Here is a 72,089-nt window from a genome sequence, read left to right as displayed (position 1 = left end):
GGCTCGCGCTGGACTGTCATTATGGGGAATCGCTGACCACGATGCTGAGGGACCGCTTAGTCTGTGGAATAAACAACGACAGGATACAGCGGAGATTGTTGTCAGAGGATGCGTTGACTTTTGACAAGGCTCTCAAGTTTGCACAGGCCATGGAGGCTGCAGACAGGGACATTGTGGATTTGCATGGCATGAAGGAACATAGCAAATGGAGTCGCCCGATGGGGTCAGTCAACAAGGTCGAGGAGGCCCGCTCGGAAACCCAGAGAGACACACGGTGTTATCTGTGCGGTGGAGACAACCACGTGGCAAAGGATTGCAGATTTGCCAGTAAGAAGTGCCACAAATGTGGTAAGGTGGGCCACATAAAAAGAGCATGCAGAAGTAAGTCATTGGGTAAAGCAACAGGTTCGCGTGAAAAATGGGGGCGACCGAAGAAAGGAAAAGCAGCTAATTTCATACAAGAAGAGGAGGGAGATAGTGAGAAGGAAGAGTTTTCACTATGTATCACCTTAAGGAGGATAACAGGACTATGTACAACATTAATGATAGTGAAGTGATAGTGATCCCTCGAGAAGAGCCAATTAAAAAAGAGCTAACAGTAAATGACAAAAAAGTAATTTTTGAAGTGGACACTGGATGTGGATACACCATAATGTCAAGTAGGACTTTTTACAAGCTGTTTGACAATCAGAAGCCAAAGCTAGCCAAGTGCTCGATAAAGCTCAGGACATATGGTGGCCATAGAGTGCCGGTGATAGGTGCAGCGAAAGTGAAAGTTGAACATGAAGGTACCACCAAGATGTTAGTGGTGGTCGTGGTTAGAGGTACTGGGGCGAGTCTAGTTGGACGTGGGTGGATCAAAGCCTTCAAGTTAGACTGGCTGGAGGAGGTCCACAGAGTAGAGGACAGAGAAACTCCTCTCCAAGAAATACTGTCTAAACATGAAGAAGTATTTAAAGATGAGCTAGGGATGCTGAAGGGCTTCACAGCTAAAATCCATGTACCTAGAAATGCCACACCCTGTTTTTACAAGCCAAGATCCGTTCCTTTTGCCATGAAAGGAAAAGTAGAACAGGAGTTAGAGAGGCTTTTACAGGAGAAGATCATTGAGCCAGTGAAGTTTTCTGAATGGGCAGCACCCATTGTACCAGTTCTCAAACCGGACTCACGAGCGAGAATTTGTGGAGACAATAAGCTGACAGTAAACAAATGCTCAGCCATTGAACAGTACCCCATCCCCAGAATGGAAGACATGATAGCTTGTCTAACGGGAAGAGAGAAGTACTCTAAGTTAGACATGAGCCACACATACCAACAGATTGTGCTGGATGAGGAATCAAGAAGATATGTAACAGTTAACACTCACAAGGGACTGTTTACATACACCAGATTACCTTTTGGTGTAAGTTCTAGTCCAGCCATTTTTCAGCGTACCATAGAAGGGGTCCTGCAAGGAATCGAAAAGGTTGCCGTATATTTGAATGACATTATTCTGACAGGAAAAGGTGACAACGATCACCTGCACACCTTGGATCAAGTTCTGAAGCGACTGAGAAGTGCAGGACTGCGTTTTAAACGGAGCAAGTGCCAGTTTATGTAAAACGAGGTGACCTTTTTGGGACACAGAGTGGACAAGACAGGGCTGCATCCGCTACCAGCAAAGGTAAAGGCCATACAGGAGGCACCCCCACCCACTTCTGTGACAGAGCTCAAGGCGTACTTGGGACTGTTGAACTTCTACAATAAGTTCCTTCCAAACTTATCTACGTTGCTGGCACCCATGCACAAACTATTAAGGAAGGATGAATTGTGGTCTTGGGGCCCACAGCAAGAAAAGGCTTTCAAGCATACAAAGGTATGTTTGCAGTCTAGCCGTGTGTTAGTACACTACGATGAAACAAAAGAACTGCTATTGTCTTGTGATGCATCACCATATGGAGTGGGAGCAGTACTAGCTCACCGAATGAGTGATGGAGACGAGAAACCCATAGGCTTTGCTTCAAGAACACTGTCAGCGGCAGAAAAAGAACTACTCCCAGCTTGATAAAGAGGGACTCGCAATGATTTTTGGAGTACAGTATTTCCACAAGTATATGGCAGAAAATTTGTGATTTATACAGTTCACAAACCTCTCATAGGTTTATTCCATGAGATGAAAGCAGTACCACAGATGGCTTCACAAAGGATCATGAGATGGGTTGTTTTGTTGAGAGCTTACGAGTATGTTGTCACATACAAAGACCATGGTAATGCAGATGCGCTCAGTCGTCTTCCATTGCCTTAGACACCCAAAGATCCATCATCTGAGGAAGTGGTGTTAATGCTGGAGTAAGCACAGCTTCCACTGATGACATCACACCAACTGCAGAAATGTACAACAAAAGACCCCATTCTTTCCAGAGTACGTAAGTACATTTTGAGAGGGTGGCCAAACAATCTAGATAAGGACTTTATACCCTATAAACAAAGACAACTAGGGTTGAGTGTGCAAGGCGGATGTGTGATGTGGGGAGCCCGCATTGTGATACCAGAGAGGGAAAGAGCTTCCATGATGGAACAGTTACATCAGTCACATCCCGGGATGAGCCGTATGAAAGGACTGGCAAGAGGATATATGTGGTGGCCGCAAATGGACAATGATGTGGAAAATATGGTAAAATCATGCACCACATGCCAAGAACACAGAAAGGCACCTGCCTGTGCACCTCTCCATCCCTGGGAGTGGCCTGAGAAGCCATGGAGGAGACCTCACATTGATTATGCTGGTCCATTCATGGGAAAGATGTTTTTAGTTATTGTGGATGTGCATTCCAAGTGGCTTGACGTTTATCCAGTCAACTCAGCAACGTCATCAGCAACAGTAAACAGTTTGAGAAACAGTTTCAGTACACATGGTATTCCAGAAATGATTGTTTCTGATAATGCCCAGTGTTTTGTGAGTGAACAAACCAAGGAATTTATGGCACGAAATAGAATCACACACGTCACCTCTGCGCCGTTCCATCCCTCATCTAACGGGTTGGCGGAAAGAGCTGTACAAACCTTCAAAGAACTCATGAAAAAAAGTGCCGGGGAAAATCTGGAGACAAAACTGAACAGAGTTTTGTTTAGTTACCGCATCACTCCACAGTCAACAACTGGACTGTCGCCTGCTGAGATGATGATGGGAAGGAAGTTGAGGTGTACACTTGATCTCATACACCCAGATATGAAGCAGAGAGTGGCAGCAAAACAGGCAAGTCAAAAAGCTTATCATGACAGACACGCCAAGGAACGCAGTTTTGTTGCTGGAGACACTGTCTATGGAGTAGGCCCAAAATGGATACCGGGGCTCAAAAAGGAGTCCACAGGACCGGTGTCGTATACAGTGCTGCTGGGAAACGGGAAGATAATTAGGCGACATGTGGATCAACTGTTCGACAGAACCGGAGAGGCGTCTGTTCGGCTACGGGACTCGACAAGTGAGGAGGGCTGTGTGTTGCCAGCGCCAATAACTTGTGCACGGAGAGAGGAGGCGAGTTCATCACAAGTGGAGAACGAGGTTGGGCCTCCGGTGCTGCTAGAGGAAGAATGCAGTGAGGCCAGCAGTTCGCCAACACATGAGTTGCGTCGATCTCAACGAAACAAGAAACCTCCTGCCTATCTGACAGATTTTGTGAAGTAAAATATGTGCAAGAAAAAAAAAAGGTGTGACTGTTAGGTAGTTTACATGGGAGTGGCAGAGTTTTGGGCTGAGTCGTTTTTTGTTAATAACTACAGGGCTAAACATGCTTACACGTACGTATATTTTGAGTTTAACTGTTTATAGTATGTTTCAGATTTAAGAAGGGAGGATGTTATATAGTGGTTAGGCGGAGTTACTGATTGTTGCCAATAGAGGGTGCTAGTGGTTTAAATATGTCAGGGTTATGAAGGTCTGGGGAACTCAGAGTAACAACAACCGTCAGTCAGACCTGTTGTATGATGTTAAGCGCTGCATTAAAAGAGCCTACATAAAGAGAGCCGTTGTGCGTGCATATCGTCATTGATATCTCAAGATATTACAGGACCCATGGCCAATCTATGATGAATTTTTTTTCAGGGCGCATTCGCAAACGTTGGCGCTGAAATTCTAGCAAATACGGAAAAGGCGTAACTGATTTGAGCCAATCAAATCTTTTGTTTACGATCCACTGCCAATTGCGCAGCAGACCGGAAGGTAGTGCTGCTGACAGTATGCCTTGTTAAAAAGTTAGCGAGGTCGATGCGTCTTGTTTTAAATGAATGGACAAAGAAATTTAGTTTCGAAAAAAAAAAAAAGAAATTTAGTTTCGATCTGGTTGCAGCCAATTCAAAACCAGCGTGCATCATATGCTCCGAAACCGTCGCAACATTGTGAAGCGCCACAAGGAAACAAAGCACCGCCCTTTTTTTCACAGCAATCCGCTGATGTTTGAGGTGAGCGCACGCAAAAACATCGAACTTCGAGTGCAGTACAACAGATTTTTACATTTTCGTTTACATCCCAGCGGCATGCAAACGAATATTCAGTAAAAGTATCATGGGTTTTGGGGAAACAAAAAAAAACGTTCAAGTGATGGGGAAGTTGTGAAGGAGTGCTTAAATGTGGTTGCACAAACATTATTGAAAGGAAAACACTAAACCCAGATGTGTGAAATAATCTACCAAATCCCAATGGCCCTGACTCCGTTCCAACCCAGATTTAAGTCACTGGCAGGGCAGTCACAAACTCATTTTTAGAGAGAAGTTAAAAAAATATTCAAACGAAGAAGTGGTGTCAAAGCTCATTTTGAATGAATTTTTCATGAGGACAGCCATTTTTTCCGGTTCCGGCGCAGCGCGAGTGGCTGCCTGTTTACAGCCTCAAATTTCCCCATTGTGGGACTAATAAAGACATCTTATCTTATCTTATCTTTTATTGATTGTGTACTGAACATGTTGACCTGGTTTACTCGGATAATTAGGCTTTCCGTTTTTTTTCGGCTGATAACTCTTTGATTTAAAAAAAAAAAAAGGTAAAAGATGTTAACTCAATGCTTAGCACTTGATATATTTCTGCAGGAAGTGGCACCCTTAAATTCCAGGAGCCACATTTTCTTAAATGTGAAATAAACGCCTTATATTTGTTTGACTGGCAAAGATGTTTAATGGGAACATTGCTAAATATTTAGTATATTAGTGCACTCTGTTGAAAATGACTAAATATTGAAACTATATAAAATTGTGAGCATAGGCTAGACATTTCGGGAAGTTGGACTTTGGTTCGGACCTTTTAATTGGAAGAAATTTTCGTTGTGGACCTCTGTGACTTTTAATTGAATATCTCTGTCCTAGAGGGTTCATCTGATTGCCTTTAAATTCTGGCTGTACCATCCTAAGACCTGGGACAAACACTGGGGCAAAAACTTTTAGTTTCCAAAATACTATATGACGGGGGCGGGGCTTCAAAGTTTTCACTTAATATTTCCTTCGCTGCAATGGACAAAATGCTTAATAACTCTCCTGTGCATGCTGCTAAAAATCCAAAACTGCACATGTACATAAAGAGTCGGTACCCGAAGACATCTATATGTTTATATTCAGTTATACACCTTGCGCCACCCAGTGGCGACAAAAAATATCATTTTTTACATTTTGACGTACTGCAGGGTGCCCTTTTAACGAATCCGACTGAAAATTGGCTGGAAAAGACTCAAAACATTGATCTTACCCCATACCAAATTTTGTGACTTTTCGTCAAAGGGCGTGGCTATTACGGTGCCGCAAAGTCTGATTATTCACGGTGGAAACAAATGCTCTGGCAAAATGACTCAGATGATCCTATCTTTAATTTTTTATTGCAGCCCTGAAGACATCTAGCAACTTATTTTTGATCGTAGTAGTAGCGCCACCAACTGGTCGAAGCAAATACTAATAATACTTTCGTTGATGTTTTTCTCCAAGCAGGTTAACAAGGTCGCCCTCATATTTGCTCGGCTGAGTGTTTTGGCCTTCAGGATGTCACAATATGAAATTCGTCATTTTTTGTGAAAAGCTGTGGGCACGGCATCGCACATATCGCCAATAAAACACACGTATTTTGAGGTTCTAAATATGAACGAAAACTCATGGAACTTTGCACACACATCTGGCCTGACAAAATCATCAATATTTCATTAGTTTCTCGTGCAGTTTTTTAAAAATGGCTCTCTATCACCCTCCGGAAATTTTCAAAAGAGCAGCCCCGGTTGTGTGTTTCACCTAGCTTTTTGAAAATTCTATGGACTATGTATAAGGCCAAGACCTACAAAAAAGTCTCTTGGAACCATGAGCTAAATAGCACAGGGAGTCGGCCATTTTGAATTAACTTTAAAGTGGGCGTGTCACCACAATGGACAAAATGCTTAATAACTCCCCTGCACATCTCCAGAAAATCCAAAACTTCACCTGTGCATAAAACGCCCTGACCTGAAGACATCTATATGTTCTTATTCTGTTATACACACAGCGCCACCTAGTGTAAACAAAAAATAATATTTTTATTTTTTACACAAAGCCCTTTTAATGCTACATTATTGTCACAACCACCTCAAGGCATTGATCTTAGTCAATGCCGAATTTTGCGACTTTTCGGCAAAGGGCGTGGCCACGACGGTGCCGCAGTCGGATTTTTCTCGTTGGCAACAAAAGTTCCTGTAACATCACTCAGATCATCCTATCATCTCGAAATTTTTCACATTTGAGGATATTCCAGCCCTTGAGATATCTACCAACTTATTTTTGATCGTAGTGGTAGCGCCACCAACTGGTTAAAGCAAATACTAATTCTTTTTGTTGATGTTTTTCTCTGAGCAAGTTAACAAGGTCGCCCTCATGTTTGCTCGGCTGAGTGTTTAGGCCTTCAGGATGTCACAATACGAAATTCGTCATTTTTTGTGAAAAGCTGTGGGCACGGCATCGCATTTTGCCAATAAAACAACACGTATTTTGAGGTTCTAAATATGAACGAAAAGTCGTGGAACTTTACACACTTTATTTTACCGTTATACACACAGTGCCACCTCTTGGTATCAAAACAATATATTTTTTTTACATTTTAATATACTGGACAGAGCCCTTTTCAGGAAGCCGACTGAACATTTGTCAGGACAGCCTCAAGACGTTGATCTTAGTCTATGATGAATTTTGTGACTTTTCAGCAAAGGGTGTAGCCATTACGGTGCCGCAAAAATTTATTAATCTCTGTGGCAACAAAAGCTACCGTAACAGAAATCAGATGATCCTAACTTCTAGAATATTTTCAAATTTGAGGATAGTCCAACCCTGAAGACATCTACCAACTTATTTTTCATTGTAGTGGTAGTGCCACTTACTGGTTAAAGCAAATATTTTTATTTTTGTTGAGATTTTTCTCTGACTAGGTTAACAAGTTTGCTTATTTTGAGGTTCGAAATTTTAATGAAAACTCATGAAATTTGCATCCAAATCAGGCCTGGCAAATTCATCAATATTTTATTAGTTTGTCGTTTAATCTTTTTAAAATGGCACGCTATGGCCCCCTTGAACATTTGAAAAAAACAGCCCCCGGATCTGTGTTTCATCAAACCTTTTGAAAATTTGATGAAGCATGTACAAAGCCAAGACATAATAAGAAGTGTTTGGGAGCCACATTCTAAATTGACAGGAAGTCGGCCATTTTGAATTTACTTCAAACATTGACAACAAAAACTGCTCTAATTTTAACACCGCAAAAATTCCTCTTGAAGATTCCTCACGTTATTTCTCGTAAATATTTCTCATTTCCAACGTGCTGGTACCCCAACGTTGCCAGGGTTACGAGGGCCCTGTATAGCTGCTCGCAGCTCTAGTTATTATTGTTTTTTGATTGTTCGATAGCTCATTTGACCCCCTAAAAATGCACTTAATCACACCAAACTTGGCAGTCTCATCGGGCCTGGCAAAAAAATGTATATTTTAACATCGGCGTAACCGGTGCCAACAAAATGGCTCTGGAACGCCACCTTGAGTAGCAAAATTAAAACCACTGCCGGCCCGTTTGACCAGGTTTACAAAAATTGGCAGGCACGTGTAGCACCCTGAGACGTACAAAAAAGTCCACTGCAGCCATAGTCTAAAGTGTACAGGAAGTGAGTTATGAATTTCTGAATTTCCAATTTTGGCCCATTTTTGCACATTTACAGCAGTCATTCTTTTGCACCCTGATCCCAGAGAATTCATCCGATTGCCATAAAATTTCGGCTGCACCATTTTAAGACCTGGGACAAACACTGGGACAAAAACTTTTAGCTTTCGAAATACTATATGACAGGAGCGGCGCGTCAAAGTTTGCGTTTAATAGGGATCGCTGCTTGGGCCCTAATAATAATTTCGAGAAAAACAATAGGGACCTCGCAGTGGTCAGTGCTCGGGCCTTAATAAAAATAATCACATATTACTATGTTTTAAAATGTTCCAAATAAATTTCTTGAATGTTATCAGTGACCAGAATCAGATTTACAATAGATTAACAGTGTTCAACGTCTTCTCTGTTTGACTGATTTTATACTGACAGCTCATTATTTGCCATTTTATACCAATGTAACACGTTAACAGGCTTACTCTTTTCTGGATGAACTACTGTATTTCTCATTAGTGTCATTCGTATTGTTTTAGAACAGTGCTTCTCAAATATTTTCCGTCACACCCCCCAGCCAAGAAGAAAACAATTCGTCGAAAGAAAGAACTCGTGCAGCTAAACAAGAATGCCACAAAGCTGAACGCAGGTGGAAAAAAGACAAGCTGCAGGTCTTATATCAAATCCTAAAAGACTGCTGGCACAGTTATCAAAACAAGGTGAAAGAGTGGACGAGGGAATACTTGTCTAGTCTTATTCAAGCAAATTGTCATAATCCGCAAACTCTATTTAATACTGTAGATTCTGCACTTAAACCCCGTCAGCCAAATTGCACGGACTCGTCCCCTGAAATGTGTAATAGAATTTTGAATTTTCTTATGGACAAGGTTGCTACAGCACTTCCTTGTTCCGCAGTGTTCGATTCCTTTGAGGCAATCTCCTTGTCATCTTTGGAGGATATGTTTTGCCATATTAAGCCATCCGCCTCACTATATGTTGTCCCTCCTCATTTGTCAATTCTTTGGCCTTTTTTTTTTATTTTATGTTTTTACATCAACAAGGAAACATGGCAAAATAAAACCTATGGAGCTGAAGTATCGCATAGATGTAAAAAAGGGGTTAAAGTTTAAAATGTCAAAAAGCAGGCATTTTAAAGCATTTCAGTTGTTGAGTATTTGATAACAATAAACAGACCCAGGGCATGCGATGTCCATATTATGTCCCATTGACTCCCATGATAACTCACAAATTTTAATAGATTGTAAACCTGATGTTTTTTTATGAATTTCCCATGATTATTGAACAGAGCCCTTGACAGGGGACTGAATAATGGGCAAAAAAAATAATTTGGGGATTTAGGCCTTTAACCCCCCCTAAGACACCAGGTGACGCCAAATACTAACTAATGATTTTTCCTTGCAGAACAATGAATTGCTATGGCGTGCCATCGTACTTTTCATCGTAATTTTATTCCATGAAAAACTGTTGATTGTCAGAAAAGTGTGTGAACGTGTGTGAGTGTGCGTAGTTGTGCGTGTGCGCGCGTGGCACGCAACAATTCTGATAACGCAAAAATACGAGTGCTTTCCAAGTGTTTGCGTATAGAGTTGACAATGGGTGTACAGGCATGTGTATGTGTCAGCCCAATTACGAGTTTTGAATGATATTGTCCTGGCAAACGACACAGGAGTCCATGTATGTCTTGTTAGATGTAACTGCAACTTTTGACACAGTGGACCACAGTATTATTCTGGCTCGTTTACAGAACCAAGTGGGCATTAGTGGTAACGCTCTCGAATGGTTTAGATCCTATTTGACTGGGAGGACCTTTTGTGTTCGCCTAGGTTGCACTGATTCCCGCTCTGCCCCTTTGTCATACGGTGTTCCACAAGGTTCCGTTTTGGGGCCCTTGCTGTTTTTGTTATACCTGCTGCCCCGAGGTTCCATCTTACGAAAACATGGTATTTTCTTCCCTTGCTACGCTGATGACAGTCAGATCTATGTCCCGCTGAGCAAAAAAGACACTTTCTCCTTGAGACCACTTTTGTCCTGCCTAAAGGATATCAAAATCTGGATGTCTCTTAACTGAATTTCAACGAAAAAAAGACAGAGGGTATGATGTTTGGTCCCAGTGGTCCTCTACTCTCAACCCTGTTGACCTTGGCCCCCTGGCATCTTATCTAAAGCCAACAGTCTCAAATTTAGGTTTTAAACTAGACAGTGATTTTGTTTGATCAGCAAATCAGTGTTGTTCGATCCAGCTTCGGCAGCTGGCTATAGTGAAGCCTTCTTTCGCAACAGAACTTAGAAATAGTAATCAATACATTCGTTACATCGAGGCTAGATTACTGTAATTCACTTTACTTGGGTATCAGCCAGTCCTCGCGCAAGCGCCTCCAACTGGGCCAAAATGCTGCCGCTCGCCTCTTAACTGGCGGTCAGAAGACGGATCACATAACCCCAATCTTGGCCTCTTCACTGGCTCCCATTTCGCTTTAAGATAATTATGTTCGTCTTCAAATCTTTAAATGGCCTCGGCCCAGCATACCACACAGAAAAAAACAGTAAAATATCTCCTGCAGAAATATATCTAGTGCTAAGCATTGAGTTAACATGTTTTACCTTTTTTTCTTAAATCAAAGAGTGATCAGCCTAAAAAAAAAATGGAAAGCCTAATTATCCAAGTAAAGCAGGTCAACATGTTCAGTACACAATAAAAAAAATGGCTGTCCTCATAAAAAACTAATTCAAAATGAGCTTTGACACCACCTTTTCTTTTGAATATTTTTTAAACTTCTCTTAATGAGAAAAATGAGTTTGTGACTGCCCTGCCAGAGTCAGGGCCATTGGGATTTGGTAGATTATTTCACACATCTGGCCTTTGTGTTTTCCTTTAAATGTTTGTGCAACCGTATTTAAGCACTCCACAACTTCCCCATCACTGAATGTATTTTTTATGTTTCCCCAAAATCTATGATACTTTTAGTGAACATTCGTTTGCATGCCACTGGGCTGTAAATGAAAATGTAAAAATCTGTTATACTGCACTCTAAGTTCGATGTTTTTGCATGCGCTCACTTCAAACTTCAGCGGATAACTTTGCAAAAAAGGTCGGTGTATATTATATATTATATTTACAATACATTTGACATCGAATGTCTTCGTCATGATGACGTCATCCGTTTCCGTGTTCCTGTCTGGGAGCGTCTGCTAAATTGCTAACATAACCGTTGTCTTATTTTATGTTTTGATACGTAATCGTTGCAATATAACTTTTCTGTTCATAGCTGCTGGCACTCCATGCAAACGCGGTTGGGGTAAGACATCTGTTAAAAGTCGAACGTACATCGAAACACTTACTACTCTGTAATTCATTTTAGCGTTTAGCATGCTTAGCGCCTGTTCGTTCAAAACGCTCCTTGTTCATGGGGTTGTTTATTTGTCATCACGCAGCTCGTTGCCGCTGCTGTGCACAGACTCAGATATAATACAAATAAAGCACATACTGCTGCAGCGCAGGATAGCTTCGTAGCTAGTATTCAAGTAAAGGCCAAAGAAATTACTTCCGGGACAACCAACAACAGGGCGACGCTTTTTTTTTTTTTTTTTCTAAATCAGTACTGCGTTACCTACTGCGTGAACTAGGGGCACAAACCGCAGCTTTGACAATTTTAAAATCACGTCTGAGGTTGCAATTTCGGTCCCAAAATCTTTCATTCCCCGTACTAAAGCAAAAAAGAAAGAAAAAAAGCATGTTGCCCAGGTTAACACGCGCCAGGGGGGGTGCGCCCCACTATTTGAGAAGCACAGATTTAGAGGCACTTGTTGGACGGATCATTAAATGCTTAATATTTACTTACATTTTTAATGACAAGATAACGAAAGTTGTCATTACATACTGCATTTAATTACAATGGAAGACATGTTAGACAAAATTGAAAGTTTCCATAAAACATGATGTTAGGTCAGTGACATTGAAAAACACTAACTGAAATAAAGACTTAAGTGACATAATTGTCCACGAGCAACAACCACAGAAGAAACCACAAGCACAAGATGTGTTAATTCTATGTTGTCTGCTGAGTCAAAAAATTAAAATAAAAAATTCAGAGAGCAATTTCAACACTGAGATACAGGTGCCCCAAAGTTCCTATTTATGATTGTGACTTCAGTTAATAGTGAGGACATCACTCTGGATTTCATGGTTGAGTTGTGTCTGCAGGTCGCTCAGCTTCTTCTTGAGGACGGCCAGAGCGGACATGACAATGGTCTCAGGTCGTAGGGAGCCACAAGACTCCACATTGTAGTAGAACCTGCAAAAGGTAGATGATTTGATTCCAAATCATGGTTTTGCTCGGATACATTAGAATATTTACTCACCTTTCTGGTTTTCCATTTGGGTCATAAGGAGCTTGGACCTCATCCTCCTCAATTTCAGAATATTCACTCTTGGGCCTACAACCAGCATGGCACCAAAGCAGTCAAGCAAACTGAAAAACGTTTTATTCAACTACCTATACGAATGATAATTTTTCGGCAACGCACCATTCCTCTGGTCGGGGGTAGACCGTGTGCCTCAGTGCATTGTCTGGGTCATACTCAAATGCCACACCTGCAGTTGGGTTCCATTTGGCATGCTCCTTACCAAATCCTTTTTTGGCATAAGCTCTTAGGCGCAGTTCTTGTCCTTTGCGAAGCTTCACCAGCAAAATTTCTATGAATGTGAAAACAATTATGGGAAAAATAAGTCCAGCGATAAATTAACAGCAGCCAATTGCAAGGGGCGCTCTAACCGGAATTAGAATAGACAGATGAAAGATCAATGCAAAGAAGAATACGGTACGTTTTCTTCATCAAATAGAACACGCACTAGAAACCATTTTTTCACCGGAAAAAAACACTGCTTGTTTTGGATAGCATGAGGTCCCACATCACATATTTTGTGAAAGAAGCGATCAAGAAAAATTCCATTACAGCTGTGATTCCTGAAGGCACAACAAATTAGTTGCAGACACTTGACATCAGTGTGAATGGGGCATTTAAAGCCGTTCTCCAGGTTGAGTGGGAGACTTGGATAACAAGTATTGAAAAGTCATTCACAAAAATTGGCCGCAGTAAAAAGCATCAGCTTGGACTACTGCGAAAGAATCCATAACCAACGGGTTCCGAAAGGCTGGACTGCTATGCAAAGAGCCAACATCCCCGGAGGAAGACTGTGACACAGAGAGTGAAACTGATGGAGACACGTGACGCTGCACTTCTGAGGCTGTTCAACACTGAAACTGAAGAGAACTTCATAGGTTTCAATGAGTCGAAGTTTCAAACACAAGAGAAATTAAGATACCAGTAAATAAATCACTTTTTTTTCTTGTCTTGGTTCTGTTCCGTTTTAATTGTCAAAATAGTTGCAGTGTTAAAAACAATACAATACAGTTTTATTTATTTTGCGCATTTCACGACAGCAGGAGCTGTAACAAAGCGCTACCCATATGGTGTCACATAAATTTGCAGGTAACTAGAACACAAATTAAAACACAAACACATTTACAATAGATACCAGAATAATAGCAGAACAGCTCAGTTGACTTGGGCATTATTTCAGCACACCGAGACGTCCAAAAATGTCCACTGCAGCCATAGTCTAAAGTGTACAGAAAATGAATTATGAATTTTTGAATGACTAATTTTGGCCCATTTTTGCATTTACATGGGGTCATTCTTTTGCACCACGATCCTAGAGGGTTCACCTGAAAAAAATTTGGGCTGTACCATCTTAAGTCCTATGACAAACACTGGGACAAAAAAATTCAACTTTCAAAATACTATATGACGGGCGCGGGCCTTCAAATTTTGCGCGTAATTTTTCCTTTGCCACAATGACAAAATGCTTATAATAACTAAAATGCACAAGCCCCAAAAAATCAATACTTCACCTGTACTTAAAGAGTCCTGACCTGAGGACATCAATATGTTATCATTCTGTTATACACACAACGCCACCGAATGGCAATAAAAAATGTTTTTTTTTTTTTTTTTACATTTTAACGTACTGCACACAGCCAGTTGAACGAATCTGACTGAAAATTTGTCAGAACAGCCTCAAGACTTTGATCTTAGTCTATACCAAATTTTGTGACTTTTCACCAAAGGGCGTGGCCATCACGGTGCCGCAAAGACTGATTATTCTCTGTGACAACAAAAGCTCCCGCTACATGACTCAGGTGATCTTATCTTCTCAAAATATTTCACATTTGAGGATAGTCCAGCCCCGAAGACATCTACCCACTTATTTTTCATCGTAGTTGTAGCGCCACCAACTGGTTTAAAGCATATACAAGTTAATTTCATTGATATTTTTCTCAGAGCAGGTTAACAACCTCATATTTGCTCGGATGAGTGTTTAGGCCTTCAGGATGTCACAATACGAAATTTGTCATTTTTTGTGAAAATCTGTGGGCGTGGCTTTGCACAATTTGCCAATAAAACAACGCTGATTTTGAGGTTCTAAATACAAACAAAAACTCATGAAACTTTGCACACACGTCAGGCCTGGCAAAAATCAATATTTTATTAGTGAGTCGTGCAGTTTTTTAAAAATGGCTCGCAATGGCCCCCTATAAATTTTCAAAAAAGCAGCTGTGTTTCACCTAACTTTTTGAAAAGTTGATGACGTACGTACAAAGCCAAGACCCACAAAAAAAGTCTCTTGAGCCATATGCTAAAATGCAGAGGAAGTCTGCCATTTTGAATTTACTTCAAACATTGACGAGACTTTAACAAAAGCTGCTCAAACTTTAACTACACAATAGTTTCTCGTTTGGATTTATCACACTTGATAATAGAACTTGCCTGAAGACATCTACTAACTTATTTTTCATTGTATTGTAGCGCCACCTACTGGTTAAAGCAAATACAAGTTATTTTCGATGTTTTTCTCCGAGCAGGTTATCAAGGTCTACCTCATATTTGCTCGGTTCAGTGTTTAGGCCTTCAAGATGCCACAATGCAAAATTTGTCATTTTTTGTGAAAAGCTGTGGGCGTGGCTTTGCACAGTTCGCCAATAAAACTACACTGATTTTGAGGTTCTATTTGTTAACGAACTCATGAAATTTTGCACATACATCAGGCCTGGCAAAATCCCTATTTTATTAGTTTCTCGAACAATTGTTTTCAAAAATCGCTAGCTATCGCCCCCTAGAAACTATCAAAAAAGCAGCCCCGGATGTGTATTTCACCGAGCTTTTTGAAAATTTGAAGGAGTATGTACAAGGCCAAGAACTACAAAAAAGTCTCTAGGAAGCATTTGCTAAATTGCAGAGGAAGTTGGCCATTTTGAATGTACTTCAAACATTGACGTGGCTTTGGCAACAAAAGCTGCTCTAACTTTAACTACACAAAAATTCCTCTTGAAGATTTGTCACATTATTTCTTGTAAATATTTTACATTTCCAACATGCCAGGGCTGTAAGGGCCCTTTGTAGTTGCTCGCAGCTGTAGTTGTACATGTAATCTGTCTTTCAAAAAATTGCAATGGTGGTGTTTACACCGGTGCAACCTATCCATGTTTGGGGACGCCTACCACAGGACAACACGCACGGTGCATGGGCTGCACACACAAAAAAATTCATTCGTCTCGGCTCGGCTCGCACTCATTGACACACTTTTCTTTGACGGACAACGGCGACAGTGACACTCAGTCGGCTACTTTGTTGTGATAACAGCAAGCTGTTACAAGGAAAGAACACATAGGCTTGATAGAGTTTGTTCTTGTGCTACTGTATTAGGTTACTGTCCCCGCGACTCCACCCCAGACATACATCAAAGAAAATGGATGGATGGGTGGATAGATGGATGCATTTCAAGTTTACCATTTCGTTCAGCGTAGTCATTCGGATCGTTGTCTCGACTCCTGGATGTGACCTGAAAAGAGACTATCAGCGTCATGGAATGTGCCTACCTCCAAGTTGAAAACTACAACTAAGTGGTTTAATGACCCACTGGGATGACTCTGTGGTTGTTGGACAAAAGGTCGCGTGAGGTGACATTGCGCGTCTTTTCATCAGTACAACGAACATCCAATGTCAGCTCAACAGAGCACTCTGGACAGAATTCATCACAGGTGCAATCCTGAAGAAAAATAACCACAATGACAGGAAGATTATTTACGCTTTGTTATTGAATTATTTCCATTTTATGTTATACTCTGTTAAGTGATTTGTTACAGTTGCAGCTGTTGAGAAATGCGCTATACAAATATATTTGAATTGTATTGTATTGCCTGACATAAAACTCATTTTCATTTTGAGAATCATTTTGACAAAGATTAAAATCGTGATAAATTGACTCAAAAACTACTGAAACCAAACGATTAAATTATCATCATCGCCTCATGCCCATTGATCGGTGCGTGTTGAAAACTATTCTTGAACACTATTCTTTTTGTCAAGAACAAATTTACTGCCAATAATCATTCGCCCACATATGCGCATTGGAGGCCTTTCATCGTTGCACGGATTCAACCCGTGACCATCTCCCTCATCCCAATCATATTTATCCTGGTTTATGTTCATATTTATTCTGGTTTATGTTATATTCTTGTAGCATTAAATGTAATTTTATGACTGAAAATAGATCACACCAATTCCTTGGAATTTATGATTTATGGGCACCAGTTTGTGGGTCTAGATGCAACCTGCTGTGGTTGACAGTGTGATGGTTGTACCCAAGTGCAGAGAGTATACGAGAGGCACGTAATTACAAACTATATGCAAATGATTCATGTCAGGAATCTACTTTATAAATGATCATTTCAGTATTTACAAATGTTTAGCTAATGCTTATTAGTGTGTACTTATTATAAAGGGTTACCGAAAGATCTTAAATTGGCCAGACTCAGGCGCTGGTGCATGGATGTATTCCACTCAATGAGTTGCATAGTTGCGATTGAAAGCTCACAGTAACACAAAGGAACTTTTCAACTCTTCTGATGAAAAATTGACTTACAACAAGTTGAATGGTACCTTTATCATGGCCTGAGCATGTCTGTATCACTTTTACTGGCACTAAGAAACTTTAATGAGGGTGGCAGGCACCTTGCGACACACACTACTACACATGTGCTGAATGCTTTAAGGCACAAGTCACTTTCCCGTTTCCACATTTGTAAGAAAGACGCAAGGTGAATCCGGAAGTCGAATCTAACGTCTAGCGCGATTACTATTGTCATGCTGCAAAAGTAATGAGGAAAAGTTTTGTCTGAGGAGGCAAGAAAGAGGGGGCAGCAACCCGAGTATAAGGACGGAAAGTGGGGGAAACATTACTAAACTAAAATTACGACTGTACATGGAGTGGAGACGAGACCCATCGAGATAGGAAGAATGCTAAGCTATATAGGCTGCGATTATTCGCCTTGCGTTATTTTTTGACATTCGATGCTGTAGATTACGTACGATGTTGGTTGTTTATTCTGCTAGCACTGACAGCACACGTCATAGTGGAATGATGTACTACATCATAGGTGTCAAACTCCGGACTTGGAGGTTTTTTATGTCTGCCTGTTGCAACACACCTGATTCAAATGATCAGCTCAACAGCAAGCTCTGAAGGAGCCCGATAACGGTTCTGATCATTTGAATCAGGTGTGTTGCAGCCGGGAGAGATGGAACCCCTACAGGAATGTGTCCGTCCAGAACTGGACTGGAGTTTGACCACTATAGCCTACATCAGAGGTATTCAATTAAAAGTCACAGAGGTCCACGACTAAAATTTCTTCCAATTAAAAGGTCCGAACCAAAGTCCAACTTCCCTTAATGTCTAGCCTATGTTCACATTTTTATATAGTTTCAATATTTAGTCATTTTCAACAGAGCACACTTATATACTAAATATTTAGCAATGTTCCCATTAAACACCTTTGCCAGTCAAACAAATATAAGGCGTTTATTTCACATTCAAGAAAATGTGGCTCCAGGAACTTAAGGGTGCCACTTCCAGAAAAAACTGTAAAATATCTCCTGCAGAAATATCTCAAGTGCTAAGCATTGAGTTAACACCTATGACCTTTTTTTTTTTTTTTAAATCAAAGAGTTATCAGCCTAAAAAAAAAAAAGAAAACGAAAAGCCTAACATGTTCAGTACACAATCAATAAAAATGGCTGTCCTCATGAAAAACTAATTCAAAATGAACTTTGACACCACATTTTCTTTTGAATATTTTTTTAACTTCTCTTAATGAGAAAAATGAGTTTGTGACTGCCCTGCCAGTGACTTAAATGTGGGTTGGAATGGAGTCAGGACCATTCGGATTTGGTAGATTATTTCACACATCTGGGCTTTGTTATTTCCTTTAAATAATGTTTGTGCAACTGCATTAAAGCACTCCTTCACAACTTCCCCATCGCTGAATGTTTTTTTATGTTTCCCCAAAATCCATGATACTTTAGTCAACATTTGTTAGCATGCCGCTGCGCTGTGAACGAAAATGTAAAAATCTGTTTTACTGCACTCGAAGTTCGATGTTTTTGTGAGCGCTCACCTCAAACCTCAGCGGATAACTTTGCACAAAAGGGCGGTGTTTTGTTTCGTAGTGGCGCTTCGCAATGTTGCGACGATTTTGGAGCATATGATGCAGATTATCGCGGCCGGTATGTGGCATTTTGGCGTTTATCGGTATCGGCCATTTTTATAAATGCAACGGCCGATAATCAATGCATTTAAAACTGCGTCATTTTGCCTCTGATGTAGCTGATTGCGTCTGTGTCAGTTATGGAGCCGCACTCTAGTAAGGTCCCGACCAAAGCAGCATCTGATTGGTTAGCCGTGCAGAGCCACAGCCAATCAGTAGCGAATGCCATATATGGATTCATCCACAGTGAACCAACACCCCCACGTGCGGGAGGGAGGCATGAGTCGAAGGTAAATTATAGGAGAGTCTACCGAAGTCTGAACTTTTAATACACAAGGGAATTCAATGTGCTGTATAAATAAAGCTGCATTGCCTTGCCTTGTAACAAGGTTACTGATCATATTGATATAGAAAACCCCGCTAGCCTCCCAATCTAACATGCGCTAGTTGACAGTGGGAAGTATTTAGCTTGCAGGCTAACAGCCAACTAGCTGCTAACTTGCTACACAACCACTCTGGAGGGAATCATCCGCACGAATTCACTGAGAGACAAGGGTTGTAAGTGTTTTCGCACAGCCAGAAAATTTTGAACATGTAAAATAATAAGATAAAAAATTCAACACAGATTGCTCATTCTGATAGAGGGAGAGTAAAATTCAGTTAGCGTTTAGCAGGTTGAGGGAGCAGGAAGCAGGTTGAGGGATGGTGAGAGAATAGTGTTCCCACGCATGTGTGTGTATAAAATCATGAGAATCTGCAGAAGCTGACAGACCCTGCTTACTTTTGTGACCTTTCTGCAATTTTTGTTTTAAACTATCAACAAAGAGGTGCACGATTGTGGATAACTGTATACTAATTTTTAAAATTCCATGTAGGGCTGAGCAATATGACCTCAAATCAATATCACGATAAATTGAGAAATTTAACCTCGATAACGATGAATGCCAGATTAATTCCCCTCGTGGACCAAAATCAAAATAAATGCAGGAAATGCAAATCAACTGATTTTTTTCATTGACCCAACTGGTACACATTACTTTCAATCAAAAACAAAAGTACAAAAATCATTTGTATAAACATTCCAATTAGCATGCATGACTTGAACAATGTCGCAAAGAACAGGAGAAAAAGGGTACCTTTCGCAAAATCTTTTTCTGCAAATAGATTGTGCCAAGATGCTGTAATGCCATGTGCAAAGGCCTAGATTTGTGAAAACAATTTAAATAATGCCATGTGCAAAGGAGCTAGTGTGGCCTGTCAACAAAATGCTAAATAAAATGAAAAAAAATGTCAACGGAATGCCAATGCCAAATAAACAAGTGTGCTTCATCAGGAAAATGTGTCGTCTCGAGTACTCTGGTGTGCGGTCGCCACTTGTCGTCTAAGTACTGCACGTTCAGGCCCAAACAGGGATCCATGTTGCGAATTGACCACAAGTCGGATGTGGATGCAAAATGCTGGACATGTCTAAGCTCCCGTCCCGATGTTGTCCATTTTGGGAAGTACGGTTTGCGACAAATATTTTTGTACATCTTGTCGGCTACTTTCATGAGGCGTTTAAATCGCGTGCGCTCCACTGTAGCTAGAGGAGCTATATCTTTAGCTATGTGCTAGGCTATCGCATCCACCTCTTCGACGTTCTCTTGCATGGCGTCGCCTCCGTTTTGGGCTGTTGTCTGTTGTCGAACCTTGCTTCTCACTTTGAACTTTTAGCTCAAGTTCCAAGTCAACTGCATGGTTGTGTTGTAGGTGGTAAAAAAGGAAAGGTTGGACATGCTGTTTTCGGTGCTTACGGCGCACTTTGTAGTTTGTGTTCTTTTGCACAAATATCGTCTTTATGGAACCCAAAACAGCCAAACGACATTTCTTTTTGGGACAAGCGCAAAGGAACAACTTCAACTAACGTTACTTCGTCTTCAGCCAATTCTTGAATTGTATCGCCAGCTATGCGTCGTCGGTTTTCTTTCTTGTTCAGATGGGTGGAGTCACGTGACTCCAGCAGTGTAGCCGTCTTAAATCTTAAAGGGGCATGAACATAGCTGCAGACAGAAAAGACTTTTCTTTTTTTTTTTTTAAACACAGAATTTACAGACATGCGCAAAATTATGTTGGTGATTGGAATTAATATTCTTAACGGTTAAATTCCGGTTTATCGCGCAGCCCTAAGTCCAGGAACTATTTATTGATCAATATTTACTGTTAACTTTACAAGAGATAATACTGACATTATTTCCCTGGACTTTCAGTTAACTTTATAAAAGAGGCTACTGAACCTGGTAACTCCATGCACTTTGTTTTTTAACTTAATGATTTAATTACGTTTACTTCATAAAACTTCAGGGATCTATTTATTTGTTAACATTTTCATTGAACTTTATAAGAGTTGCTGCTGTACCTTGGAACTTCCTGCATGTTTTGGTCCAATTTTAAAATAAAGATGTATTGTGTTTAAAAAAAGAGAAGGAAAAGAAAGAAGTAAATCTGAATAGTGGCTGTTTAATAAACATTTGCTCTTTTGGCATTCAAATGAATCTGTGTTGGGGTTTGCATTCTTAAAAAAAAAAATGATGAATGATGACAAAAACGTTCATTTTTATTGCAAATTAAAATCGGCCTTAAATATTGGTTATCGGCCTCCATCCATCCATTATCTGTACCGCTTCCCCTCACGAGGGTCACGTAGGCGGTTTAGACCCTGAATTGGTTGCCAGCCAATCGCAGGGCACACAGAGATGAACAACCATCCGCGCTCACACTCATACCTAGGGGCAATTTAGAGAGTTCAATCGACCTGTCATGCATGTTTTTGGAATGTGGGAGGAAACCGGAGTACCCGGAGGAAACCCACGCAGGCACGGGGAGAACATGCAAACTCCACACAGGATGGCCGGAGCTGGGATTGAACCCACGACGATGCTGTCTCTCACTGTGAGGCCATCATGCTAACCAGTCGGGCCACCGTGCCGTGGATCGAAACATACTATAATAGGAGGTGATTTCAATCGTCATCTTAACCCTGTTGTGGATAAATGCCCTCCTGGGAAGTTTTCACTTTCCTCTCACGCTAAGGTGGTGCATTTTGTGAGGAAACGGACTATGTTGTTGTGTGGAGAGCGCAACAAATGACTGATAAGGAATACACATTTTTTTCTAGTGTTTCAAAGTCATCCACTAGAATTGATTATTTTCTGCTCCCTAAACATTTACTATGTTCGGTCACCTACAGTGCTATAGGTTCTACAGTTATCACTGACCATGCGGCACTATTTTTACAATACACCGTATCACACTTGGCAATGAGAACTAGATACTGGAAATGTAACCCTTTTACACTAACGGATGAGAGATTTAGCTCTTAGAGACAAATTTAAATTCTTCTTTGCCACAAATTCTGGTTCTACTGTTAATGCATCGCTATTGTGGGAGACCTCAAAAGCCTTATCTCACGGAATTGTTATATCCTACAGATCCACCAAAAAGCGTAAGCAAGATAAGAAAAAAATACTAAAATTTAAACTGAAACATGCAGAGAAGGAATGCGGTGGATAACCATCCCTGTGTAAAATTAAGGAGGTTTCTGCAATTCGCTGTGCCTTAGATTCATTATTGACAAGGGAAGCACAGAACCAAATTAGGTTTGCAAAACAGAAGCTGTATGAAAGTGGTGAAAAAGCTGGTAAATATTTGGCTTACTTAAGAAAAAGGCGGATTCCCAAACTATTTGTTAAATTAAGTCAATCAAGGCAATCTTTTTTTTGATACCCTGAGAATTAATAATGCTTTTCCAGACTTCTACACAAATTTATATACGTCAGAACAACAACCAGACTCATTTGAAAATATGGACCATTTTTTTCCTCCCTTAATTTTTCTTGCTTATCTGATGAGTAGAAGGCCGCTCTCCATGCCCCGATATTATAGAAAGAGATACTGGATGTGATTAACGGATTACAATCTGGGAATTCGGCTGGTGGTCTTTGTGTGAAGTTCTAGAAAGAATTTCATGACATATTAATTGACCCCATCCTGGACATGTTTAATGATTCGTTGGTAAGAAGAAGCAATTATCTCACTGATTTTAAAGAAAGGCAAGGCTCCGGATGCACATCTTACAGACCAATTTCACGACTGAATGTGGATCAAAAAATTCTGTCAAAACTTCTAGCAGCTCGATTGGAAAAAGTATTACCAATTTTAATTAACGACGACCAAACCGGATTTGTTAAGTGATAATATACGGCGATTACTCAAAATAATCCAATATTTTCAGCATCAGTCTAAAAGTGGGCTTGTAGTACCTGTGCCGGAGCCTATAGAGGACTGTATATTTACCTGAGGGGATGACCTCTTTACCAAATTAGCAATCGAATAATTTTACTCTTCGCTTATCACTGTAATAATTGAGGGAAATTAACATGCAATAATGACAATCACTTGGGCACAATAACACCATGAATATTCAATGAGCAAGAATACACATTTAATATTCTTAGAAATAATTATTCAGCCAAATTACAATATCCAATTCACCCTTATATAAATGCAGTTGAACTCAATGTCCTTGTTTAACATTAAATGGTACCAATTTGATGCCCGGGTCGGTGGAGCTCATGAATGTAGGCTGACGTCATGGAAATCCTCCCCTTTGATGTATTCCAAGCTATGCGCTGCGAAGAAGGTGGATCCAAGTGCGCAATTCTCGAGGGGGGGGCTAGGATGCGCCGGTGCGAGCGGAGAATTGTCTTAATCCGAGAGGGGGGGCGAAAATAGATCCTCAATCCGAGAGGGGGGGGGCGAAGGTCGATCCTCACTGGCGAGGGAAAGGCTTGGGTGAATTGTCCGAGGACAACGAGGCTCTGCCGCGAGGGAGAATGGCTGTACTTAGCCTGCTGAAGCTAACTAGCCCGGATGCTCGCTAGCTCGATCTCCGACAGAGACGCCACACACAAGGCAGCACAATCCACCGCGCCGAATCCTCCTTTTCCGAGGCGACACTTCATTCAATGGACGACGTGGGTTGACGTCGCCGATCCACTTTGCTGGCGTTCGAATTAGTAATCCTTCTTGGCGATGAGAACGTATATTTCCGACTGACTTCTTGCCGCGACTCGCACACTTCCTTCTCTTCTGGTGAAGTGCACACTTCCTTGCTTCAAGTGCACAATCTATTCTCGTTCAATCGGGATCGCGCGAGACATCCCGCGACCGGCAAATAAGCACATTGTCCATCATATGCGCCACACCAATATCAAAGGCAAACAGTATTAACAATACAGCACACACCGGGGGGAAAGTAGCGTCTGGGGAAGTTGATTTCTCGGAGAGCAGGGAGCTCCTCTTCCCACTCGGACCACCTGGCTCCGAGTGACTCCGGGAGGGGGTCATCCCAGCCCCTCTTCTCAGTCCACAGCTCCCTCACTAGCATCTTTGCTCGGGTGGTGAATGGATTGATGTAGCCGAGGGGGTCGTATTGGCTGGCCATGGTTCGGTAGATTGCACGCATCGTGACATAACGGTGGGGCTCAATCTCTTTACACCGATAGCACAGTCTATCTGATTTGAAGTTCCACAGAAGGCCCAATGTCATCTCATGTACATCGTCACTTGACTGAGTGACCCAAGTCTCGCTGCTGTTAGACTTTGCTTCGGCAGGGAGGTCTCTCAAGACTTCAGGGTCATTGCTTGCCCACTGGCAAACATCGAAGCCAGCGGTGGCCAGGTGGGCACGCAGATCGGAAATCAGGCGACGTGCCTCTTCTGGGGTCTCAGTGCTGTGGAGGCAGTTATCTACGTAAAAACTGTTCAGGACTACATCAGCTACTCCTTCAGGTACGGCTCCCTCCTTCACATGGGCCTGCAGAGCATATGTGGCGCAGCATGGGCTGCAGGTGGTCCCGAATGGAAGCACTTCCCACTGGTAGGTCGAGGGAGTCTCACTGGGGTTCTCTCGCCACACAAATCTCATGAGTGGTTTATCCTCATCCAGCAACAGGACCTGGTGGAACATGCGTCTAATGTCACCGCTTATCGCCGTCTGCTTCTGGCGAAAGCGCATCATGACTCCGAGCAGGGAAGGAGTCAGCGTCGGACCAGGGAGCAGGTGCTTGTTTAGGTTTTGTTCGCGAACCTGGAAGCTACAGTTGAATACAACTCGATTCTTGCCATTGTGTTTCACGTTATGATGTGGGAGGTACCAGGACTCAGCAGTAGCTTCCTCCTCCGCAGGTTCCAATTTCTTGACCAATCCGGACTCAATTAGCTTCCTCATTTCTTCGGCGTAAGCAGCTGCTGATTCTGGGTCCTTACTCAGCCTCTTCTCTGTGCTTCGCAAGCAGGGCATGGCCACTTCACGTGAGACGCGGAAGGTTGGCATAGGTTCCTTCCGCAGTAGCGGTGTGGCATAGCGAAGGACGCCACGCATCTCTACACGACGGGTATTCTCATTCAGAAGTGCTATGGCCATCTCATCTTCTTTGGAGCGCATGTGCAGCTTCGCATTCTTAAACGGAGTAACATCCAGTTGCCATAACTTACGAACGTTCTCCAGAAGGACACCGTCGTCGTGTTCAACTCCGAGGAAGTGAGTCCGGGTGTGGCTGGTCTCGTGGCTCTTGAGGTGGATGGGGCCTTGAAGAGTCCAGCCAAGTGGGGTGTCCAGGGCAAACGGACAGCCATTCGGGCCCGGGAGAATGCGCCTTGGGAGGGTCAGCTTCGCGTAATCAGACCCAAGTAGGATAGTTGGTGCTACTTCCTCTTCTTGATCAAGACACAACTCCGACAGATGGGGGTACCTCGCCTTGAGCGCCTTCATAGGATATCCGTATTTCGAAAGACTCAATCCGGCGGCCGTGAACACATTGCGCAAGGGGTGCGCCTCTCCTGGTCGTCCCCTCGCCATGATTTCCAGGGACACTTTCTCACCCGCGACTTGGGTGGGCTTAGGACTGACGGTAAGGATCTTCATCTGATAAGGAAGACCCTTAAGTCCCAAAGCGATGGCTGCTTCCTTAAGGAGAAGGGTGTGCTCTGCACCATCGTCGATGATTGCATAGGTTGACATCTCTTTACTGTCATGGCGTAGGACAACAGGCACCATCTTGAGTAACACTCGGGGGTTGTGGCCACGCGCTGGGCCTACGTAGTAGGTGCGACCCTCCTCAGTCTCAATGGATGGGTCTTGGAGGGACTCCTCAGTCTCTGGCTTAGCTTCTCTTGTGTTGATGTCGTGAAGGACTGTGAGGTGGGTCCTACCACACTCCTTTATGCGGCAAGGCTTCTTCAGTGTGCACTGTTTGGCCATATGTTCACGTGCGCATCTCCAACACCGCTTGTTGTCTTTGATCCACTGTTTCCTTTCATCAGTGTTCTTCTTCTTGAACTCAGGACAGCGGTCAAGCCAGTGCGACTCCGAGCAACACGGGCAAGGCGGTGGAGGTCTCTTATCGCCCTGCAGGGAGCCACCCGGTTTCCTTTGGGGCACGTCCTTCTCTTTGGTCTCAGCCTCTGGGATGGTCGTCAACACTCGGGCGAATCCTTCCCTCTTGTTGAAGGCTCGAGCAGACCGTTCGTTTCTGTTGTTCTTCTGCTCATCTTTCTTAGGGAGACGGATGTGCTTCACCTCGCCTCGGAGAAAGTCAGACAGCTCCTCTAGGCTGGCTGCTGGCTGATCAGGATATAGCTGGTCATGGCGCCGTCTGAATCGCTCCTCTCTGTGTCGGGGGAGCTTCCTTATGAAGCGCTCAACAGTGGAGCCTGTGTTCAGTTCCCTGGCTCCAGTTGATCCTTGTAGCTTCAGCATTGTAACAAGGGAACGGATGCGGAGGGCATAGTCATCCAGGGCCGCATCACTTCTGATGTCACCTAACTCTCCAAGTGCCTCAACCTCATCAAGGATGTGGTCCCATGGACATCCCCAGCGACGGTCCAGTTCACGAATGCTGTCGGTGTAGGGGGTGAGGGACTTGGCGTGGGAGAAACACAATCTCTTAGCTATTGGTAGTTTGCAGTGTAGATGGAGCGTTAGCCACTTCTGCTGCTCACTGTGATATGCCTGTGGTTCTCCTAACAGGTACTCTAGGCTCAGACGCATCTCCCTGTAGTTCTCCCTGTCGTCTAAGGTGAAGAAAGGGACGATTGAGCCGGGCGGATGAAGAGGGAGTGGGTCATATTGCCGGGCACTGTGACGGGTTGCTTGCGAGGGTGTGGAGGGGGAAAGCGGCGGAGTGTATTGCACTGGACCATCCAGCAAAGAGCCTCGGCGTTGGTTGAGCTCCTGTTGCTCATTCTCAGGGGCGTGCTGGGGGGTTTGGCATGTGGTACATAACCCTTCCTTATTCTTCTCACTGTCGTGCGGGGAGCCCGGCCTAGGGTGCGTTCTTAATATCTGTTCGGGGGGCTCGGGCTCTGATCGGCGGACAAACGCTAGCCTGGCGAGTTCCAAGTTCTGGGCAGTCGCCCTTTGTAGTGCCTCCGCCGTGATCTGTGCTTGTCTCTCTAAGCGCTCCTTGTCAGCGCGGGCTTCTTGTCGCAGGCGCTCCTTGTCGGCGTGAGCTTCTTGTCGCAGGCGCTCCTTGTCGGCACGAGCTTCTTGTCGCAGGCGCTCCTCTCTGGCGAGACCATCCTGGCGCAGATGCTCCTGGGTGTCAATCATCTGCTGGATTAGCTTCTCTGAGAGTGCACTTGCAATGCTTGATCGTTCTGATCGGTGACTACGATAACTACCTGTTCGGATGCTACGGACGCTGCCCTGTCGGCTGTGGGATGAATGAGATTTCCTAGGTTTGCCTTGGGAATTGGAGTCGGTGAAGAACTCTCCTGGTTGGAAGCTTAGGGGGTTGGGCCCATCTGGTGGAACCACAATATCGGGAGGAATCATCTCCTCGCCGGTCGGCGAGCAGGCATCTCCTGCTGCATCCTCTTCTTCGCTTGGCAGTGGGGGAGGGGATGGTGGACTAGCTTGTGTAAACCGCTCAAGCCCTGGTGCTACAGTAGCACCCTTAGTCTGTTGTGTGTTGCTCTGTACACTGCTGGGGCTATCATTCTCGTCTGGCGTGCCCAGGTGATAGGCCGCTAGCTTGGTTGGTAATCGGCGCTCTCGGGAAGAGCGTGTTAGTACTTCCGGGGAAGGGGTTGGGGGGCTAAGAGTGTGACTCTCTAACTCTTTGGACATCCTACCTAGTTCAGATCCGGCTCGAAGGACCAAAATGTGCCGGAGCCTATAGAGGACTGTATATTTACCTGAGGGGATGACCTGTTTACCAAATTAGCAATCGAATAATTTTACTCTTCGCTTATCACTGTAATAATTGAGGGAAATTAACATGCAATAATGACAATCACTTAGGCACAATAACACCATGAATATTCAATTAGCAAGAATACACATTTAATATTCTTAGAAATAATTATTCAGCCAAATTACAATATCCAATTCACCCTTATATAAATGCAGTTGAACTCAATGTCCTTGTTTAACATTAAATGGTACCAATTTGATGCCCGGGTCAGTGGAGCTCATGAATGTAGGCTGACGTCATGGAAATCCTCCCCTTTGATGTATTCCAAGCTATGCGCGGCGAAGAAGGTGGATCCAAGTGCGCAATTCTTGAGGGGGGGGCTAGGATGCGCCGGTGCGAGAATTGTCTTAATCCGAGAGGGGGGGCGAAAATAGATCCTCAATCCGAGAGGGGGGGGGGGGCGAAGGTCGATCCTCACTGGCGAGGGAAAGGCTTGGGTGAATTGTCCGAGGACAACGAGGCTCTGCCGCGAGGGAGAATGGCTGTACTTAGCCTGCTGAAGCAAACTAGCCCGGATGCTCGCTAGCTCGATCTCCGACAGAGACGCCACACACAAGGCAGCACAATCCACCGCGCCGAATCCTCCTTTTCCGAGGCGACACTTCATTCAATGGACGACGTGGGTTGACGTCGCCGATCCACTTTGCTGGCGTTCGAATTAGTAATCCTTCTTGGCGATGAGAACGTATATTTCCGACTGACTTCTTGCCGCGACTCGCACACTTCCTTCTCTTCTGGTGAAGTGCACACTTCCTTGCTTCAAGTACACAATCTATTCTCGTTCAATCGGGATCGCGCGAGACATCCCGCGACCGGCAAATAAGCACATTGTCCATCATATGCGCCACACCAATATCAAAGGCAAACAGTATTAACAATACAGCAGAATGTCAAACGATGCACAATTATTAATCATATAACTGTGTATATCATAAAGCCATAACAAAATAACATTCATTCAGAAAATATCCCCTTATTAATCAGAACTCAAATGGGTGATTCTATAAACATGCAAACCTTCAGCACAGTACCCTTTAACACCAAGAAAGCATTTGACCGCATAGAGTGGACATATTTGTTCTATGCCCTGAATAGGTTTGAACTTGGTGCTACATTTACTAATTAGATTAGAATCTTACATATGAACCCTCTTTCTGCGGTGCTCACAAATGGACTGCGTTCTTCTTACTCCATTGTTTTGAGAGGAACTAGGCAGGGTTGCCAAGATGATTAGGCCAGATCCTAATATGAGTGGTCTTAAGATCCTAAATAAGGAACATAAAATAACACTATACACAGATGTTTTGATTGTTATGACTAACCCAGTCACCTCCATCCGCAGTCTTATTGAGGAAACCAATATATTTGTTGAATTCCGAGATTGGCCGTGTCGGGGGTTATCGAAATTTCAGAATCTTTTCGAGGGGGCTATTATGATGTCTTTTGGTCAGTTAACTGACCGATATGGCGTTCCAAATTGGGATTTCTATCAGTATTTACAAGTGAGGGACTTTATTAGGAAGAATATTGCAAGCTTGGTACTTCAGGATATATCAGACATCGAGAAACTAATTTTTACATCCAAGTGTGTAGCCTCTGTTAAATTATTTTACAATACTCTTAAGGAGTTTTCTCTCATCAACACTTTGTACTTTAAAGAACAATGGGAGAGAGAACTCAATTGTAAAATTGCGGTGAGTGAGTGGAGGAGTGTTTGGTATAATGTAAAAACACTGTGCGTTTGTAACAGAGTTAAAGCGACTCAGTTCATGATCCTCCATAGGGCCCATATCTCTCCTCATCGGCACCATAAGAGTAAACCTGACACCTCCCGACGTGCTTGAAGTGTAAAGTAGAAATCGGCACCCTCACACTGTTTTTGGTCTTGCCCCAAAATACAACAATTTTGGTCTATCATTGGAAAAGAAATGGAAAACATATTTGTTGTTGATTTGAGTTCCAATCCTGTATTTCTTTTGCTTGGACTCAATGACTCTGCTATTGAATCAGAATCAGAAATCCCTTTATTGTCATTGTACTCAAGTGTGCAACGAGATTAGAGAGCTCCCCCTATTGCTAACAAATATGAGAAATTGTACCAGATTCTTACGTTTTGTGCTCGTAAATGTCTGCTTGTCAATTGCATATCGGAGCGTGTATCTTCAAAGACACAATGGCATAGGATTATCTTCAACCATATATGCCTGGACTATCTGACTTGTAGACTGAATAATAAGGTGGTGTTTTTTTCTGGAAATCTGGGAACCTTACTTGACTTTTGTTGGACTTGAGATTTCAACTATTGTTAAAAGATCATCACCAATTTATTGACAACGTATTTATATAATGTACAGTAATACTGGAAACTATTAACGCTCACGAAAAAACCCCCATAAAATTGTTAATTTGGTAATCAAATTTATCAATTCAATGCTTCATGATGTTATATTAATTTTTAGTCCAAGATGTTAACTTGTCTCTGAGATGCAGGTACTCTATTCTATCTATCTATTCTAACATCCTTTTGGGCCAATTTTGATTGTTTTTATCTTAAATTTGTTCTATTTATTTTTTTATTTAGTTTTCGTCTACTTTATTTTTACTTATTTTATTCATTTTAATTTTTCTCTGTTATTGTTTTGGCTGTAGAAAAGAAAAAAAGAAAAACAAGTTCGAGACTGTCGTTTTTTGATAAGATGCCAGAGGTCCAATGTAAAAAAGGTGGAATTTCAAGGGGCCAAGGGACCGAACATCAAAATTTCTGTCGTCTTTTCGTTGAAATTCAAGAAATTAAATGACATCCTGGCTTTCGTTTCCTTGAGACAGGACAAAAGTGGTCTTAAGGAGAGAGTGTCTATTTTGCTCAGCGCTTCATAGATTTGTCATCCGCATAGCAATGGAAGGAAATATGTTTTCGTAGGCTGTAACAAAGTACAACAAAAACAGCAAGTGCCCCAAAACAGAACTTACTGAAACACCATACGACAAGGCGGCACTCAGTGAAACATATGCGAACACAAAAGGTCCTGCCAGTCAAATAGGATTGAAACCATTCTAGAGCGCTACCACTAATGCCCACCTGGTGCTGTAAACGAGCCAGAAGAATACTGTGGTCCACCGTGTCAAACGTTGCAGTTAGATCAAACAAGACAAGACACACAGTCTCCAGTATTGTTTGCCAGGAGGATAGCCTTCAAAATTTGTAACGGAGCTGACTCTGTGCTATGCATTTACCCGAAACCTAACTGGAAAACCTCCATGACGTGTTCATCCAAGAAAGATTGTAACTGCATGTGCACCATATTTTCCAAAATTTCAGAAATAAAGGTTATTTGGAAATGGGTCTAAAATTTGACAGCACATCTTGGTCAAGGCTAGGTTTCTTAAGCGGGGTAAGGACTAGGGCAGGGCGATATGGCTGACAACTATATTGTGACACATGTATGTCATGTCGGTCGATATCAATATATATCGAATTATTTTTTAACTTTTTTTATTTTACTATTGAAAATAAAAAAGGGAAAAGGGCTGAATTGTGATTTGTATTATTTTAAAATCTACAATGCACGCCAGCCTCCTTTGTGATTGAGCTCGTGTGCTGTCCGCGAAGGATGCTGGTTAGCGGCTTCACTGCTACCTACGCTGGCCTCCCTTGTGACGGAGCACCCGTGTAATTGAACCAAGGGAGGTTTCCTCAAGTTGGCCTGTAAGTCTACCTTACGCAACCCGTTTTCTTTTCTTGTCTTTCTTTGTTTTGAGTCACACTAGCTCAGCGGCGCATGCGTAAGTCTCAGGTTGTATTTCCTCAATGGGAATAGTTTGTGACGAGTGGGCAGTGATAGGTCGAATCTGCTACGTTGCTTTTTTTTTTGTTTTTTTGGGTCGATAATTTATCGCTCCTCCATGAGCTGTCACCTTACCGTGGTGGAGGGGTTTGCGTGTCCCAATAATCCTAGGAGCTAAGTTGTCGGGGGCTTTTTGCCACTGGTAAGTTCACCCATGGCAAACAGGTCCTAGGTGAGGGTCCAGACAAAGGATGACTCCGAAGAACCCCAATGATGACGGAGATATTTGGACCACGATTTCCCTTGCCCGGACGCGGGTCACCGGGGCCCCCCTCTGGAGCCAGGCCCGGAGGTGGGGCTCGTCGGTGAGTGCCTGGTTGCCGGGCCTGCATTCATGGGGCTCCTGAAGAGGTAACATGGGTCCCCCTTCCCATGCTCTCATCACCTGTGGGAGGGGCCAAAGGGGTTCAGTGCATTGTGAGCTGGGCAGCGGCAAGAGGTTGGCGCTCTGATCCCCGACGACAGAAACTAGCCCTTGGGACATGGAATGTCACCTCTCGGGCAGGGAAGGAGCCTGAGCTGGTGTGTGAGGCAGAGAAGTTCCGACTTGACATAGTCAGACTCACCTCCACACACAGCTTGAGCTCTGGTACCAGTTGTCTCGAGAGGGCTTGGATACTCTTCCACTCGGGAGTTGCCCAAGGTGAGAGGCGCAGAGCAGGTGTGGGCATACTTATTGCCCTCCGGCTTGGCGCCTGTACATTGGGGTTCACCCCGGTGGACGAGACGGTAGCGTCCCTCCGCCTTAAGGTGGGGGGGACAGGCGCTGACTGTTGTTTGTGCTTATGCACAAAACAGCAGTTCAGAGTACCCACCCTTTTTGGAGTCTTTAGAGGGTGTGCTGGAGAGCGCACCCCCAGGAGACTCCCTTGTTCTGCTGGGGGACTTCTGTGCTCACGTGGGTAATGATAGTGACGAACGAACACCATGTTTAAACATAAGGGTGTCCAGATGTGCACTTGGCACCAGGACACCCTAGGCCGCAGTTCGATGATCGACTTTGTAGTCATGTCATCGGATTTGCGGCCGCATGTTTTGGACACTCGAGTGAAGAAAGGGGCGGAGCTGTCAACTCATCATCACCTAGTGGTGAATAGGCTCAATTGGTGGGGAAGATGCCGTTCCGACTCGGCAGACCCAAACATATTGTGAAGGTCTGCTGGGAACGCTTGGCAGACTCCCCTGTGAGAAAGAGTTTCAACTCCCACCTCTGGCAGAACTTTGCCGACGTACCGGGGAGGCGGGGGACATTGAGTCTGAGTGGACCATGTTTCGTGCCTCCATTGAGGAGGCAGCCGATTGAGGCTGTGGACATAAGGTGGTTGGTGCCTGTCGTGGCGGCAACTCCCGAACCCGCTGGTGGACACCAGCGGTAAGAGATGCTCTGAGGCTGAAGAAGGAGCGCTATCGGGCCTTTCTGGCCTGCGGGACTCCGGAGGCAGCTGACAGGAACCAACTGGCCAAGCGGAATACAGCTTCGGTGGTTGCTGAAGCAAAAACTCAGGCGTGGGAGGAGTTCGGTGAGGCCATGGAAAACAACTTCCAGACGGTTTCGAGGTAATTCTGGTCCACCATCCGGCGCCTCAGGAGAGGGTAGCAGTGCACCATTAACAGTGTTTATAGTGGAGATGGGGTGCTGCTGACCTCGACTCTGGACATTGTAAGTTGGTGGGGAGAATACTTCGAAGACCTCCTCAATTCCACCGACACGCCTTCCTTTGAGGAAGCAGAGCCTGAGGACTCTAGGGCTGAAGTAACCGAGGTGGTTAACAAGCTCCTCGGTGGCAAGGCCCCGGAGGGTGGATGAGATCCGCCCAGAGTTCCTAAAGGTTCTGGATGTTGTGGGGCTGTCATGGTTGACACGCCTCTACAAAATTGCATGGACATCGGGGACAGTGCCTCTGGATTGGCAGACCGAGGTGGTTGTCCCCCTCTTTAAGAAGGGGGACCGGAGGGTGTGTTCCAACTACAGAGGAATTACACTCCTCAGCCTCCCTGGTAAGGTCTACTCAGGGGTAATGGAGAGGAGGGTCTGTTGGGAGGTCGAATTCCAGATCCAGGAGGAGCAGTGTGGTTTTCGTCCTGGCCGTGGAACAGTGGACCAGCTCTACACTCTCTGCAGGGCCCTTGAGGGTGCATGGGAGTTTGCCCAACAAGTCTACATGTGTTTTGTGGACTTGGAGAAGGCGTTCGACCGCGTCCCTCGGGGAGTTCTGAGGAGTGATTCGGGAGTACGGGGTACCAAGCCCACTAATACGGGCTGTTTGGTCCCTGTACCACCGATGTCAGAGTTTGGTCCGCATTGCTGGCAGTAAGTCGGATTTGTTTCCAGTGAGGGTTGGACTCTGCCAAGGCTGCCCTTTGTCACCGATTCTGTTCATAACTTTTATGGATAGAATTTCTATGCGCAGTCGAGGCAATACGGGTGTCCGGTTTGGTGGCCTCAGTATTGCATCTCTGCTTTTTGCAGATGATGTGGTACTGTTGGCTTCTTCAAGCCGTGATCTCCAACTCTCAGTTGAGCGGTTCGCAGCAGAGTGTGAAGCGGTTGGGATGAAGATCAGCAGCTCCAAATCTGAGACCATGGTTCTCAGTCGGAAAATGGTGGCGTGCCCTCTCCAGGGTGGGGTTAGATATCCTGCCCCAAGTGTAGGAGTTTAATTATCTTGGGGTCTTGTTCACGAGTGAGGGGAGGATGGAGCGAGAGATCGACAAGCGGATCGGTTTATCGGTCTGTCGTGGTGAAGAGGGAGCTGAGCCAAAAGGCGAAGCTCTCGATTTAACGGTCGATCTACGTTCCTACCATCACCTATGGTCACGAGCTGTGGGTCGTGACCGAAAGAACAAGATCTCGGCTACAAGCAGCCGAAATGAGTTTCCTCCGCAGGGTGTCCGGACTCTCTCTTAGAGATAGGGTGAGAAGCTCGGCCATCCGGGAGGGACTCAGTGTCGAGCTGCTGCTCCTCCACATTGAGAGGAGCCAGATGAGGTGGCTCGGGCATCTGATTAGGATGGCATGTCCCACTGGCAGGAGGCCCCGAGGACAACCCAGGACGCGCTGGAGAGACTATGTCTCCCGGCTGGCCTGGGAACGCCTGGGGATCCCTCCAAAAGAGCTGGAAGACGTGGCTGGGGAGAGGGAAGTCTGGGTTTCCCTGCTGAAGCTGCTGCCTCCACGACCCGACCCTGGATGAGCGTCAGAAAATGGATGGATGGATAATTTATCGATACCATTTTCTAGTGATGGGTCCAGCGACACTGAGGCGTCGATGCGCGCGCCGAGTTTCCAGGGCAAACCCCGTGTCGGTGCGCGTACTGCTTTGAGAAAGTCACGTGACCACTACCAGAATCGTGTCGACACAGCGGTCGCGCGCCAAACTGTGTTCATAAGGAAGCACATCTGTCAACAGGATGGACGCTCAAAAAAAGCATTGAGTTATTGGCGCGTTACTTTGCATTAAAACACCGCAAGATGGCAGACGTCACTGTTGATGCGCACTCAGAGGTGCAGCGCTATATGTCCGCAGGACATGTTGCACGTACGGAAGACCCGCTCTTATACTGGAAGTCCATGGAGGCACCGTTCCCTCATCTATTTATATTAGCCACACAGGCGTTGTGCACACCGGCCTCTTCAGCGTCTTGTGAGAGGATCTTCTCAAAGGCGGGGGAAATTGCCTCAAAAAAAGAAATAGACTGAATAACAAAACGCTGGAGAAACTAATTTTTTGGAATAAAAATCTTTAATTACAATGAGTCCATTGTCATTCACAACACTTTTACTTGGGCATTCAGACAGATGTTCTCTTAATTTATCAACTGCGTCTCGAATATCAAAGATTTATTTTATGAAATTGCGTGTATGTAAAAATAATGTGAAAGCAAATGCCTAATCAGAATCAGAAATCCCTTTGTCTATGTACTCAAGTGTGCAACGAGATTAGAGAGCTCCCCTCTCCAGTGCAATACAACAATAATTCAGTTAAATATATAAATTAGATAAGAGAATAATTAGTGCGATGGAAAGTAATACGAAATAGGATATATAAAAACACATCACGTCGCTAATCAATGGAATTGGATAAAATTAGTTTGACAGATCAATGTCAGATGACCCTGTCAAATGTTTCCTGCAAGTCCACCAGGTGTCAGTATTCAGCAACACAGTGTCACTGTGTCGAAACGATACAGGATGCCTCATCTACCCATCACTACCATTTTCTATTCATATCACTACCCCAACTATCGCAATACATATCGATATCGAATTATCGTCACAGCCCTAGTTAGGACCATAGCATGATTAAAGTGTTGGGGGACTTCACCACAAGAAAGACTGCTGTTGATAATATCGAAAACCGATTAGCCAATACTTGGGAGAACTTCCTTAGAGAACTGAGGAGGGACAGCATCATATGGTTGGCCCGATGACTTAATATATACCACATCCTCCAAAGATGACAAGGAGATTGAAGTTGTTATTTATTAAACTTAACAATGTACTCAAGAGAGTCCTTATTTTCTCTATCTGAAATAAACTGCTGGGCATATTGTCCTTAGAACATGGCGATTCCATCTCTTTGTCAGTAAGTCACGTGCGCACTTGAATAGTAGCGCTAGCAGACACAATAGCGTCCAAATCAAAAAACAAAAGTGGGCAGGAGAATTTCTGATAATTCCTTAAATCACTACAGATTCATTTAGGGGGGTAGTTACTTTTAGGGCTGACATCAATTTCACATACTGACCTATTATACAAGTGTCAACTACCCACTGGAGTTTCCCTTTAACCATTTTTATTTTATTTATATATCCATCCATCCATCCAATCCGCTTATCCTCACAAAGGTCGCAGGCGTATTGGAGTCTATCCTAGTCATCTTCAGGCAGTAGGCTAGGCAATCGCAGTGCACATAAATACGAACAACCATTCGCGCTCACAACCATACCAAGGGACAATTCAGAGCGTCCAATCCACCTGCCATGCATGTTCTTTGTATACTGGTCAGTCAAATAATGTCTCTATGAAATCATCCAATGGAGCAAAAAAGGATGGGAACCACTGTGCTACAGTTCTATATATGCTATTATGCTAGCTGCTAGGGTTGCACAATATAGGAAAAAAAAGACATTGCGATTTTTGGGGAGGCTGCGATGTACATTGCCATACTGAAACTAGAAATTTTTTTTTACCAGATGACTCAAATAGCTCTGTTGGGGAAGACTTTGCTTTGTTTATTATACAGCTCTGGGATGGCCACTTAATAGAAATACGTGCGCCACAGCATTTTATACCTTTTGTCGAGCGTGCGGATCATTTTTTTAAACATCTCTTTCGTGATGGCGTTGGGTTGTTTTCACTTTCGCCCCGTGAAAAGTTATTGCATTTGTGATTTGTTGATGCTGTTTGGACTTCTTATCATAAGGTGTTATAATAAAGGTGTCTGTCATTGTTTTTTGAGTAGATGGTTTTTCATCGGGTCCAACTAATGAGTCTGAACTGGTTAAACGGGGGCTCGTAATAGCGATTCAAATTGTCGGATGGGTTTGTTGTATTACCTTGTGTTGCAGCAACAATGGCGAGGCACTGTCGGCAGAGGTTTTTTTTGTGTGTTGTATATTTCTTTTTACGGCCGAAATAACTCCATATTTCGGATGATGACTTTCTTTTACCGCCGTCGTCACTTCCATGTCGCCTGTTAGTGTTGTCAGAGTGCATAGTAGTGGCGGTGAGAATGGAGGGAGTGGGGGAGTGGCCAGTGACTGGCAGGAGGGAAGGGGTGATCGAGACAGGCTGTGTAGAGTATACAGTAGCTTGCTGTTTCTATGAAGCAAAACACATTTTGCGTGCTCTAAGAAAAAAAAAGGACAAAAACATTGCACGACCTACGATGTGACAATCGCGCATGCGCACATCGCAATCGCGATGTTCAAACCGCACATCGTGCAGCCCTACTAGCTGCTGAACCCTATGAAACATGTGTTCGTGATTGTGTTGATCAGACATGTCCTAAGTTCATCCCGCAGGCCAAATGTGGTCCATGTTCAAATTTCCATCGGCCAGCAGCCTCTGACATGAAATGAATAATGTGGGGTCCGTCAGTACTGTTGACCACAGTAAAAGATACAAAAAAGCTTGCCAATATTTCACCAATAGATGGCAGCACACCTGTGGTCAAGCTCTTGGGGGCTTTCGGAACTATGCTCCATGCGCACTCTGCCTCTCCGAACACACCACTTTCCAGACCATTTCTAAAATAGAGATTGTAGTGAAGAAAACGAAAGTTGACAGAGAGGGCAATTGCTTCCAGGACAAGTGGAAATTGGAATCTCTTTTCACTGAAATACAAAGCAACTGTGTCTGCCTAGTTTGCCAAGAGACTGGGTGTTTTCAAGGCATGCAATACCCATAGTCAAGACCAGACAAAACACATAAACTACGACAAGGTGACTGGTAACAAAACTCTATGATATATTAAAGCAACTGGAAGTTGAATGGTCTGCCCCCCACACATTTTCACCTCACCAAAACTGGCCCTCTTTGCAAAACATTTGGACACACCTAGTGTAGATGAATAATGTTGATGCTTTACGATTGCCTCAATTTTAAGTGTTTTTAAGTTTTCTTATGGCATCTATTTTCAAATACAAACCCCTTTGGAGGGCTTCAATTGTGCAGGGATTTTTGGTATTCGTGGCAGAACTCTGTTCGTTCTCTCACAAATAGCAGGGGCTCATTTTTAACTTAAATTAAACGTATGCACAAATATAATGTAATCAAAAAGCATAGCTTTATGTTTCAGGCAATTTGGAAGAAAATAAGTGACAAAAAAAAAGAAAATCAAAGACAACTGCAACTTACCCTTGAGTACTGCATTTTTTCTACAATATCGTCACTGGTGAGTGGGATGAGACCTAAGAACACAAAAGATCTCTCAATATACACAATAGTAGCCGCCAACCATATAACCATGTCGAACATACCAACTCTGTGAGCGATGAACTCATCATGCAGTACGGATGAGTTGGCATCTATCTGGATCCAGTCAATTGCTGTGATGAAGTATGCAATATTAACTGGTACACAGTTGTGAATACCACAACATTAGTTTGTAAAATACACGGAAAGAAGACACGCTTTCCTCAGGTTCATTCAATTTTCATACTTGCTAAAATTTCTGGAACTTAGCTACAGTGGCGCAAAAAGTATGTATGCGGCATATTAGAAATTAGATATGCGGCGCCGCACTATAGGGGGCGCCAAAGCGATAGGAGGAAAATAAATTTTTAGTGGCCATTTTATGTATTAAACAGCTGTTTGCTCACGGGTGTAGTAATGGTTTGATCTAAACACTAATATAATAGAGGCACGTCACTGAAAGCCCCCCCCGGGCGCCGCGCGCACAGCCAGACACAGGTGGAGTCCAGTGCGCGCAACCTCGAGTAGGCGAGCGGCCAGTGTTTACAATTCAAAGGTCTAATAATAGTTACTAGTGATGGGTAGATGAGGCATCCTGTATTGTTTCGACACAGTGAAACAATGTATTGCAGGAAACATTTGACAGGGTTATCTGACACTGATCTGTCAAACTAATTTTATCCAATTCCATTGATTAGCGACGTGATGTGTTTTTATATATCCTATTTCGTATTACTTTCCATCGCACTAATTATTGTCTTATTCATCTAATTTATATATTTAACTGAATTATTGTTGTATATTGCACTGGAGAGGGGAGCTCTCTAATCTCGTTGCACAGTTGAGTACAATGGCAAAGGGATTTCTGATTCTGATTCGGCATTTGCGTTCACCTTATTTTTACATACACGCAATTTCATAAAAAAATCTTTGATATTCGAGACGCAGTTGATAAATTAAGTGAACATCTGTCTGAATGCCCAAGTAAAAGTGTTGTGAATGAGCGTCCATCCTGTTGACAGATGCGCTTCCTTATGAACACAGTTCTGGTAGTGGTCACGTGACTTTCTTAAAGCGGTACGCGCACCGACACGGGGTTTGCCCTGGAAGCTCGGCGCGCGCATCGGCGCCTCAGTGTTGCTGGACCCATCACTAATAGTTACGATGAAGAAGCAAAAACGAATAGGCTCAGGGGCATAAAAGCGAATAAGAAAGAGGGGGAAAGATTATGCTGGCATGAAAAACATCTTTTCAAATTGGTTAAAAGAATGTAGGTAAGCTGTGATGTGTCACCGTAATAAGAGCCACACATGATTTGCAAATAATGAAGTTAGCTAAATTCATTTTTGGACATTATTAGTTTTTGTACATATTCTTGGGTTTTTCATCAAGCCAATCACCTGCTGGAAAATGAAACGTCCAATAAAAAATTGAGTTTATAGGCTGAATGTATTTTTTTTTTGGGGGGGGGGGGGGGGGGGGGGGCTGTTATGTGTCTGCATACACCCCGGAAAGTATGTAGTTGCTCCCCTGCTTAGCTATTAAATAACGGAAATAACGGAAGAGACTTATCCTTTGCACTGTACCAACTAATTATACGATGCAGATGACCATCTTGACTTTCTATACTAAAACATTAAGATATGCCATAAATTCAATCATTTGTGGAAACGATTAATTTAAAAAGTGCTCTTACCTACTGTGGGTACTTCTGACATGAAGACACGTCTAATAGAATTGGCGACCCTAAAAACAGACCACAGAACCTTTATGTCAGCGATATATACTAAGGTAAAAATAATTCCAAACAAAGGTAAGCTAATACTCACGCCAAATCGGTATTTTCAATTAGAAACTTGACATTTTCATCTGTAAGTTCTGTGATTCTTACAGTCGGTTGGTTTGCATAAGGCATCGTAACTGCAAAACCGGACTGACAATATTTAAGCGGCGAAATAATCCTCTATTTGACACTCGATTCTCTTCTTTTCTCTTCTTTTTTTCTTCTTTCCTCTTCTTCCGCTCCTCGTCTTCCTCCTCTTTTTCTTCTGTCTTTTGGCGGTTGGCAAAAAACATTTGGTGCTTTACAAGACCGCCACCTTCTGAAACGGAGTGGATTTTATCTCGCGTGCAATCCCACCCACACAGCAAAAAGTGACCCTCCCATTTTTTAGGTCAGTTCCATAAAAAATACATTGAATATTGAATTTTACTTATTTATACAACTTTATTTGTATAGCACATTTCATTTTAGTAGCAGCTGTCCACTGGCGGAGCAGGTGTTTTGAAATTCCTTCCTACCCATCGGGACGTCCTAACAATACCTTTTGCGCATGCGCGGCAGCGCCGATAGTGATTTCGTGGGAAGTTTGGAGTTTTCTGTCCGATCTGCCGTTTGTTCGATTAAAAGTTGGGAGTACTTAATATTTGTATTTTCATTGAGTCTTATTTGAATTTTTCATTGCCTCAAAATACACTGACGTGTGTTTCTGTTGAGCACATTACTCACACAGTATGTATGCCACACTTGTTTGATATCGCCAGTAAAAGTTGTTTGTAAACATATCTATGCATATACATATAGCAATCAAACTGTCAGGACGTCCTGCCTGCTTGCGTCTACGAGTATTTTACTCAAATCTATATTTTTTAATTCTACCTATTTGCATGTAAACAAAACAATCTGAAAGCACACGTAAATACTTGGCTGACAAATTAGCCTCTGGTAGAAAGTTTCGCATGGGTAGGACATTTGACAGATGAGGCTGTCAAATCAGCCTCCGGAAGGACGATTCGTACGGGTAGGACATTTTAGCACTGGACCCCACCGCCCAGGTGCTACCCCTGATGAATGACATATCGCTGCACCGACTGCTAAGTCCCTCCTGTACAGTAGTCGGGGTTATGTACCACAAAGGGTTGCAATCCACATTCATTAGGAGAAGAACAATCGCCACTAAAACAGGAAGATGTGAATCTGATTTGACTCCGTTGTCGTTGCTGGAGACAGAAAATCAACAAGGTAACGAAAAAGGAGACGAAGGATACCTTTCACGAACATTGAAATCCTCGTCGCAAAGTAAGTTTTCCGCAGGTGTCCCAATGAGTCACGGTTTAAAATAACTTTAGTAGATATGAGATTTGTGTTGTTGTTGCTAAAAGCAGAGCGCCACGCCATCAAGCAACTGTTTTATCTCATGGCGTCTGGCTTCCAACAGTCCCTCAATATTAACTTCTACATTTTATTCATTTGGGTCGTTATTTATATACATGTTTCTCCGATGATTCTAGGGTTATGAAACTGGAGAATTAGCCAGCGAGCTGTTTCATATTGCCTTAAATAAAACGTAATGTGAACACGGTCGTGAGCCTACTGCTGTCAGGCCAGCCTCCACACGCTAAGTCAAGTCAAGCCAGCCGCCAGTTATTTTGAAGACTGTGCATTACGGTAATACGTCGAAAGCGCGTACATTTGGCCACCTTCCAAATAAAATCTCGCAAACCAATCATGCACGTCCGTGGTTTGGATTTAAAATGTTCTTAAACTTCTCTGCGGACAAGCAACCACAAGTTCACCCAGGAGGAATGCAAACTGTGTCAGAATTGTGATTTATCTAAATCAGGCGTAAGGGTCAAACATTGATTATTTCTTTTACCTTTCATTTTGAAATGCCTCATCAGATATCATTCGAAGTACTTTGGTTGGGTACCTGGGGTGTCCTAGTGCGCCTCAACACTGGTCTAGCTGCGGGATCGTGAAAACTCACATTTCCCATAAGACATGTTTTCTGGTTTGGAAGAATTGTGACAGGCTTCTTACTATGCAGCATGACCGGGTAGGGATCGGTATCATTTCTCTGAGCCTGGGCAACATGTTGTAGGATCATTGCAAACTCTTTGGAGCGTATTCCTTGAATAAACGCAGGCCCATTTTGCTCCACTAATTGTTCATAAAGTCGCAAAAGTACATTTGTCCCAATCAGCAATGGAATTTTACTGTTAAAGTGGCATTCGGGAATTACGAGTGCTAGTACGACCAACTCCTGCTCTTCTTCTACATTATGTCGCGGGAAGGAAAGGTGTGTCTGAATGTAGCCTAGGTATGGGACATTCTGTCCTCCGGCTCCCTCAATTTCAAGAATAGTGTGTGTAGGAGCCGTACAGTGTTGGGTGGTTTTCTTTTGTTGCGATGCATGCTCGTGTGTTGTGCACGCACCAAGCGTGCACACACTCCACTTTATGGTGATTGGTGATATCACAGGGGGGGAGTGGTCTTCGCTTATTAGTAGTTGCACTCACCTGTGGGTAGTGGTTGTTTGGTTTGGATCGTGTGGTGGGGTGAGCAAGGGGAAGAAACCTTTTGCTGACCGTACAATCCAGTGTACAATTCAGCGTACAATTCAGCGTACAATTCTGCGTACAATTCTGCGTAAACTAACATCGACTGCGAGCGCAACGTGTCCTGAACTGGAGCATAAACAACCGTGGAACATCGGCCAACTCTTGTTGCGGATAAAGAGAGAGACAAAGCAAGAGCAGCCAAAGAGCGCGACAGACAAGTAAGTGCCTGTCATTTGCTTCCGCGATGGACGCGCCGCCATAGACAGTCAAGCCAGTTGGATGCGCGTCATCAATGTTTTCCACCCCCCTTGTCTTAGCCCGCCGTGGCGTAATTTAAGTTGGACGCCACAACAGTGTGGATAGGTTGGATGGAAAGATGAGAAAGGTGCTCTTTGTGAAAAGACTCAGAGATTGTCGTTACTTGTGAACCGGAATCTATTATAGAGTCACATGGCGTGCCTTCAATCAGTACAGAGGCTGCACAGCGTGGGCCTATGAGACCTTTGGGCAAGGACAATTTAGGGTCGAAAGTGTGTTTGGGTTTCATCGGGCAAGTGTTTTGCTGTTCAGTGTCAAAAGATTTGGGACTCTGAGAATCAATGGTTGCAGCTCCTGGATGTCCCACCGCAGGAGCTGCCATTAGTTTCATGCAAAAGGAGCTGAAGCCTGTCGTGCCACAAAGTCAGCTTGTTTCTTCTTCAACTCAGCGTTCTTCTCTCTGACCAGGACAGGGTTTGAATCATTCGTGCAATGAACTGCTATGTGATTGTCTTCCCCACACTTGAAACAAAACCATGCACGAGGCATGCCAGGGATTTTAACAGAGGGTCGTGACTGTCTTGAATTGACATGTAAGGACTCCACTTTGTGTGCAACCCTTTGGTTTTGGATAAGCATTTGGACTTGCTTGGTCAACTCAGCAATTTGCTTTTCAATCTTAGCAGGGTCATTTGGGTTTTGCTTCATGGTTTGTGAACCTACAGGGGGACTAGACATTGGGGTGGTGGTCTTTTCCTTTTGGCTCAACTTTTCCACTTGCTTGGTGAGTTCAGTGACCTTTAAATCAAGCTTTGCAGTTTCGTCATCTAATGAAGTGGGGCTTGTCAGCGACGCTTGGTCAAGGACGGGCATGTTAAATACAGAGTGGGCATGTGCAGCAGCCTTTGTTGCACCCAAATGTTTTTTCATACGGTCCAATTTAGCTGACCGTCTGTCTTCCTCTGTCCGCAACATGAGAATGAGGTCCGGGAACGAAGGGGGGGAACTCTTTTTCCCTTCAAGATGAAGACCTATTATTAAACTCTGGTCCCAGCAACCCCGAATGAACTGTTTAAGGAGTAGCTCATTCACATTTGTAGTCGATGCACCCCCTCTAGAAATGACTCTGGTGAGAAGACTGTGAAGGCGGCTCAAGAAAGCGGAGGGTTTTTCTCCATTGTTTTGGTTGGAGCCCAGCAATGAAGCGAAAAGTTCTTCTCCATCCTCAACAACGCCAAAAGCGGATTCAAGCTGAGTCACATATGCGGATGGTAGTGCAGTGACTCCGAGGGGCTTTACAATGTCTGAAGCAGGGCTAAGTAAGCTCTCAAGCATCCTTCTTACTTTGTGTGCATCAGTCAAAGCAGAGTCGCAAAGTAAAAGATCAACTTGGGTGCGCCATGTCTCATAATCAACTTCACCGTTGGGCCGAGGAAGTCGACCTGAGAAGGTGCGTATTTTTGCATGTGCAAGGGACGTATGAGTTGGCTCATTACGTATAATGTGCTCAACCACCACTTTCTGGACACGAGAAGGGTTGTAAATGCTCTCATCTAAACGAACAGCACTAGGACTAAAAGCACTTGTGGGCTCTGCTGGTTCACTTTGATCACAATAGTGAGCGTCAGTATCAATGTTTTGGTCATTAGTCGGTTGTGTCATAGCCTGAGGTGCGGGGCCCGCCTGTAATTCACTTCGAAGGAAACTAAGGAAGCCTACCTTCCCACTATTTCCCATAAACTCAAGTTCTCTAAGGTACCGACGGGCCACTTCTTTGCCCATCTCCCCTTGAGCGATATCTCTAACAGTTTTAGAAGACCAAGTCGAACTTGGGTCATTGGGGCTTGAGAGTTCCCCTAAGGACGCAGGATCAATTTCCAAAATAGCTTGTTCTGATTCGTAGATAACAAGAGTTCTGCCTTGCGGTTGGTGTGGCTCATCTGGAACCCTAATGACCTTATCTATTTTGCCATTTATCACAAAAACATCAGAAATATGACCATCTGTGCAACTTGGTTCAATTCCTGTAACATACAACGTTTTTTGACCATCAACTCTAAACCGTTGACAAAGATCCATTTTTTTCTTTTTTTTTGACTGGGATATAAGTTATAAATAAGCGTATCTTATAGGTTGGAGGTAACAAAAGCCACTATGCCAATCTCCTGGCTGGCTCGCCACAATTGTGTAACCACCACAATTGAAACTACGCAGCATCACACTTAAGCTAAGTTGTCAGAAAAATAAATCTGAATTTTTCAGTGTAACAATTATTCATTGGTATTCAATTCAAGGCTCATCTATCCTAGGTTGCAGGGAGATTGGCGGCAGCAACTCTACTTAGAGCAATAGGAGACCTCCAACAGAAATAAGACACACTAAGAGCAATTGGTAGAAATATGTGAACATTTGTATTTATATATCTTAAACTCCTTAATATTTACAACATTCAATTTTTCTTTAAACATATATTCGTGCTAGTATCAGTTTGTGTCAAAACTGGTGTCAGATCTGAACCACAAAAAAAAAAGTCTGAGATCTCAGAAAAAAACAATAAAAAAAGAAAAACATTTGTCCAAAAAGAAATCCTCTTGACGGTCCTACCACCCTCCAGGGAAATAGGTGGCCACGGAAATCCAAACGTCACTCGCCGGCGTCCTAGGAACTATCCAATCCACTGTCGGTGCAGTTCAAGCTTTAGACGATTCTATTATTCCCAGAAAAAACAGCCTGCACGAAACGTGCAGAGCATTCATTCAATGTTGCCCCAAGAACAACAGTGCAACAATCGACCAGTGAAAAAAATTAAATAGAATAAAAGAAAATACGTGTATCTAACACACATGGAGTCCTTCGTGAGCCTGTTAGCTTATCTCACTAGGTAGTGCACTTGCTAGGAAGGCATGTGCGAGTAAAATAGTTTACAATGCTTTAATTTTTCCAGTTATATCTCACCATTAGCTAATAACAATCTCAACGTTCACAAAACTTCATCATGACTGTTTTTTTTCAGTTACACATCATGGGGTACATTGACACAGGAATGTTAATTAGGCACATTCGACAAAACACTCACCAGGATCGATAGTCTTGTTGGAATTTATCTTTAAATCAATGTTAGAATTTAACTTTAACCCAATGTAAACTCAAATTAGTAATCTGACTCCAATTTGCGACCTTACCCAACTCTCACTCATCCAACAATATGCGCGCTCGTTCTGCAATAGAAAGGTATCAGGAAGCCGGCATTTTCACGCACAAGTGGGTTTATTCCCAATACACAGATTTCTACATGGCACCTGGGTCTCGGGTCCCTCTCAATACAACTCTACACCTCTCTTGCCACCAGCGAATGTAACTAACCAGAACTTTTTCGAGTTGCCCAGTAGTCATTCATACTATACAATATGTAAATTATACAAAGACAAAGGCATCCTGGCATGATTCTATTGGCTATGTGTATCCTGCAGTTAACTTTAGCTTGCTTTCATTGGTCTTTCTTCCCCCGCCGAATCCCGTGGTGGCTCCTCCTGCTTGTGGCTGAAGGGTCCAGTTTCTTGTCCACCCCTTCCCCCTCGAAGTATCTGTCTCCGCCAGGCACCGACCTAAAACCTCCCAAACCTTCACATTCTTTCACTTTCTTTGTTCAGCTTCACCAGCCACACACTCAGCACTCCACAGAATAACAGTGACACAAGATGCAGGACATCGAATAAAACTAGCCAGGTTTAAACTCTCCCACTCCTTTAGTCTAAAAAAAAAATCCAATTTCCTTGGCAAAAACACCACAGGATTCGAAGTCCATTCACTCACAGTTTACACAAAAAAAGTTCAACGGCCCAGTTTGGTCTATTCAGAGCCTTTCTCCTTCAATTCGCATGAAACAAAATGCTAGAAGGTTCTCTAAGTCTCTCGTACGAGATGAGACGTCATCTCACGCTGCAGTGCGTTCTAGGTCCGTAGGAAATAGTAACAGCGCTAAAAAAAAAATCACATTAACAGAAAATAAGAATAGGAATAAAAAAAGGCTGAGCCAAAACATGGGTTACACAACAATTATGCGCGCTCGTTTTTGAGAGAAAGATGACCAGGAAGCCGGCAACTTCACACGGGAGTGGATTTATTCCTAACAGGAGATCTAATACAAATCTGGGGCTCGGGTCCCTACCATTACAGCTCTGCGCGTCCCTGTACCCAACAGAGGACGACGCCCCCCCCCCGAGTTGCCCAGGATCATTTATACATTTCAGCAAACAAAGCAAAGATAGCCAATAGTAGGATATGTGTCATCTGCAGTTAACTTTAGCTTTCTCTTAGTGGACGTCTTCTGCCCGCAGGATGGCTCGTCCAATCTCACATAACAGCGCCTTGATGTCGGGAAGGCTCTGCGTCAGTACCCCCCGTTAACACTCAGGGCCTCAGTGTTTTCCCCTCCTATTTGTTTGGAATTCATAAGGGAAAAATTATAACTCAGAAAAATCACAAGTAAAATAAATAACATTATCTACCAATAGAACAGGAACATTTTACGTGACCAGACTTAGAAAGCTACTAAAATACTCGTAGGCCCATGTCAATGACAATAGTCTCAAAATAAGTAGTTTTAAACTTGTCAATTTTCAAACTAATATTCCGAACAGTATTCCGAAAACAACTCCACTCTGGATGGCCGCAGCCACGTGCTAACCAGCCGAGCCGAGCACTAAGCCACAGGCAAAGTGAGCTCAATCAATAATATAACAAAAGTGGAACAACACAAGAGGGACACAAGAGCGGTTAAACTCATGAGAGAAATTCCTCTATAATAACATCAAAAATAGACATATTTTCCAACATGTTCGCCTTCTGCAACATGTCAGGCATGTAAGGATCAAATTCCGACTGAGGGTATCAGCGTTTCAAAATGGCTTAACTAATGATTTGCATCGTTTGGTGTGTATTTGAGCATAAATTGAAGAATACTACTACTGTTAATTCATGAAATCCTGTTCATTTTAATTGCAACAATAGTGGATTTAATGGTTCTCGATATTGCTTTCTTCTAATTATTTTATGGCCTCTTTTTGTAAAGTAAAAATTGACTGACTGTATGTTTTGCAGGCCTTCCCCATGTGTCAATCCAATGGGTCATATAGGGAACACTCAATGTTATATTAAATATCGATATATATATATATATAGTACTTTCTTATCCAGTGTATCTTTTACTCTGCATAATAGAGCTATTGTTTTTTGATAATTTTTTACTTCGTGCTCGATTAGATGTGGTTTCCAACACGAATTCTAATTAAGAATGACACCCAGAAGCAGTTTCTCTTACTCTAGTAATATCAATACCATACCAATACCATTTCAGCGAACAAAGCAAAGATATTCTACTATTGGCTATGTGTCATCTGCAGTTAACTTTAGCTTTCTCTTAGTGGACGTCTTCTGCCCGCAGGATGACGTGTCGGCTCGTCCAATCTCACACAGCAGCGCCTTGATGTCGGGGAGGCCCTGCGTCAGTACCCCCGTTATCAGAAGTGCGGCTCGTCCTGTACAAAAAATATCTGCCACCTACGCATTTCACACAGCCTGCCCTGACCTTCCACTGCACATCGAATCAAAGCACAATCAGCAAATATCTTTCTTGCATTAAACTGAATACATGTAATTTGTAGTCAATCATATAAAATCCTTGATAGTCAAATGTATAAAATCCTTTATTAGCATTAGCTTCAACCTGTTAAAGGTCTTTCTCGTTTGTTCGCATTAGAGCAAGTCACCTTTACCAATAGTTTTGAGTCATCCCATTGCCTATATAGGTGATTACATATGCGTAAATGTAATCCTCAACTTCATTGGTAGTTTGTGTGATTATTGACTGTATTAATGTCAGGTTTAAAAAGTCCTGACGCCTTCTTAGACTGAATTAAATGCAGAGAACCAGAGAAATAACCAGGGAAAGTTTTGTCTTTTACCATTCGCGGATGGGAGGAGAAGTCAGGAGGTGAAGTAGGCGTCTTGCCTGTTCAATCTCCCGCACTCTCTCCCACTTCTCCGACCACCCGCTTGATCTTTTATTCAGAGGAAAACGAAACTTATGGAAATTGAAACTTAAACAAGCGTGTGGGTGTGCCAGTTGTGCGTGTGTGTGCTGAAGCAATAATGTGCGTTTCTGTGTGTGTGTGTGCAATTATTACTGATACAAATAGTGTATAAAAACATGATTAAAAATACACAAACTATTTACATATTCTCACATTTCCCCCCCTGTTTGTGGGTTTAAATCATGTCCTTACGGCTTTAAAATGAATCATCATAATGAAGTCCTACAACAGTGTGGTCATCCGTGGAGGGGCGAAAAACCCTCAGTAGGGACAAAATTCCCCTCCTCCCTTCCAGCGTGGAACGAGATCTTCATCATTTGATGACCATCAGGGAATAAAACATATAAAAATACATTTCAATGTGCCTAGTTAAAAATAACAAAACTGTCTCCACGCAGAGCTTGTCCCTGGGGTGACTTGATGAAGGCCCCTTGCCTCGTTGTAGGAGGAGACAGCCGTCTTTACCTCCCGGATCTTCGTGTGTGGTGTATGTGTGTGCACGTGTGGGGCTTGGGCGACAAGTCCATATTCTTTTTACGTTTCAGTGTCCAGTTCGAGTTCGTCATTGTCCAGTTCGAGTTTGTCATACTCAACATCAATCAGATTGTAATGTTACTTTTGGGCAACAAACATGCAGTTAATCATCATTTTTGTCATAAAAATAATGCAACATGAACAGACTACACATAACAAAAATGAAAACCATAATTATCCCGATATATTGTGTCTTCCAAATTCTTCATAATGGTCATAACATCAATAATTGTTTCATTTTTATTAAAACTTTAAATGCAATTATGTTCTTCAATCAAGGCTAAAATTTCTTTATATACGTCATTAATTTCCAAACTATATCTAATCTTTTTATTCTGTGGCTTCAACACTCGTATCTGTGGCTGGTTGTGTGGTTCTGATGTGCGTGTGGTCCGAGATTGTGACTCAGGTGGGCTCCTGTTCGAGGGATTTGCGTTGCTAGGCCTTTAGCTGGAAACCGGTGAAGCTTGTACTGCAACTGGTCGATCCAGCTGCCACGCCCCGCGACCTTTGCTGCATCGGGGTCACTGCCATCATCTGGCGAGGGCCATCTCAGCATTCACTTGTCCCAACGAAGTCGTTTCAGCACCTTGAAGAAGAGTTGGTCTCCCACACGGACGTGAATTCTCTGTGGATCAGAAAACACTGACCAGTATTTGTGTTTTTTGCATCTTTTTTGGTCAAACATGTTTTTCGTTGGTGGTTCTGATGAACCTGAGAGTCTATAGGGGATAGTGTCCTTCCTTCGGCTGGCATTGTCCTCATTGTTGTGATTGAAACACAGTCTTGCCATTGTCTCTTTTTTTTTTTTCTTTTCATTGTCTTGATAAGTCTGGCCTTAACAGTTCCATTAGTGCGTTCCACAAGTCCTGCAGACTGTATGCACAGTGACGCTTTGAGTCAATTTTGTAACAACTGTCCCACTTGTTACAACATCATTCACAAAATGCATCATTTTCACTTCAAATCACTTCTTGAAATTCCAAATGTCAGGATAATTTGATTACACAACACTTTTCCCAATCGTTTTTAGCATCAGCATGTGTTGTTGGAAACAACTTGATCCATTTTGAAAACATATTAATTATAACCAAACAATATTACGACCCAAACAACTCACACTTTGTCTAAAAAAAGTTTTTTGTTGAAAAGTCTGTATGTGGGAACAATCTCATATCATACCTCCCCCCCTGTTGAGGCACGACATCTGCTCGTGTCTCACTCAATGTTTGCACCTTTGTTCACCCAATGTGCATGTTCATTTAGTAATGCCTTTTTCCCTGGCCTGAGATCAACTTGTGAAGTTGGTTTACTGCGTGTGTGTGTGTGTGTGTGTGTGTGGGGGTGTGTGTGTGTGTGTTCATTACCCCTCTTGTGCAAAGCCGACCTTGAGGTCATGTCTTGGGCTGCAGCCTTTCGCTGCATTGTCAGCGAGGCAGTTTCCAATTGTAATTGGGTCATTTTTATTAAGTAAGTTTTGCTTTTTCAAATAACTATTTAAACATGTTTTATGCACAACTTTTCGTTTCCTGTTGTGGTTTTAAAGCCCTTGTTTACCCAATGTCGACAGAACACATGAACATTTATCTTGACTGTCAGTCCACATTGTAACCATACAGCTCATACAAGATGGGAAAACCCCAAATTTTAATTAGCTCACAACCGCCTACGCTCTTCCTGCTTATCCTAACAATTTCTCTCTTTTACAAATTATCTGTTGGTATCGCACTACTAATACTCCCATCGCATAAAAGTCAGTATGATTTCTTCCTGCGACCTTGGTTCTCAAAGACTTTTACTTCTTATCAGTCTGAAAGCGCACCTGGTCTGTGTCTCACCAATCTTAGCTCCTCCAGTCGGGAGGAAAAAATGTCAAAAAAGTCAAGTCATGGTTTTGGTGATAATTTGGAGCGGCTTTCACAATTTGTGTGATGCCTTCTAAATGGTGCGGAACAAAAAATGACGCTGGGCTGAAATGCATCGCACCTTAATAATGTAAATACCCCTGTTACAATTAAGTCGCCGTGCAATGTGGATGTTGTGTGATGGAATGTCTTTTTTTTCATTTCAACTATTAAAGCAGCGGTGAGGCCTGCTCGAACACACGGAAATCCAATTGTTGTGATTAACATGCAAATGATTTCATGAGCCCCGTGTGTCTGCAGCCAAACAAGGTCATAAAAGCATTTTTTGCAATCACTGCTCAAATGGCTTATAATAATAATTTGGTAGTGTTAAGAGGCTTTGTTAATACAATCTTGTGGGTATCTTCTCAAAGTCCAACATACACGACCCATTTTATGGCTATGATACTGTTGTTTTAAACTCACCCAAGGCCTGCTGGACCCCCCTTAACACATAAATTACAGCCCTGAGAGACACTAGGCCTCAACTTTATCTATGAAGGAGGCAGGTATTTTAATGGGGGTCATCGAAAGTCCCAAGGAAGGTGTTTACAGAAAAGTGCTCTGGCAAAGTTTTATTACCATTTTTCTTCCCGTTAATCACTGACAATGCACCCTTTTAAAATTTTGACTTTTGTTTAAATTCGCCCTTACTTATTAATTCTGATATTAAAGTCCATTTGTCAGTCTACCACGGCCTACTAAGCAAAACGCATGTTGATGTAGAACTCCTTCTACACACACTTTTATGTTAGTTTTTCCTTTCGCCATGTGATCCTCTGTTGCTTCTCTCTGCTTCCTTCTTTTTTTCCATATTTTCTCTTTTGCGCATAATTTAGAATTTTCTTTCCCATTTTACAAGTTGGCCAATTTAAATTAGGTTTTTTATTTGAAAAGCCTGTGTTTTGAAACAATTCTGATACTGCTTATGATCAATTACAGCATCAATAAGAGTGACTAGTAGCGAGACTGATACCCAATCGCCAGGCTACAATGGGTTAAGCTGTCTGTTATATCCAATCAGACAAGCGTGAGCCCTTGAGTAGGCACTGCTTATAATCAGTTACAGTATCAAATAATATAATAGTCACAACTCATGATCAATTGCTATGACTTATTATTAACTTCAGGATCGCGGATCGTCGGCGACTTGCATGGACAACAAACACTTCACTGCGTTAAACAAGCGGCACATTTTATTTAACCCACAGTATAAAGTGTACAAGCAAGCAAGCAAGCAACAATTGTATTTCAGCTCATAGATTACATGCAATACATAAATCTCATTACCGTGTGCTGGAAGGACGGAGAGCCCCGGCGTCCTCAGTAATGCGAGCAAAAAATACGATGCTGGGCGTCCGCGCGTAGAACCCTCAGCCGACTCTACTTTCGTTTTGCCTCCGTCACATTCTTATAGTCAATATTTCACCCCAACCCCTCCCGTTCGAGTGCGCTTTGATGGTTCGCATGGCCCTTCGCACAACTTTGGCCTTTGCCAATCCTCACTCCCTTTTCGTTATCGACTGTACCTTTTCACATGAGTCAGACATTCCTGGTGCTTAGGCCCTGTACGAATTCTTTCCAATTATTCCCGTTCTCATAACACATAGATGCAGCCTGTGCAAATTCTCACAACACATAGACACAGCCTGCGCAAATTCTCATAACACATAAACACAGACATCTACTAACGCGTGTATATAGGTATAAAATGGTTATTATGCAGCATTTATGTGGTAAAACAACATTGATAAACCATATTTCACTTCAGCCTGTAATTCTCTTTTTCCCTTTTCACCTAATCACAAATTTCTTATCACAAAAGTGAACTTGTTAATTCTATTTTATTTCCTTTTTTTTTTTCCTAATCTTGTGACTCATTTCACTTCAACCAGTTCTACCTCAATGTTTCTTCTCTGCATTTTTCATTTCATTTCTTGTTCTTTCCTTAATCCAAACATCATCAACTGAAATATGAAATATAAAATATTTCTTCAATTCACCAAAAAGCAGAATCTAATTCCTATCCTCATTCATTTGTTCAAATGGCACATTCTTCAATCACTAAACTCTCTCTCTGACTAATTTCCAAATTCACTGTAGCTTTTCCAAAACCACTCAAAACTACCAATGTCTCGAATCAAAAATTTCAAAATCGGGAAAGACCCATGTTTTTGCAAAAATTCCTCATGTTCACTTTCAAAAGCTTCATTCAGTTGTTAAAATTTCATAACACCTACTTCTCTTTTTCAATTCATGATTCTAACTAATTCTGCTACTCTAAACAGTTTTCCACTTGCAAATCTGACTATGACACCTTTCTCACTTGCTCTATCATTTGGAATTAATTTATTACAAGCAATCCTACCTGCACCAGTGTCACATAAAAAGGGTAATTGGTGACCCATTACCAATTCAGTTATTTCAACTCAATCATTTAATCAAAAGCCAATATCTTTTGTAAATTTAGGAAGACCTTTTCATCTAGAAACTCATCTGTTCTTTAATCAACCTCTAATCTTATTTAGATGCTTGCTATCCTGGTCATGCTGTAAGTTGCTTCTTCTCAAGGCAATTTCTTGCTATATGGCCTTCTTTACCTCAATGCCAACAGCCTGATGTATTTCGCCTGTTCGCTCCTCTTCCTATTCTTATCTTTATTGGAGTCTTTTTTTCCTTCTCCTCTTATCTTTGCTCATCTTTCTAAACCAGTCTTAGGCATCTGGGTTCAATCCTTTCAGAAAACGCATTTCAGGCTATTTTTCTCTCCTTTTCTTTAAGCCTATCTCGTTGTCTGAGTTATTTTAAATTTGAATGAATTTATCTCCTGTTGGAATTTATCTTTGAATCAATGTTAGAATTTAATTTTAAACCAATGTAAACTCAAATTAATAATCTGACTCCAATTTGTGACTTTACCTAACTCTCACTCATCCAACAATATGCGCGCTCGTTCTGCAATAGAAAGGTATCAGGAAGCCGGCATTTTCACACACGAGTGGATTTATTCCTAACACACAAATCTACAACTTGGGCTTGGGTCCCTCTCAATACAGCTCTCTTTGTCTCCGCTGTTCAGCATTAATTTATAGACACAATATGCAAATGACACAGAGACAAAGGCATCCTGGCATGATTCTATTGGCTATGTGTACGCTGCAGTTAACTTTAGCTTGCTTTTCTTGGTCTTTCTTCAAGTGGTGGCTCCTCCTGCTTGTGGTTGAAGGGTCCAGTTTCTTGTCGACCCCTTCCCCCTCGAGGTGTCTGTCTCCGCCAGGCACCAACCTAAAACCTCCCAAACCTTCACATTCTTTCACTTTCTTTGTTCAGCTTCACCAGCCACACACTCAGCATTCCACAGAATAACAGTGACACAAGATGCAGGACATCGAATAAAACTAGCCAGGTTTCAACTCTTCCACTCCTTTATTCCCTCTCATGACCTCAGACAACTGAGGTCATCACTCGAACCCCTTATTTTATTGTTACACACGAGCTAAAAATCAAACAATGAAAAATTTGTAACAACTTACAAATCAATAGAAGGTGAGGTAAATCTCAATAGAAAATTAGTAAAAATTAAAAATCAATAGAAAATTAGTAAAACTTAAAAATCAATAGAAAATGTCATTCTAGTAGAAAATCCGTAGAAAATTTCATTCCCTCCTCATGGCCTCAGGTCTCTGAGGCCATCTACACATACTCACATCCCGGACTCCCGGAGGGCCACAGCTGTCTCCCCCTCCTGGGGGTCCTTGTGAGGGATCATCATGTACTGGCCACCAGGAGGGAGCGGCCCCAACGTGCGTTCAATTGTCTTAACAGTTAATGATCTGAAACATGGAATACAACAACATCCACATAACACCATAATAGCGGCAAACACAGCGATAGAAATCAGTACTGATGCAATCAAGCTTTTATATTTGCCAAAGATGTTTAACCAGTCAGAGTACCAACTGGTGTCCACACCTGAGTGCTCCTTCATTTTGTCACTTAACGTGCGCAGACCCTCCAATGCCTTGGTAAGACGACCGTCAGGAGATGTATTGTTGGGAATCAGAGTACAACACTGATCCCCAAAAATACCACACACTCCGCCTCTTTCAGCTAACACCATATCTAAGCCCATTCTATTTTGGAATGCCATCAGAGATGTGGCAGCCAATTGCTCATGCACTGCCTGGAGTGCCGAGGTGGTGAAGTTCGGCAATCGTTGGACATTATAATGAACATAATTAATCCGGTCCACATTTTTGTTTACCGTAACAAACAGGAAAATACTCTCCCATCCTGCCGCAATTTGATCCACCAATTTATACTCGTCAGGGACCCCTCTTGGAACTCCAATTGCATCTATATACGTGGGATCTCCTGCATTCAACCATTCGTGCATGTCCCTTCTCTTCCTGTTAAGGAAGGGGACTCTTCCCCATTTTCTAACGTCTTCCCATTCCGTTTTGGCCATATCTAAGGCTGTCACACTAACTGGCATGATCAGCGTGACCAGGGCGCACTTACCTGAGGCATTGGTGGGAAGCCTATCGTACAGCACTTTCTCTCCAGACCACAGCCAAACATCAGCACGAGCGAGAGGGATTCCTGCTGGCAAGGACACATTTTCATTACACCATGACCCCTGGATATTTCCAATCCCAGGGCAAGTCCCATTTAACTTTAGGCAGGTGAAATTTTGTTTTGCAACTTGGGGGTCAAAAATAGGCTTTTTCTTTTCCATTCCTGTCAGTGGAAAGGTTGAGTCCAATTGGCCGCACTCTCCTCGGAGAGTCTTATTATACAGGAAACCCATGAGGCAGGTTTTAGATATGGCAGTTGCTGCCACGATTTTCAAAACTGGTCTTGCACCTAAACATACCAAACAATTCTCATTAGTATTATTAGCTGCCTGCTCAGCCATTAGGAGCCAATTATTAGTGACCATAGAAATACCTGTCTGAATCATAAACCAGTCGTCTACCGTCACCATAGTCTTAGCAGTTGCTCCCGCTGTTGCAGTATACTTTAACGGTGCATCTCCTCTATTCATAGTAGTATCGTCACAAATTATGATAGGAAAATATGGATCCTTTCCTGCTGAGTATGCCCATAACAAGAATCCCCAGCATGACGTATTTACAATCATTATCTCCTGCTGTGGGTATGCAATAGATGTATTCCCCATTGCCACCTTTAATTTCAACACTTACCCCTCCTTGCCCATAGTCACTTTATGTCTATAGTACTTACTTATCTCACTTTGAGGGGGACTCCAGTAGTCACCTACCTGTGTTGTTATTAATGCATCCCACCCGAATTTTGTCACATGTCCTGTCAAATACCACCAATATCGCGGAAACATAGCCCCCGTTACTTCAGACATTGCTATCCATGCTGAGGAGTACCATGCTTCTTGGAACCCTCTCAATGCTTTTATTGGCACACTAATTTGGGTGGTTGTGTTTGGAGCCACTGTAAACCGCAATGAGTTATTATATGCCCACTTAACTATCCATGGCTGAAATCCCTTTTCAAATTGGTCCCAGTAACCTTGTCCTGTCTGTCTTTTCACTTTACGGGTTACTGGAGGTTTCACAGGCCACTCTTGATATTGATGCTGATAATTTCCCAATTTATAGACTACATCATTCCACGGGTGTGTCCAATTAAAAATTGTCACCCAAGGGTTCACCTGTGTCGGTTGTTTACATTTCAGATTTAGCAGTAGTTGTTGTGTCTGTGTCAGCGTCTTACCACCATCTCACTCTGCTTCATACCATACCGTTCCATTACAGGAATAGTACACCATCACTCGTTCACCTTTCACTCCATCACTTCTGTCATCCTGCATCCTATGTTCAAACGCCAACATAGTCCACACAAAGCACAAGCCAGCCAGCAAAATAGTCAATATAGTCAAACATTTGCATCGTCCTCGTCTTTGTTCAGACACTTTCGAGTCCGACTTTGATCCAATTCTCGCCATCTTCACAATCCCTCTCTTGACCTGCCCGTCAGGGCGGTCTACCTTTATGCTCACCATTGGCAGGTACAAAACCTGGGGCTGGGCGCAACTGTGAGTGATGGTACCACTTTTGTCCTTTAGTTTCCAATTGGACAGCGTGTGAGGTTCTAGCCAGAACTCTAAACGGCCCTTTCCAGCGAGGTTCAGTCCACTTCCGGGAAAGCACCCGGAGGTAGACGTACGGAGTGATGTCCGACTCCAGCGGTGTTGATGACGAATCTGCAACTGCCTTGTCGGCGACCTGCGCAGACGCACTGGATACAAGTGAATGAAGATACTTCCAATACGCAGCGTGCGACAAATCAGGTGTCGGTACATCAACTGTCGGGACCAAGGTGGAGGCAGGCCCTGGCATTAAGCGACCAGTTAATAGTTCGAATGGCGCAAAACCTGTTATTTTGTGAACAGTTTGGCGGACGACCAACAGGGCTAGGGGCAAAGCTTGCAACCACGTCATTTTTGTTTGAGCCATGATCTTAGCCAATTTTTCTTTCAAATTCCTGTTAAACCTTTCAACTTTGCCTTGGCTCTGGGGGTGGTAGACACACCCAAAGCGATGCTTCAGCCCCAACAGCGCCTCCACTTTTGCCAGCGCTTTGTTGTTAAAATGTGTCCCATTATCAGATCTGATTAAAGCAGGGAAACCATGTGTCGGAATATAATGATTTACCAAAGCTTTAATGCCTGACGTGGTATCTTCCTTTGCACACGGATACGCCTCCGGCCAGCGTGAATAAGAATCCACAATGACCAGAAGGAACCGCTTCCCGTTCACCCTGTCAATCATGTCCGTGAAATCAATTACAATTTCTGCTCCAGGCCAGGCCACAGGGGAGAACGCCCCTGGCTTGGGTTTTAATGTCGGTCGTGCATTAAATGTTTGACATAGTTCACAAGCCGCCACAAACTGCCAGACCACCTCCTGTAACCTTGGATGCCACCACTGACGAAGTTTTGGAAGCATTGCCTGAGGCCCCACATGTGCCACTGTATGGGCCTCAGCCAACACTGAGGTCATAAGTTGTCCTTCAGGGAGGACCGGCTGGCCCCTGGGACCCACCCAGAGACCATCCGATCGCCTGACCGCCTTTGATGCAATCCACATTGATTTTTGTTCCGGCGATGACTTACCTTGTGCATCCATAATATCCTCCAGTGCCACTTCGGGTGCCACTGGAAGATCCGGGGGTTCCCCATCCCAGACCACAGCTGGGGTTGCTAACATCATCTCGCCCTGAGGGGTGTATCCAGCCACCTCTTTCGCGAGAGCATCCGCCCTCTCATTACCTTTCGCCACCATGGTGTTGGCCTTTGAGTGTCCCGGGACCTTTACAATCGCCAGTTCGTGTGGACCCTTAATTGCTTCATACAACCGCTCCATCAAAGTTCTATGAGCAATTTCTTTGCCTTTCGCTGTTAGCCAGCCATTGTGCAACCACCCCTTTAGGTCAATCAGGGCAGCTGACGCTGCATATGCCGAATCAGTATATACAGTTAATTGCTGTCCTGGACACTGTTCCAAGGCCAACACCAGCGCCAACACCCCTGCCGCCTGGGCGGAGGGTTTTATTGTCAACTTCTGAGCTGTCACTGGGAGGAAGAAAGAACCTTTCCACTCCACCACTGCCGCGGCCGCATGGAGTGTCCCATCCTTGGCACGCCAACAACACCCATCGGTGAACATAACCCGTCCACCTTCCAATGGTTCCGCATACAAGTCCTCACGGACCTTCTGATCTTTCTGTACTTTCAGAGCGCACTCATGTGCCCCTTCCAGGAGGTGATTAGCCATGTTCACACCATCATGCACATAAGTAACGTTTGGTGCCGTCAATGTTTTCATCATCCGTGTTTGTCGCAGGGGTGTCAATGTAAATGCCACCGATGCTACAAAAGCTGACACCCCATGATCTGTCAACACCTGGACGGGATACCCCATGACCACATGAGCTGCTTTCTGTAGGACCTTTGCCAGGCCTGCCGCGTACCTAACACAGTCTGCTTGTTTCTGTTCAATTCCGTCTAATGGCACACTACAATACAATAAAACTGCCCTGTCTGTTCCATGTCTTTGGTACAATGCCGCAATCACTGTTTTCTCACTGCTCGCAACGTCTAAATAAAACACCTTAGTGTAATCTGGAGTAGCCAAAGCTGCTGCTGATGCTAATTCCTGAATTAATTGCACAAACAATGCATCATCCTCAGGGGTCCACTGCAATGTGGCCTTCAAATTTCGGACCCCTTGTTGTTTGACCAGGGCCCGCAAGCCTGCTGTTTTATCCACATAACATGGGATGTATGCTCGGCTGTAGCCACACAATCCCAAGAAAGACAACATGTCCTGCACTGTGTGTGGACGTGGGTGTCGCAGGATGGAGCTGCGGTGATTTGGGGACATAGCCAAGCCGGCTGGGGTGATGACACGCCCCAGAAAAATCACAGACTTACGACAGCACTGTAACTTTTTCCTTGACACTTTGAAGCCCAGGTCAGCAAGCTTCAACAGCACTGCTCGTGTGGCTTCCACACACTGGTCGGATGTTTCGGCCGCAATGAGGAGATCGTCCACATACTGCAGGAGCACTGAGCCTTGGGGTAGCGCACATGAAAATAACAAGTCCTTCAAGACCTGATTAAAAATTCCTGGCGAATTCTTGAAGCCCTGAGGGAGTCTTTTGTACTGCAATTTCACCCCTTTGTAAGAAAATGCAAACACGTGTCGTATTGATTCAGCCAGCGGTAAACAGAAATATGCATTCGCCAAATCAATTACCGTATACCACTGTTTCTGCGGGTCCAGGGAGGACAGGATGCGATGGGGGTCAGGAACTGGCAAAACTGGAGTTATAGTGATGTCATTCACTGGCCGCAAATCGTGGGCCATCCTCCATGTCACCTCATCAGCCTTCTGGACCGGCCTCAGAGGTGTGTTCCAAGAGGACGCCGACGTTTCCAACACCCCCGCATCCCACAATCCTGCCACTGTGTCCTCCATTCCTTTGTCTGCTTCCTTCGGCCATCGATATTGAGGACGGCGAACCGGAATGGAGCAGTCAACTTCCAATTGGATTGGCTGAACAGTCCGACAAAGACCAACATCAAATGGACCCTGTGACCACACGGTCTGTGGCATTTGATCCAACATTGCCTGTGTGGACTCATGGTCCGTCTGTTCCCGCCCATGATGGCGGTCCAAGAATACCAATTCAAGGTCTGACTTATCTACCATTTTTGCCATTATCCTGTAACTTTTGGTTGCAGCTGAGTGCCACACATCTAGAATTTCAGTCATCATCCAGTCATGTTGTTGTGTTAATCGTTTCACCATGGGCCCCAATTGGCGGGGCTCATGGCCTGGCGACACAGCTAGTGACACGTGAGGCAAACCTTCCTCACTCATTCGATACCATTGCTCTTGCTCCGGCGACAACTGCACATATGCTGCCACCCCCTCGGGGCCCACAAAGATGCATGGTGCGCGCAATATCCAACCATCCCCCTCAATTTCTTCAAACGCATCTCTATATATGTCATCTGATTCTCTCTCATAATATATAGTGCAGTGCAATGGATCCAGTGGGGGGTGGTACGGTGCCAATGTCTGGATCCACGGTTTCCACAAGAGGTATGTGGAGTAGACACCTCCCCCAAGTGGAGTCTCAGGATTCAATCTAGCCCAGTAGATCCGTGCCGTTTCAGGTACTGTGGGGAGTGGTGCCATCAACCACTGACCCCTAGGTGTCACAGGCTGGAAGCATTCCAGTACCTGTCCGTCAGGAAATGTCACTGTCACTTCTCGCCGCACAATATCTGGGCTCTCAATGCTGACATGTCTCTGCCCATTAAATTGATGGGTGTGATGGGTGTATCCATTGCATGAACATATGAATGATATAGTCTCTGTCCAGTGTTTGTAATTTCTGTTTTCAGTGGCCGAGTAAAGGGCAGAGTCTGAGGACGTCCCGAGAAGCCGACTAACGTTGTAACTCGCCTCGACAACGCTGTACTTGGCAGTGGCATGTTGATTGATGAATGTGTTGCTCCAGTGTCCACCAACATCTGGACTAGAGTGTCCGCCACTGTCAACTGAAGCATTGGCTCTGCCTGGCCAGTGCTTCCCGAGCTTCCCAGGCCCCCCTATTCGTCCAGGCCGTACCACTGGTCAGCTTGGAAATACTGACCCCTTGGATTCGGCTGTGGCCACGGGCGGGGCTGCTGCGGTCCCCCTTGGTGTGGTGGCCCTGCTTGCTGGTTCTGCTGCTCCACCCCTGGTGGTGGGTTGCCATGACAATCACGTGCCCAGTGGTCAAGGGACCCGCCGCAGTTAAAGCAAGTCCCTGGAGCGAACCCATTCCGCCCCCGGCCTGGGGGGGCGCCACAACCACGCCCTCTGTATCTACCACGGAACCCTTGACCTTGGCGCCGTTCAGCCCCCACTGGAGTTTGATACATCTGTTTTTGTTTCACCTTTTCTTGTTTTGCCTCACCATGCAACTTTGCCAACTGTAGTTTAACCAAACTAGTCGCCAGAGCGTCAGATTCCTTTTGATCTTTATTTGCTTTTTCCATGTAGATGCGGCAATGGTGTATCAAATGCCTCTTAAATCTCGGTTCCGGACAAACCGAAATGTCCGGATCAATTCTCAAAATCGCCTGCACCTCATTTGGGAGGCCGTTCAGCATCGCCGTCCTGAACATCATTTCAGCTTCAGGATAGTTGCCTGGGTGTTTACCTGTGGTCTCAATCCACAGCTCCAATGCCTGAGCATAATGTTGCTCGGGAGTCACATCTTTTCCGTAATTAAAAATTGTTGGCGCCACATCCACTGGGGAGGGAAAGGCCGCCCTCAGCTCCCGAAACAACGCCTCCAAAATCTCAGCCAAGGGGGTTTCTCTCCCCAGCTGGCGGGTGCCAGCTGCCCCCTCAATATTCTGTAATTGAATCAGGGAACACGATCCCAAAATGGCTTGTCTAAAATCTCCCAATGCTACTCCCTGTCCTGACATGGCGGCTAAGAATTTAGTAATCCAGGCTCGTGCCCCTTTATGCAGCGGAGGCAATTTTTCCACCAATGCAGCCACATCCCGAAGCACCAAAGGCTCAGAGTGACGGCCAGCGTGAGTCACCACTAGGGGTGCCATTGTTTGAGGCTGCTCCTGCTGTGCCATCATCTTATCTTTACTGCGTGTATTATAGCCTCGCTCCGCCCTGGACATGCTCTCCTCACTATCGCCCAGCCTCTCTCCTTCACTCAACGCTCTGAGCATCTGCCGCTGTTCACGTAACACTACCTCGGCTTCCTCATCACTTTCCACTTCCTCCTCGCGGGGATCAGCGTCACTGGGCATTGCCTGCCCATGTTTCCGTGTCCCCGTCATCACTCCCTCTAACATCTCTCTTTCCTCACTCTGCACCCTGTGTCCTTCAAACAACTTTCGCGACGCCTCCTTCATCAGCGGTTTCGAATTTCTCTCACTCCCGGCACTCGGGGTGCCCCCACCTCCTGCGAGCGCTGCCCCTGACGTCAGCACGGGCGACTCCACATTCCCCTGCTGCTCCCCGCGCACTCTTTTCCTTTCATTATTCACAGCCTGTTCAATCAACTGTATGGTCGCTGGCGTCATCCGTGAATCGTGATCTTCTACATCCAAAACCATCCTGCCGCCCAAAGTGACTACGGGGGCCATTATTTGCGCCATCGGATACGGCGGCGGCTCATACACATACTGTCGCGAGTCAGGCAACTGTGGATAAATGCCTCTCCGACCTTCCGTCTTTTCTTCCACTTTTCCAATCACTTCATCCTTCTTTTTCACTTCATTCACACTCTCTTCCTCTTTTATTGCCCCCAGCGCAGTGGCAATAATTGCCAATTGGTGAATGCCTCGTCTATCTTTGTCCAATTCCTTCACTTCCTTCTCAAGTTTAATACGCTGTCGCCATCCAGCTTGGCTCTGATCCTCCTTCATATCTAGAATATTTGCCAACATTCTGGTTTCCTTTTTCTGTAACTGCCTCGCTAACTTCGACATGTCCCACGTTCCGAGACCACCGCAAAACAAATCATCCTTTTTTTATTTCAGAAACAACTTCTGACTCCGTTCTTTCACCTTCTTAATTTTCTTACTTTCCATTCCACTAATCAACTGTGATTCCAGCTGAGCATAATGACCATTAATCTCCGACCAGACTTCCGCCCGCTCGTCTGAAGCGCCAGACACAAGAAAACCCTCACATTTCCTCCCATTTTCCATCTCAAAATCCACTCGTGCGTGTCCCAAGCACTTCATACGCAGAACAAATTTAGGCTTCACATTCACACCGCTTCCACACAGACACGTAAATCCCAGATTTTAAACCGTGTCCTGATACGTAAATCCCAGATTTTATACCGTATCTTAACCACGAATAGTTCCAAACTATTCTAGTTGGTAAATCCCAGATTTTATACCCTACCAACGTCCACACTGTTGCACTTTTTTTTTTTTAATTTATTTTTTCTTTTATTATGCCGTTCCGCTCCTCCTTCCTCTTATAATTTAGCGTTGCCAATGTGCAGAATTTGAAAAGGATCTGCTTACCTTATGTCACTGTGGGCCCAAAGAGGAAAGACGGTCGGACGTGCGGCTCCTATCAGGTCGTCACCTGGTGTGGACGTGCGAGACCCAGTCTCATGTGGTTTTTCTCGAAGTTCCAAACTTCTTTTACCTCTCATGCATCGCGTCGGGGTCACCATAAATTGTTGGAATTTATCTTTAAATCAATGTTAGAATTTAATTTTAAACCAATGTAAACTCAAATTAATAATCTGACTCCAATTTGTGACTTTACCCAACTCTCACTCATCCAACAATATGCGCGCTCGTTCTGCAATAGAAAGGTATCAGGAAGCCGGCATTTTCACACACGAGTGGATTTATTCCTAACACACAAATCTACAACTTGGGCTTGGGTCCCTCTCAATACAGCTCTCTTTGTCTCCGCTGTTCAGCATTAATTTATAGACACAATATGCAAATGACACAGAGACATAGGCATCCTGGCATGATTCTATTGGCTATGTGTACGCTGCAGTTAACTTTAGCTTGCTTTTCTTGGTCTTTCTTCAAGTGGTGGCTCCTCCTGCTTGTGGTTGAAGGGTTCAGTTTCTTGTCGACCCCTTCCCCCTCGAGGTGTCTGTCTCCGCCAGGCACCAACCTAAAACCTCCCAAACCTTCACATTCTTTCACTTTCTTTGTTCAGCTCCACCAGCCACACACTCAGCATTCCACAGAATAACAGTGACACAAGATGCAGGACATCGAATAAAACTAGCCAGGTTTCAACTCTTCCACTCCTTTACTCCTCAAATCTTCCCATTTATCAATTTCTGTTTGTAAAATTTTGAATTATTTTCCTCAATACGATCTCATCACTCATAAGTAGCCTTTTGTTGGTTACTAATCATTGATTCCATTTTGTCTCTACTTCATCAATCCTTTTCGCATTTTTCCAACCACTTTTATCACTCTCCCTGACATTTAGACACACAGACATATACACGGGCCCACAAAACGACACACACAGTTCTCAACACTGAACAACTACAAACAACATTAACATGTTAGTAATAACAGCAACACAATCCATCTTTATCTTTTGCCAATAACAAGTCCTTTAATTTAACTAATATCTCTCATAATTATGTATGTGCAGCCCTATAGGGCCAGTGCCGCCTCTGCCACAACTGCACACTGTCACATAGTTGCAGCACATTGAGGTGAGCGCTTTTTTGGTTTATCTATCTTCTTTTTTTTTCTTATCGATGCAGTTCTGTCTGATCTAGTTGTCATTCTATGTGGCATTACTTGATCATGTGGGGGTGGGGGTAATTCAGGATGCAGGGGGCAGTTGCAACCCCCCTCCCCCTTCTTTACCTTCTTCAACAACTTTCTCTGTCATTCTCAAATACTGGTCCTGTTTATAACCCTTACTGCATTCCACGGAATAAAATGCCAAATGGTATTTGTAATCCCCAATCACACCACTCACTCACCTTGCATACAGTTTTTCGCAAACATCCACAAGCAAAATGATCATTCCACGTCTGATGTTGTTTTTTTTTTTTTTTTTTTTTTTTTTTTTCTTTTTTTTTTCTCTTCAGCTTACTTTCTTACTCTGCAAATTCTTTTCTCACTGCTTTGAAACCTGATCCTTCAGGCTTGGCTCAGCCACATTTCTTCACTCTCCAGAAATTGGCCGCAATCCGAGTCAGTACTCGTTCATAAACTTCACATCCGAATTTGCTTTCAACTCTTTTTCCACGTTTTGATTAATCTTTGATTGTATGACGTTTGTTACTACTACTCATCCCACACACAACACACACACCCCTGCACGTACACACGCTTTCACACTCAATCACTTCCCCCTCCTTTCTCTTTCCACTCGCTCTTTTTTTCCTTTGTCCTCACACACACACACACACACACACACACAGCTGCGCAGCGCCAAAATTCACGCACACACCTCAAAATGAGCAGTCTGCTTGCCAAAAAATTCAAATTAAAACCACTGAAAATAATGCCTTATTATTTCCTAAATTTCAATGTGAAATTGTGAGTAAGACCTCCACGTGCGATTATTTCTCCATTTATCGACACCGAGGAACTTTTAATAGACACTACCGTGCTGTCGGTTTGAACGAGTTACGACCTAATTTCTTCTTTTTGTAACTCCCTAAACAACACGATCGGGTTTAGACGTATCGCAGGACGTTCTTTTACACTACCGCGTTATCCGTAATGTTCAGTTGAGATGTTTAACCTTTCTAAACGAGTTACGGCCTAATACTATTTGTAACTCCTTGAATAACGCGATCGGGTTTTATACGGACCGCAAAACCGTTAATTGACACTACCGTGATCTCCGTAGGGGAGATCCAGCCTCCCGAGAAGTCCAGCTTCCCTTATGAGTTATGGCCTAATTATTTTTATATAACTCCTTAGACTAGCACGATCCAGTTTCTTTTCTTTTCGACCGAACTACTGCAAAACGGCCGGCGCGCGCTGTCTTACTCACCTCTTTCACTCTCCTTCCAATTATTTTAATATTTTAAAATTAAAAATGGTGGCACAAAATAATTTGAAAAACAATACCTGATTTCCTCTGGATCCGCCTGGTCCGACAGGTAACCGACATCCGGGCAGACGGCCGCAGCAGGAGCTCGGAGGCCCGCTTTCAAATGGTGAAGCGCTGACGTCAGATTCGTTGGCCCCCGAAATATCCAGCGACGAGCGTGGCTCCCGGGTTTCGGCACCAATAAATGTCAGGTTTAAAAAGTCCTGACGCCTTCTTAGACTGAATTAAATGCAGAGAACCAGAGAAATAACCAGGGAAAGTTTTGTCTTTTACCATTCGCGGATGGGAGGAGAAGTCAGGAGGTGAAGTAGGCGTCTTGCCTGTTCAATCTCCCGCACTCTCTCCCACTTCTCCGACCACCCGCTTGATCTTTTATTCAGAGGAAAACGAAACTTATGGAAATTGAAACTTAAACAAGCGTGTGGGTGTGCCAGTTGTGCGAGTGTGCTAAAGCAATAATGTGCGTGTCGGGGTGTGTGTGTGTGTGTGTGTGTGTGCAATTATTACTGATACAAATAGTGTATAAAAACATGATTAAAAATACACAAACTATTTACATATTCTCACATTTAATGCACAGTGCCGCAGGTATAGAAATGGGAACATCCATCCATTATCTGTACCGTTTCTCCTCACAAGGGTCGCAGGGTGCTGGAGCCTGTCTTGGGGCAGTAGGCGTGGTACACCCTGAACTGGTTGCCAGCCAATCGCAGCGCATACATAGACAAACAACCATCCAAGCTCACACTCATACCTAGGTGCTATTTAGCGTGTCCAATCAACCTGCCATGCATGTTTTCTTGGAATGTGGGAGGAAACTGGAGTACAGGGAGGAAACCCACAGAGGCACGGGGAGAACATGCAAACTACACACAGGAAGGCCGAAGCCAGAATCGAACCCACGCCCTCTGCACTGTGCGGCCATCGTGCTAACCAGTCATCCACTGTGCCGCCGCAATGGGGAACCGATTTCTGGTTCCGGCGCCGCGCGAGTGGCTGCCTGTTTACAGCAGCGTGGCTCACTATTGAGCCTTTTTCGTGTGTTTTTTCCCTTTACTCTCAAATTTCCCCAATGTGGGACTAATAAAGGACATCTTTATCTTATCTTTAACAGTATTTCATAAATAAAGTGTTATTAAATTGAATAGAAATCTACCTTGCTAGTTGACTATCCTCCAAATTGATGGGAATCATTATTAAACTGAAAGTTTTTTTTTGCCAGTCTAGTAGTGAAATTCCCCCTCTTCATCAGCCAGTGCCTCAGGGTCGTGTGGCAGTAGTAGTGGACTGCACGACACCACCTATGGGCAGATCTTCAAGCCGAATCCAAGATTTGTACACATCTATGTGCCGGTGGAGTGAAAGCATAGATTGGTGACCTGTAATTTCTTTGTTTGTTTATGTTCAGTGTAAGGCTGTGACGATAATTCGATATCGATCTGTATCACAATAATTGCTGCACTTAGCACCGTTGTTTGCGCATGCGTGGTGACCTATGTGTCACAAAAAAACAGGTGTCATCTAACTGGGTGCCCTGTATCAATCACGTGACGGATAATGATAGGCTGACGTGTGTTTTTTAATGTCATGCGCTCTCTACACATACTACCTTTGTGATCGACTGGTCGATCGCGATCGACGTAATGAGCACCCCTGGTAAAGTGTCCAGGAAGTGAGCTATGAATTTTGAATGTCTAATTTTGGACCTTTTTTGAACATTTAGGGGTGCATACTTTTGCACCCATGTCCCGGAAGATTCTGTTTGACTTGAAACTTCAGATATATCATTTTAAGACCTGGGGCAACAACTGTAATGACTTTTTTCTTTTTTTTGAGTTTTCAATCAAGTCTATGACGGGTAAGGGCATCAAATTTGACGTAATTCTTTTTCTTTTGCCAAGCAGTTGAAAATGCTTAATAACTACCCTGAACTTGCTCCAAAAAATCCCAAACTTCGTGATCGTGATCTGAAGACATCAATATGATAAGATTCTGTGATAGATGTAGCGCCACATTGTGACGACCAAAATTGTCATCTTTTACATTTTTACTTACTGCACGGAGCCCGCTGAACATATCTAACTGAAAATTCCTCAGAAAAGCCACAAGACGTTGCCCTATGTTCTTGCTCTACGCTGAATATTGGGACTTTTCGGTGAAGAGCGTGGCCATGATGGCTCCACAAAGTCGGATTATTCACCGTGACAATAAATGCAGTTTTGTCTTGATTCAGATCATCCAATCATCTTGAAATTTTTCATATTTGACGATAGCCAAGGGCTGACAACATCTACAAACTTATGCCATTGTAGTGATGGCGCCACCTAGTGGCTGAAGTTTTTATCATAGTAGGCTAACCACCTCATCTCTGAAGAGTGTTTAGGTTTCCTGATATTAAAATACAAACTTTGTGTGTTTTCGTGAAAAGCTGTTGCCATGACGGCACTCTTTATTTTATCTTTCCATAAGCATATCAATAACATAATCCGGTCAGCCTACTTCCATCTCCACAACATCAGTCGACTCCGCCCCACCCTTCCCCCCTTATCCGCTTATATCCTGGTCCACAGCCTTGTCACCTCCCGTCTTGACTATTGCAACTCTCTCCTCTTTGGCCTCCCTCACAAGTCCCTCCATAAACTTCAACTGGTACAAAACTCAGCTGCTCGTCTCATCACAACTGCACCCTCGTCTCATCACATTACTCCCGGCTTTCTGTTAAATTCCAGATCCAATTTAAACTGCTCCTTTATACCTTCAAAGCCATCCATAACATTGCCCCTCCCTACTTTTCCGACTTACTGAACATCATTACTCCAGTCCGTGCCCTCAGATCTTCCTCCTTCAGTCACCTGACTCTTGCACCTGTCCGTCTCAACACCATGGGGAGCAGAGCCTTCGGTCGCTCTGCTCCCCAGCTTTGGAACAATCTACCACCTGACCTCCGCAACACACCGTCTTTTACCATATTCAAATCAAAATTCAAGACTCACCTCTTAAAGATCACATACTCACTCTGACAGCACCACATCATTTTAATTCCTCTTATCTATTCTCCATTTAATTTATTCTTTCTTCTTCTTCTTATTTTTTTTTTTTATTTTCACAATTTTCTTACTTTGAACAGTTTGAGTTTTATTGCTTTTATTGATGTACAATGTCCTTGAGGGTCTTGAAAGACGCTTGCAAAGGGAATGTATTGTTTTTGTAGAAATTATTATTGTTATTAGGGCCCGAGCAGCGACCGCTGCGAAGTCTCTCTTGTTTTTCCAGAAATTATCATTATTGTTTTTATTATTAGGTCGCTGTGAGGTGGCAATATTTCTGGATGTCTGAGAAACATGAATCGTGTCAACTCATAACATTTGCAACCCTCCAAATAGCTTAAAATCTGTGATGCTTAATGTAGTTATTTAATACTTTTTAATACTTTGCTTGTCTTGGTATATATGTGTTGTCTTTTTGAGATCTGTCATATATTGGGTCCATATGTTCTTTACCTGACTATGCAGTGCCTGGGCGAATTGGTATTAATGGACTAAAGCTTTCTAAATCGCTTCCTGTCTGTCATATTGCAGATCCATGCCATCTTTTCCTGACTTACTGACATTGGCATCACAATGGCACGATGCTCTTCAATTCTTCAGCTGTACCACGTGGGTTTGAGACGTGTACCTGTTTCCACTCATTTTCCTCACCCTTTACCGAAGTCACGTGCAACTGTTACAAACGCTTATTCCACTGACATCAAGGTGCGTTCCTACTTTCAATACATCAAACGCAAGATTATATCCCCTCCCAGTCCTCCCTACGATTATATATGTCAGGTAGGGGACCCAGTGCTGCGAACAAAAGCTGTAACAGTTGACCCTGCAGCTATTAAAGGATCTGAGATCCAGAAGGTAATAAACACTCTGGTCAAAGTAATGCGTAAATTGGAGTGTGTGGGCATTAGCGCACCTCAGATCGGGGTGCCACTGAGAATCCTGGCTTTGGAGTATCCTCAGAAGATGTTGGATGAGAGTTCACCTGTGTCCAGAAAAGTTTGTGGACTCTCCGTCCAGCCTCTTAGAATATTTGTCAACCCCCAAATGAGGGTGCTGGATTGGCAGACATTGCTCTTTCAAGAAGCCTGTGAGAGCATCTGTGGCTTTTCTGCCACTGTTCCACGTTACCTCTCTGTGGAAGTATCAGGTACACAATTTTAGATCAGAATTTTGTGGTCATCTGCAAAAACTGAGAATTTTTTTTTGTCTCTTTATTTCTCCCCAGGTCTTAATGAAAAAGGAGAGGATACAACTTGGCAGGGCAGCGGTTGGCCAGCTCGAATCCTCCAGCACGAAATGGACCACTTGGATGGGGTGCTTTATATTGATCACATGGACAGCAAGACTTTCATCAATGTCAACTGGCAGGCATACAATGAATAAAAAAGACTCATTCAAGCCACGTGTTTGACCCTTATTTCTGATAGAAACAAACATTTAATGCAAGCATAGAACTTTCATCAACTGTGTTCAAATAACTGTGTATATGTATATATGAATGTGTATTAGTTCATATACATGTAGGTATGTATATGCTAAACTTATATTACTTAGTTTAAATGTGTGAACATAGTATTTTCATGACCTCCACTCACATTCACAGCAAACAGATTCAGTCTGCACATTACAAACTGATTACAAATCAGACAGCACTTCCTGGACAAATACGACAGGGCACATACTCCACATAGACCCGTAGAAGATGCAAACATACCAAATTGGGCAGTGGAGGGATCATAGGGACGCAATTTCAAAAACCTATTCCGAAAGACATAATTTGATCTGGGAACACATGCACATGCACACCAACAAGATTACAGGGGAATGCCAGAGGAGAGAAAGACGGAGAGACTGCCCGCCGGAGAAGGCCAGCCTTGGCGTGCCAGTCTTGGGGACCCAACGGGAATGAACTTTCCAGACGATGACTAACCTGGAGAGGACCTTCCCTTGGACGTGGACCATGCCGTAG

At 43.6% G+C, this 72,089-nt stretch overlaps 2 protein-coding genes across 7 annotated transcripts; one reads left to right on the top strand and one right to left on the bottom strand.

Annotated features, from left to right (window-relative positions):
• Positions 1-11,947: 11,947 nt before the first annotated feature.
• On the bottom strand, positions 11,948-40,887 carry polr2c (RNA polymerase II subunit C). 4 transcript variants are annotated; one of them, XM_088298602.1, is made up of 10 exons: positions 40,628-40,887; positions 40,495-40,544; positions 38,864-38,956; positions 38,742-38,794; positions 16,113-16,241; positions 15,983-16,034; positions 13,671-13,754; positions 12,659-12,827; positions 12,494-12,568; positions 11,948-12,426 (listed from the first exon to the last, which is right to left on the bottom strand). In XM_088298602.1, the coding sequence occupies exons 1-10, from the start codon at positions 40,711-40,713 to the stop codon at positions 12,282-12,284; spliced, it is 936 nt and encodes a 311-aa protein (XP_088154728.1). In that variant the 5' UTR covers positions 40,714-40,887; the 3' UTR covers positions 11,948-12,281. The 4 variants fall into 4 exon arrangements, with proteins under 4 accessions (XP_088154728.1, XP_088154729.1, XP_088154730.1 ...); XM_088298603.1 differs by having other exon boundaries at positions 38,864-38,932; positions 40,628-40,885; XM_088298604.1 differs by lacking the exon at positions 13,671-13,754 and having other exon boundaries at positions 40,628-40,885.
• A 659-nt stretch (positions 40,888-41,546) lies between these two features.
• On the top strand, positions 41,547-71,518 carry pdf (peptide deformylase, mitochondrial). 3 transcript variants are annotated; one of them, XM_088298608.1, is made up of 4 exons: positions 41,547-41,877; positions 70,652-70,825; positions 70,901-71,267; positions 71,346-71,518. In XM_088298608.1, the coding sequence occupies exons 2-4, from the start codon at positions 70,694-70,696 to the stop codon at positions 71,501-71,503; spliced, it is 657 nt and encodes a 218-aa protein (XP_088154734.1). In that variant the 5' UTR covers positions 41,547-41,877; positions 70,652-70,693; the 3' UTR covers positions 71,504-71,518. The 3 variants fall into 3 exon arrangements, with proteins under 3 accessions (XP_088154734.1, XP_088154732.1, XP_088154733.1); XM_088298606.1 differs by having other exon boundaries at positions 41,550-41,877; positions 70,652-71,267; XM_088298607.1 differs by lacking the exon at positions 41,547-41,877 and adding an exon at positions 43,100-43,357 and having other exon boundaries at positions 70,652-71,267.
• Positions 71,519-72,089: the final 571 nt, after the last annotated feature.

The sequence above is a fragment of the Idiotropiscis lumnitzeri genome, chromosome 6 (genome assembly GCF_059441095.1).
Source record: "Idiotropiscis lumnitzeri isolate Australia: NSW breed Sydney's pygmy pipehorse chromosome 6, RoL_Ilum_1.0, whole genome shotgun sequence".
Classification (NCBI taxonomy): Eukaryota; Metazoa; Chordata; class Actinopteri; order Syngnathiformes; family Syngnathidae; genus Idiotropiscis; species Idiotropiscis lumnitzeri.
Note: the sequence above shows the minus strand (reverse complement) of the source record. Positions and strands in the feature narration are given on the sequence as shown.

What these genes read in the sequence shown, in the direction of transcription:
- pdf (XM_088298606.1), top strand. Translation starts at nt 70,694, where the DNA reads ATGGCACGATGCTCTTCAATTCTTCAGCTGTACCACGTGGGTTTGAGA. An exon ending in CCTCTCTGTGGAAGTATCAG is followed by an intron (nt 71,268 to 71,345) that starts GTACACAATTTT and finishes ATTTCTCCCCAG; the next exon opens with GTCTTAATGAAAAAGGAGAG.
- polr2c (XM_088298602.1), bottom strand. Translation starts at nt 40,713, where the DNA reads ATGCCTTATGCAAACCAACCGACTGTAAGAATCACAGAACTTACAGAT. An exon ending in AAAAAATGCAGTACTCAAGG is followed by an intron (nt 16,242 to 38,741) that starts GTAAGTTGCAGT and finishes ATTTTTCTTCAG; the next exon opens with GATTGCACCTGTGATGAATT. An exon ending in TACCCCCGACCAGAGGAATG is followed by an intron (nt 12,569 to 12,658) that starts GTGCGTTGCCGA and finishes TGCTGGTTGTAG; the next exon opens with GCCCAAGAGTGAATATTCTG.